Source organism: Rana temporaria, chromosome 2 (genome assembly GCF_905171775.1).
Source record: "Rana temporaria chromosome 2, aRanTem1.1, whole genome shotgun sequence".
Taxonomy (NCBI): Eukaryota; Metazoa; Chordata; class Amphibia; order Anura; family Ranidae; genus Rana; species Rana temporaria.
In genome coordinates this window covers 105559223-105631311 of record NC_053490.1, presented here as the reverse complement: position 1 = coordinate 105631311, position 72089 = coordinate 105559223, and the positions used below count along the sequence as shown (strand labels likewise).

Genomic DNA, 72089 nt, shown 5'->3' with positions numbered 1-72089 from the left:
AACCTGAGGGAGGAGGGGGAGACAGATCTTCTATCACAAGTTGGATTAGCAGCAAGGATGTAAAGTGTTAGCATAATGAGGGATTTTAATTATCCAGACATAGACTGGGCAGAGGGAACACGCATTTGTCTGAGGTTCGCCTGTTCCTAAATGTCTTGCATTCATGGTTCAGATGGTAGACGCAGCAACTAGAAATAAAGCGTTACTGGATCTACTGATTACCAACAATACAGACCTGATCACGGATGTGGAAATACGAGGCAATTTAGGAAACAGTGATCACAGGTCAATTGGCTTCAGAATAAATCACACAAATAGGAAACATAAGGGGAAAATAAAGACACTGAATTTCAAAAGAGCCAACTTCCCTAAACTACGAACCTTGCTGGAAGGCAAGAATTGGGATAAAATCTTAGGACCAGATTCACAGAAGAGATACGACGGCGTATCTCCTGATACGCCGTCGTATCTCTGTGTTACGGCCGTCCTGACTATGCGACTGATTCATAGAATCAGTTACGCATAGCTAGCCCTAAGATCCGACAGGTGTAATTGAATTACACTGTCGGATCTTAACCACTTCCCGACGGCCGTACGAATATCTGCGGCCGCAGGGTGGTTCTAAATCTCTAACAGGACGCATATATGCGTCCTCCGCTCTTCCAGGCCACTAGAGGGCGCGCGAGCGCCGCCGGCGGCGCGTGCGTGCCCGCCGCATTCCTGAGATACCGATGCGCGTGCCTGGCGGCCGCGATGTCCGCCAGGGACTCGCGATCGGCGGCTACAGGGACAAGACGTGGAGCCCTGTGTGTAAACACAGAGCTCCACGTCCTGTCAGGGAGAGAGGAGACCGATCTGTGTCTCTTGTACAGAGGGACACAGCATCGGTCACCTCCCCCAGTCACCCCCCTCCCCCCACAGTTAGAACACACCCAGGGAATACATTTAACCCCTTCCATGCCCCCCTAGTGTTAACCCCTTGACTGCCAGTCACATTTATACAGTAATCGGTGCATTTTTATAGCACTGATCGCAGTATAAATGTGAATGGCGCCAAAAATGTGTCAAAAGTGTCCGATGTGTCCGCCAAAACGTCGCAGTCCCAATAAAAATCGCAGATCGCCGCCATTACTAGTAAAAAAAAATTATAATGAAAATGAATAATAATTCTGTCCCCTATTTTGTAAGCGCTATAACTTTTGCGCAAACCAGTCGCTTATTGCGATTTTTTTTTTTTTTACCAAAAATATGTAGAAGAATTCGTATCGGCCTAAACTGAGAAAAAAATATATATTTTTTTTTTTTAAAAATGGGATATTTATTATAGTAACAAGTAAAAAATATTGACTTTTTTTCAAAATTGTCGTTCTTTTTTTGTTTATGGCGCAAAAAATAAAAACCGCAGAGGTGATCAAATACCACCAAAAGAAAGCTCTATTTGTGGGGAAAAAAGGACGCCAATTTTGTTTGGGAGCCACATCGCACGACCGCGCAATTGTCAGTTAAAGCGACGCAGTGCCAGAAGCTGAAATTTCACCTGGTCAGGAAGGGGTATACGTGCCCAGTAAGGAAGTGGTTAAGGATGCAATTCTAGGCCGGCCGCTAGGTGGCGAGGCCATTGCGGTCGGCGTAGAATATGCAAATGACTAGTTACGGCGATCCCCGAACGTCCGCGCTGCCCGTCGATCTAACTTTACGTCGTTTCCGCCGAGTTACGCCGCGTAAAATTAGGGCTGTACCCTAGTTGTTCTAAGCCATGTTAAGTATGGCCGTCGTTCCCGCGTCGAAATTTAAAAAACCACGTCGTTTGCGTAAGTCGTCCGTGAATGGCGCTGGACGCCATTTACATTAACGTCTAAACAAATGACGTCTGTGCGACGTCATTTAGCGCAATGCACGTCGGGTAATTTACCCGACGGAGCATGCGCAGTACGTTCGGCGCGGGAATGCGCCTAATTTAAATGGTGCCCGCCCCATTTGAATTGGGCGGGCTTGCGCCGAGCGCATTTACGTTACACCGCCGCAAGTTTACAGGTAAGAGTTTTGAGAATCAGGCACTTACGCTGTAAACCTGCGGCGGTGTAACGTAAATCAGATACGTTACGCTGCCGTGGAGCAACGTAATTGTATCTGAATCTGGCCCAAAGAACACAGAGAAGAGATGGGTTTGCTTTAAGAGCATATTAAATAAGGGCATTAGCCAATACATCCCATTGGGTAATAAATTTAAAAGAGCGAACAACTCCAATGTAAAAATGCATATAAAAGCAAAAAAGAAGGCCTTCAAAAAAATGGTTGAGTGATCATCATCAGCATTCAGTGCAATTGGGGCAGCTAAGATACAACACGAAAGACACATAGTGGAGAAGAGCAAAAAAAAATCCCAAGAAATTCTTTAACCACTTAAGACCCGGACCAAAATGCAGGTAAAGGACCCAGACAGTTTTTGCGATTCGGCACTGCGTCGCTTTAACTGACAATTGCGTGGTCGTGCGACGTGGCTCCCAAACAAAATTGGCGTCCTTTTCTTCCCACAAATAGAGCTTTCTTTTGGTGGTATTTGATCACCTCTGCGGTTTTTATTTTTTGCGCTATAAACAAAAATAGAGCGACAATTTTGAAAAAAATTCAATATTTTTTCCTTTTTGCTATAATAAATATCCCCCTAAAATATTTAAAAAAAACATTTCCTCAGTTTAGGCCGATACGTATTCTTCTACCTATTTTTGGTAAAAAAAAATCGCAATAAGCATTTATCGATTGGTTTGCACAAAATGTATAGTGTTTACAAAATAGGGAATAGTTTTATTGCATTTTTATTTAAAACATTTTTTTTACTACTAATGGCAGCGATCAGCAATTTTTTTCGTGACCGCGACATTATGGCGGACACTTCGGACAATTTTGACACCTTTTTGGGACAATTGTCATTTTCACAGCAAAAAATGCTATAAAAATGCATTGTTTACTGTGAAAATGACAATTGCAGTTTGGGAGTTAACCACTAGGGGACGTTGAAGGGGTTAAGTGTGACCTCATATGTGTTTCTAACTGTAGGGGGGCGGGCTGGATGTGTGACATCATTGATCGTTTTTCCCTATGTCAGGAAACACACAATCAATGACAGCGCCACAGTGAAGAACGGGGAAGCTGTGTTTACACACAGCTCTCCTCGTTCTTCAGCTCCGGGGACCGATCGTGGGACTCCAGCATCGATCGGGTCCGCGGGTCCCAATTAAGGAGCTTCGGACCGGGTCATGGGCGCGTGCCCGCGACCTACGGCTGGGTACTTAAAAAGGACGTACAGGTACATGCTTGTGCCCAGCTGTGCCATTCTGCCGATGTATATGTGCAGGAGGCGGTCCTTAAGTGGTTAAGTATGTAAACGGTAAAAAAGGGAGGACAGACCATATTGACCCCATAAAGAATGAGGAAGGACATCGGGTTACAAAGGATGGGGAGATGGTGAAGGTATTTAATTTATTTTTCTCCTCAGTCTTCACGAGGGAATCAGGGGGCTTCAGTAACCAGAACTGCAGTGTTTATCCTCACAACAGATCACAAGAAGCACCTCCATTGTTAACAGAGGACAGAATTAAAATTTGTCCTGGGAAACTTAACATGAATAAATCTCTGGGACCAGATAGCTTGCATCCAAGGGTACTTAGTGAACTCAGTCAAAAAATTGCAAGAACATTGTTCCTAATTTTTACTGAAGTCTACTGACTGTAATTGTACCAGCTGATTGGAGAAAAGCCAATGTAGCATCAATATTTAAAAAGGGCCCAAAATACATCCCTGGTAATTACAGACCAGTTAGCCTAACATCAATAGTATGCAAGCTCATGGAGGGGATGATAGGGGACTACAGTATATACAAGATTTTAGTAACGAGAATGGTATCATTAGTAGTAACTGGCATAGATTTATGAAGAATCATTCTTGCCAAACCAATCTATTAATCTTCCAGGTGAGTTGCCATCTAGATAAAGGAAGGCTTGTAGACGTGGTGTATCTGGATTTTGAAAAAGCATTTGACACAGTTCCTCATAAACATTTACTGTACAAAATAAGGTCCGTTGGCATGGACCATATGGTGAGTACATGGATTGAAAACTGGCTACAAGGGCGAGTTCAGAGGATTCAGAGGGTGGTGATAAATGGGGAGTATGTGAAATGGTCAGGGGTGGGTTGTGAGGTCCCCCAGGGTTCTGTGCTGGGACCACTCCTATTTAATTTGTTCATAAACGACCTGGAGGATGGGGTAATCAGTTGAATCTCTGTATTTGCGGACAATACTAAGGGCAATAACTTGGATGTGGAAACCTTGCAAAAAGATCAATGCAATCTATACACTAGGGGGAAAACCTCTGGGGGAATCTAGGATGGAAAAGTACCTGGGGGTCCTAGTAGATGATAGGCTCAGCAATGGCATGCAATGCCAAGCTGCTGCTAACAAATCAAACAGAATATTGGCATGAATTAAAAAGGGGATTAAATTCAGAGATAAAACAATAATGTATGAATCAATAGCTAAACAAGTAGGACAAATATTTTGATAAAGAAAAAAAAAATTCACACGTGTATTTGGACAATGGAGAGTTTATCTAGAGGTCTGCTTTAATAAATTAAAGTATTGCAGTTTTGAATTCTTACACAATAATCCTAAGAGGCTCCAGTGCAGCAATGACTGATGTCAACAATTCTACACATCTGTTAAATACACAGGGCCAGATTCATGTAGAAATCCCATTTACGTTACACCGCCGCAAGTTTTCAGCGTAAGTGCTTGATTCACAAAGCACTTGCCTGTAAACTTGTGGCGGCATAGCGTAAAGCCGTCCGGCGCAAGCCCGCCTAATTCAAATGGGGCGTGTATCATTTAAATTAGGCGCATTCCCACGCCGAACGTACTGCGCATGCTCCGTTTTGAAATTTCCTGCCGTGCTTTGCGCGAAATGACGTCGCCCCGACGTAATGTTTTGAACGGCGACGTGCGTTACGTAATTGTTTGTGAATTCAAAATATACGTCGCAGCAAATTTGAAAGTACGCCGGAGTATCAGCAGATACTCCGGCGTACTTTTTCTGTGAATCTGGCCCACAGTTGTTATATAAGCAAATTAAATAAATACAAATATAGAAAAGGAACATAAGAAAAACAGAAATAGGTGATTCTCTGGAGAAAAGTGACTAATATAATTGGTTAATAATGAGACATCAACAGGACAACAACCAGAGCTGAATTATTCTCAGAGGTTGCAGAATACTCACATAATGTTGCCAATGAGTAATGTTTGTAAAGAACATTTGTCAAAGTTGTCACTGCTCCAGCAGCTACGGCACCTAACTACCCAGACAATCTCTGGAGTTTTGTTGCTTTGACTGAAGGTGTCTCTATTAAGTCTCTTACCCCTGGGAGAAAGGCTCATCACCTCAACACTGATCTGAGCTGCTTGTGTGCTATTTCACTGCCAGCGGATTGATAAATGAGCCACCCTGACTATAACAGCACATTGGGCCATTTTAATTCACCATGTGGGAGATAAAGGTTTCTGCAGTCAATCGATTTTTCACTAATCAACAAATAATGAGGGTATTTACAAAGTGGTCCTTGTGGAAAATACTGTAACAACTCTACCAGTCCATGTAGGCACACAACCCAGACCCCAGTCATTACTCAGGTCCAGTAAAGTTTTGAGACCAGATTGTAATGTGTTCTAAATTTGATACGTGGTATATATGTTTTAATAAGCAAAATGAAGAACAGACAGTTAGGGCTTGTACACATTACATGTGTTGGCTACATTGGTCAATACTGCCCCAATGCATGGACAAAGCAAAATCCTTGTTTTATAATGTCACAGTTTACAAGGTATGTTGATATGTCTATTTTAGTGATTTTCATAGCATCAATATGGAATAACATTTTAAGACCATATATTGGTTAGAAGTCATATTTATAGGCTAATGAACCGTTGGACAGGTTCAGGACAGGACATTGTGCTATAAGAAGTAGGGGAAGGTTACAGAGGACTTGAACAAACCATGTGCTGAGGAACAAATGAGCTGGTAGTTCTGGAGGACTTTGGAGAAGGAACAGTCTGGAGAGATCCTGGTTAAAAGAGAGAAGACATCAACAGAAAGAACCAAGTTGCTGATCTCACCTTCAGGTCTCTGTCACCAAGTGGATGCCGCATCATCCCCAGGGACCCTTGCAACTGGACTTTGCTGCAACATTCATCTAAGGCAGGGGTGGGCAATTATTTTTTCGATGGGGCCACATGAGAAACTAAAAATATTTTGGAGGGCCGGGCCAAAAGGCTAAACTCAATACTGCATAAAATCAATTGTATTTCTTTATAAAAAGCAGTAAATATCATTGTTGGAAAACTGGGGGACAGAGGCTGGGGACATGACACAGGAGGGGGACAGAGGCTGGGGACATGACACAGGAGGGGGACAGAGGCTGGGGACATGACACAGGAGGGGGACAGAGGCTGGGGACATGACACAGGAGGGGGACAGAGGCTGGGGACATGACACAGGAGGGGGACAGAGGCTGGGGACATGACACAGGAGGGGGACAGAGGCTGGGGACATGACACAGGAGGGGGACAGAGGCTGGGGACATGGCACAGGAGGGGGACAGAGGCTGGGGACATGACACAGGAGGGGGACAGAGGCTGGGGACATGGCACAGGAGGGGGACAGAGGCTGGGGACATGGCACAGGAGGGGGACAGAGGCTGGGGACATAACACAGGAGGGGGACAGAGGCTGGGGACATGACACAGGAGGGGGACAGAGGCTGGGGACATGACACAGGAGGGGGACAGAGGCTGGGGACATGACACAGGAGGGGGACAGAGGCTGGGGACATGACACATGAGGGGGACAGAGGCTGGGGACATGGCACAGGAGGGGGACAGAGGCTGGGGACATGGCACAGGAGGGGGACAGAGGCTGGGGACATGACGCATGAGGGGGACAGAGGCTGGGGACATGACACAGGAGGGGGACAGAGGCTGGGGACATGACACAGGAGGGGGACAGAGGCTGGGGACATGACACAGGAGGGGGACAGACGCTGGGGACATGACACAGGAGGGGGACAGAGGCTGGGGACATGACACAGGAGGGGGACAGAGGCTGGGGACATGACACAGGAGGGGGACAGAGGCTGGGGACATGACACAGGAGGGGGACAGAGGCTGGGGACATGACACATGAGGGGGACAGAGGCTGGGGACATGGCACAGGAGGGGGACAGAGGCTGGGGACATGGCACAGGAGGGGGACAGTGGCTGGGGACATGACGCATGAGGGGGACAGAGGCTGGGGACATGACACAGGAGGGGGACAGAGGCTGGGGACATGACACAGGAGGGGGACAGAGGCTGGGGACATGACACAGGAGGGGGACAGACGCTGGGGACATGACACAGGAGGGGGACAGAGGCTGGGGACATGACACAGGAGGGGGACAGACGCTGGGGACATGACACAGGAGGGGGACAGACGCTGGGGACATGACACAGGAGGGGGACAGACGCTGGGGACATGACACAGGAGGGGGACAGACGCTGGGGACATGACACAGGAGGGGGACAGAGGCTGGGGACAGGCAGCCACTGTTTAATCAATAACAATTGATTAAACAGTGGCTGCATGTAATGGCACAGTGGCTGCGTGTGATGGCACAGTGGTTGCGTTTGATGGGCACAGTGGCGACAATTGATGGCACAGTGGCTGCGTGTGATGGGCACAGTGGCAACAATTGATGGCACAGTGACTGCGTGTGTTGGCACAGTGGCTGCATGTGATGGCACAGTGGCTGCGTTTGATGGGCACAGTGGCTGCGTGTGATTGGCACAGTGGCTGCGTTTGATGGGCGGAGTGGCTGCGTGTTATTGGCACAGTGGCTGCGTGTGATTGGCACAGTGGCTGCGTTTGGGCACAGTGGCTGCATGTGATTGGCACAGTGGCTGCGTGTGATTGGCACAGTGGCTGCGTGTGATTGGCACAGTGGCTGCGTGTGATTGGCACAGTGGCTGCATGTGATTGGCACAGTGGCTGCATGTGATTGGCACAGTGGCTGTCTTTGGGAACAGTGGCAACAATTGATTGCACAGTGGCTGAGTGTGATTGGCACAGTGGCTGCGTGTGATTGGCACAGTGGCTGCGTGTGATTGGCACAGTGGCTACGTGTGATTGGCACAGTGGCTGCGTGTGATTGGCACAGTGGCTGCGTGTGATTGGCACAGTGGCGACAATTTATGGTTGCGAAGTGGCTGCGTGTGTTGGCACAAGTGGCTGCGTGTGTTGGCACAAGTGGCTGCATGTGTTGGCACAAGTGGCTGCGTGTGATGGGCACAGTGGCTGAGTGTGATTGGCACAGTGGCTGCGTGTGATTGGGACAGTGGCGACAATTTATGGTGGCGAAGTGGCTGCGTGTGTTGGCACAAGTGGCTGCGTGTGTTGGCACAAGTGGCTGCGTGTGTTGGCACAAGTGGCTGAGTGTGATTGGCACAAGTGGCTGCGTGTGATTGGCACAGTGGCGACAATTTATGGTGGCGAAGTGGCTGTGTGTGTTGGCACAAGTGGCTGCGTGTGTTGGCACAAGTGGCTGCATGTGCTGCGTGTGATGGGCACAGTGACCCCTCCCGGCCCTGCCTACTGTTATCACCGCACCGCAGCGGGGAACATAACAGACAGCGTTCGTTTGAACAGCTGTTTTCCCCGCTGCGCATAGACACTCCCCCTTGGACGGATCTGTCCAATCGCGAGCAAGGGGAGTGTCTATGTGACTCCCCCTTGCTCGCGATTGGACAGATCCGTCCAAGGGGAAGTGTCTATGCCATAGACACTCCCCCTTGGCTTGGACGGATCTGTCCAATCGCGAGCAAGGGGGAGTGTCTATGTGACTCCCCCTTGCTCGCGATTGGACAGATCCGTCCAAGGGGGAGTGTCTATGCGCGGCGGGGAAAACAGCTGTTCAAACGAACGCTGTCTGTTATGTTCCCCGCCGCGGTGATAACAGTAGGTTGCGGCGGCGGGGGTGGGCCGGATTAAAAGGTCCGCCGGGCCGTATACGGCCCGCGGGCCGTAGTTTGCCCAGGTCTGATCTAAGGGGAGACTTTATTAATAATAATGTAAACACAGGTATACGTACACAATTACACCATAACTCTTGTTGTCTCAAAAGAGGGCACTTATTCCTGAATACCCGACCTGAATCTGCACAACAACAAAAAAGGACAGTAGAAGGAAGAGAATAGAAAAAAAACAAAGTTTTAAAACATTATTATATAAACATTTATATACAGTTTTGCATAGAAATTTCCACAATCCTGACTATCTACAGTGGGGATCGAAAGTTTGGGCACCCCAGGTAAAAATTTGTATTAATGTGCATAACAAAGCCAAGGAAAGATGGAGAAATCTTCAAGAGGCATCAAATTACAGATTAGACATTCTTATAATATGTAAAAAAAAAAGTTAGATTTTATTTCCATCATTTACACTTTCAAAATTACAGAAAATAAAAAAATGTCTGCAAATGTTTGGGCACCCTGCAGAGTTAATATCTTGTACTGCCCCCTTTGGCAAGTATCACGGCTTGTAAATGCTTTTTGTAGAAAGCCAAGAGTCTTTCAATTCTTGTTTGAGGTATCTTTGCCCATTTTTCCTTACAAAAGTCTTCCAGTTCTTTGAGATCTCTGGGCTGTCTGTCACGCAGTGCTCTTTTAAGGTCTATCCATAGATTTTCAATTATGTTGAGGTCAGTAGATTGTGAAGGCCATGGCAAAACCTTCAGTTTTCGCCTCTTGATGTAATCCCCCATGGATTTTAAGGTGTGTTTAGGATCATTATCTATTTGTAGAAGCAGATGGCATCAAGTTACCATCCAAAATTTGCTGACATTTTATTGAATCCATTTTTCCTTCTACTTGTGAAATGTTCCCTGTGCCACTGGCTGCAATACAACCCCAAAGCATGATTGATCCACCCCCATGATTAACAGTTGGACAGAGGTTCTTTTCATTAAATTCTGTGCCCTTTCTTCTCCAAACGTACCTTTGCTCATTCCGGCCAAAAAGTTATATTTTAACCTCATCGGTCCACAGAACTTGTTTCCAAAATGCATCAGGCTTGTCTATATGTTCATTTGCAAAGTTCAAATGCTGATTTTTGTGGTAAGGACGTAGAAGAGGTTTTCTTCTGATGACTCTTCCATGAAGACCATATTTGTACAAGTATCTCTTTATACTGATATAGTGTACCACAACTTCAGTGTCTGCCAGATCTTTCTGGAGGGATCGTGCAGTCAAACGTGGGTTTTGAATTGCTTTTCTCACAATCCTGCGAGCTGTTCTGTCTGATATTTTTCTTGGTCTTCCAGATCTTGCTTTAACTTCCACTGTTCCTGATGACTGCTATTTCTTAATTACATTCCGAACAGAGGATATTGACATCTAAAAACGCTTTGCTATCTTCTTATAGCCTTCTCCAGCTTTGTGAGCATCAACTATTTTCAGTTTTAGTTTTCTAGACAACTGCTTAGAAGAACCCATGGTGCTAATTGTTGGGGCAATGTCAGATGAGTCTGGGCATTTAAAACCTTTTAGATTGACATCACCTGGTATTCCCAGACGATGATTGAGAACAATCCATGACACTGGCAGGTCTCAGCTTTGCAAAGGGAGCAGTGCATGCTATAAATTCTGCAGGGTGCCCAAACTTTTGCAGATGTAATTTTTTTGTTTTCTGTCATTTTGAAAGTGTAAATGATGAAAATAAAATCTAACGTTTTTTGACATATTATAAGAATGTCTAATCTGTAATTTGATGCCTTTTGGAGATTTTTCCATCTTTCCTTGGCTTTGTTATGCACATTAATACAAATTTTTACCTGGGGTGCCCAAACTTTCGATCCCCACTGTATACTGCCCCATTCTCCGACAGTTTTTGATAGCTGGCCGAGCCCCCTGCAGAATAAAATTGGAAGAAACCAAAAAAAAACAACTGTATACAAATAGTCACCAAGATTGGAATTGAAACTGCACCCTCTCGTCAGAGGACGAAATTTCCCTTCCACCCAGGGAGGCAACAGTAAGTGTTGAGATATATAAACCAACAGTAATCATATTTATGCACTTTTTTTTCTTTCTCTGCTGCAAGGCTAAGGGAGAAAACATAGTTAGGTATAACAGGGTCTTTCTTCTGCGCTGGTAGACGTTGCAGATCACTGCCCCTAGTGGTCAGCGCGCTGGTACTACCAGGATAAGGCATTCCATCGCTCACTCAGCAGGAAAAGAGAGATAAAATAAAAACTGTCTCTCTCCCTTCTTTCTTTTTCCAGGTGCTGTGAAGAAGTCGGCAAGATCCTATCCCTATCTAACTGATCAAACCCCCCGAAGTTCTGCACAAACAGCAAGGTGTGGATCCGGCGTAATGAAAAGGAAAACTGGAAAAAAGAAAACAACTCTTGTCCGTAACTTCATCAAAGCAGCAAGTGAGAGTGACAACGCAGGCATGAGGCCTACTTGTAGTATCTTGGATCCCGCAGAGCCATAATGTCCCCTCTGTGGTCAGTAGTAGTAATAGAGAAGACTCGATCCACCTTCCCGGACATTTAAGCACCACTCTATCGCTAAAAATGTACCTGCCAGGGCTCCAGTCTCTCAGGCAATCTTCAAACTTGTGGCCAACGTGATCAAATGCCCGTTCAGAATAGCGATCCATCTTGGGTACTCCCAAGTACTCCCAGATAGCATCCTTGTACCAGTCCTCTCTCATCTTCTCAATCAGGGTCATGAGATGGGTGGGGACGTAGGGATATTCCCACCCGTAATCAATGGCCACCCTCCGCATAAGAGCACATTGTAGGTGGGCACACTCTGGCAAGGTACCGGGGTCCACATGTCCTGGGAGGACGATAGCATCGGCCGCTTTCCTCAACAAGGGCGGACGAACGGGCGGACACACGCACCCTTCAGTAAGGATATCAGCAGTGTCTTCCTTGCTCACAGGCAGGCCTCGACCACAGCCGTGGGAGGCTTGAGTGGGGCCCATCCTAGTAATAGTGTGCCACACTGAGACCACATTAGCTGGTGTTGTTTCCCAAACTGGGCACACACACTCGGTCATCATCACTATCGCTTACCTACGGCGATACGATTGGGGTTGCAGCCAATGGCAGGGTCAACTTGGATGATACGGTCACCACCTCCGGATCAGCGACTACTGGAGTTGGGGAGGGTTCTGGCCATGGGGCCTCTTACTCCGCGGTCACAGTCCCGGTGATCCAATCCACCTTATACTCCTGGGGAGATTCATTCGGTGGTTCTACTTGGAACAGGTAGCTTCCGCACCTCTTGCATCTAGCAAATGGCAGAAGACGGACGGCCAGCTCCGAACATCGGGCAGACATAGCGTTGACTCCCGGCACAGACATCGGGGATCGCAGCTTCACAAATGGCGTTGATGGCACAGACATGGCTACACGACCTTCTCTCATGGGCGGGCAATCACTCTGTCCTTTAGCGCCAAACTCACTCTGCATCTCACGCAGGGGTGGGTAACTCCTCCCACCTGAGTTATTTTCTTCACACGTGGCAGGCGCACATGGCTTCACTGCACGTGCGGCCAACTCTAATGGCGATATTAACTCCTTCCTCACCAGGCACATTTTAACACACGACAATTCCGTTAATCAATCGTAGATTGAACTTCTGTATTCGGGTATTCTAAAATAACAGGCAATCCCGGACGAACCCCCACGTGTAGCATTACCCACATTGGAGCTGCTGGATTTTTGGGCGGCATGTTACTTCGTGGCTCCTCCGAATTCTCTAGGGGCGAGTGATGCGTATGTGCATAAACAGAAGTAAAGGAATGTCCATGACAGGTGCTCTTTTGCTGTGCTCTTTATTACCCAGCTGGGTAAAAACAATAAAACTTGTGGTGAGGAAAGTAAAGTTGAAAGGAGGAAGGATAACAGATTCAGGCGTAATGAAAGGAAACAGTCCTGCTCCCAAACGTAACACTTCTCTGCGCCACTCCCGCCGGAGTGGGTTCAGTGTACCCGGACAGGCCTCTCTCACTGACCTGGCAGCCGAGTATCACTCGGACAATTAATGGAATACGTTTCTGCCACAGACCCTCCTTGGTGAACTTGAACTTGGGAGATAGTCTCTGCCACAGACCCCTCTCAAAGAGCCTCAGAAGATACCTCTGTCACAGGTCCCCTCTGGGTAGATTTCTTGGAGATATGCCTCCTTGGTTGAGTTACATCTGGATCTCCTTCAACTTGTCGCCCAGGTACCGACTGACAGGTGATCAGTCCCACAGTGTCCGGCTACCTGTGATCCCCAGTGGTTTCGTCCAAGCCCTATTGGACCACCAGCCTCTCAATGGTGCTCCTCAGACCGACTACCCCACCGAACAGCACACAGCTTGGGATCTTCAAAAGAGGGAACCTAGTTGCTCACTGGATCCCCATCGCTGGTTCAGATGCTCCGGGCCAACATGGTCCCAGAACCAGGAACACCGCGTGGCACGCACGCCCCGGCCAGGTAGGCCATATCGCCGGGGCGCCATGATGTGGCCACCCTAAAGGTGGGTGCCACACTGGATGAAGCAGAACCCAGAACCAATGGCGTCTGTCCCACAAATACCTCTCCCCAGCATGCACAGTGAGGACAAACCCTCGTGATTGGCTGCCGGGAGGAGCACCCAAACCTCGACTCCACTGCTGCCACCTGCAGTACCAGGGCTGGAAGAACACCCTGATAAAGCAGAATGACCCACAGCACAGCCAAGCGGAAACAGAGGCCCTATTCTCACACCAAATAATCAGGATCAGAATCTAACTATACTCTGATCTAACCTTAAATTTGACTAGCACCAGTACTATAAAGTACATAGGCGCTACACCATTCTGGTGTGCATCTTTATATGTATGGTTAATGTGGTATGCAGGTTGTATTAGTTCCACTGCTCTCAATTACTTTGTTTAGTTAACTGATTAATTTACTAGGACGGAAATCTCCTCTATTTGCAGAGGCCCTGTCTCGGGTAGAGGTACTGACAACTTTATTATCAAACCCAGTCTTCCACTTAAAACTGACTAAAATACATATAAATGCCCAAAACAATTTCAATTTTGGATATAGTAGGGAATATTTAAAACCCCTGACATGTTTTTTTGCTATCTGTGGAGATTATTCCTTGCTACATCAGAGACACAACAGGTAGTAAGAGGAAATCTCTCTAAAGTAAATCAAATCCTCTCCTAGACAGTTGTCACCTGAGATTTCCTCTCTATTTTTCTTCTGATGACTACTAAACATTTTGGATTTTTTTCTCACTTTCAGTCCTGTGACAGTGGTCACCAAAGACAAAAGAGGCCTACTTTAGCAAGAAACAAATAACAATACAGATCATTTTAAATATGAGTATATAAGTACTATTATAATGAAAAACTATAATCATAAACATACTTCCCAACATCAGAAGTTGAGAAAGTGGGACAACCTGGAAAATAAAATTGTTTAGAAGCTAAGCTTTCCCTATTGCTATGCTCATGAACCAGTTGGACTGGTTCATGATGCTTAGGACAGTAAATTATGCTATAGGAAGTAGGGGACTTGAACAAACCATGTGCTGAGGAACAAAGGAGCTGGTAGTTCTGGAGGACTTTGGAGAAGGAACAGTTTGAAGAGATCCTGGTTAAAAGAAGGCATCAACAGAAAGAACCAAGTTAAAGGGTCACTAAAGGAAAAAAACATTTTTGCTGAAATTACTGTTTATTGGTTATAGAGACATAAAAGTTAACTGATTCCTTTTAAAAATGATTAAAAATTGAATTTAATCTATCATATAATGTGCCTCTAGTTTCACTTTCGGTTTTAAAGGTACATACATGAAGTTCCGGGTGAGAGGTGAGTCGGGAATAATCACAGAACAAAAACAAACAAATCCAGGGCAGTGTTTTGTTTTTAAAATGAATCTGATTGGTTCTGAGGTGTTTTAGACACACAGTAATGACAGCTTAGACCACCGTGAAAATCTCCCAGTATGATGGTTATAAGGAAACAGGCAACCAGGAAGTGTGGAGATCACAGCAGAATTACAGCTACTTCAAAGCAAAAACGAACAATGAGGACATGAAACCAGTACTGCAGTAAGGTAAAGGAAGCTATTTAGCTAAAAAAAAAATTCCTTTAGTGACCCTTTAAGTAACTATTTAGTGTGTGCCTATAACATACATCGCACATTCTTGTCATGCGTCTGTAGTAATGTTTATGTCTGTCTGCTTACCTTTCTGTTGTGTTCAGCTTAGAGACTGACCCTGTTCACCTGTCTGCTTAAGTAATCTTCTCTCAAGCATGGCTCCACCCCAGCCTCTAACTGGGAACACTATATTTACCTGTGCACTGCAGCCAAGCCTTGCTGATCAATACTGTTTGTTTTGCTTCCTGTGTTCTTCTTGCCGTGTTCTTTACATCTGATTCTGTTTACCGTCCTTGGCTTGTTCTTGACTATCCTTGTCTGCTTCATATCCTGACCTTTGGCATGTTCTTTGACTACCCCTGTCTACTTGTTGACCCAACCTTTTGGCTTATTCCCTGACTATCCCTTGTTGTCCCGGTCTGCTGCTTCCTCTCTATCCTCCAGCCTACTGTGAGCGTAAGCTGAGAGACCTGGGGCCAGTTGCAGCAAAGTCTATCCCCACCACTAGGGGCTCTGGTGAACATTTGCTGGCTCTTAGACTCTGCACCCTGGGGAATCTCATGCTCTAGCTCCCAGTGGGATCCGTGTTGGTGTTCCAGAGGACCTGCTTTCCTGAACCACTCAGAGCCCCATCAGCGGCAGTCAGCCGTATGGTCCACTCCTGACCCCAATGACATGCGTCTGTCACCTGGCCTTAGGTGACCTGACAGTTTGATCAGCCATGGACTCGGACGATGTGCCACTACCTGCAGATAATCTGTTGCAGGGCATAGTCCACAGACTCAAGACCCAAGAATCTAATCAGACTCAGGTGATGCGATTCCTCCAGGATTTGGCTTCCCGCTTCGAACAGCTTCAGGCCTCCTTAGGAACCCCGATTCAGCAACCTCGATCACAATCAGTGGCTGTATCTATTCAGGTCGCAGCCACACATTCAACTGCCAGCTCCGTCCCATTTCTCTGGGGACCCCAAGGCATGAAGGAAGTTCCTTAGCCAGTGCACCATTCTTTTCAAGGGCCAGCCTCAAAACTTCTTAGGCAAAGGTAGCCAATATTATTTCCCTCCTCTTCGGTGAGGCTTTAGCTTGGGTTGCCCCTCTGTAGGAGAAGAATGATCCAGCAGTTTCTAGCCTGTCTGATTTCTTGAAGCTCTTTCGAAATATCTTTGAGGAACCAGGTCAGGTTTCTTCAGCGGCCAGGGCCCTTTTACGCCTTCGCCAAGAGTCGTCTTCTGTGGAACAGTATGCCCTTCAGTTTCGTACACTAACAGCTGAGTTGAGCTGGAATAATGAGGCCTTAGTTGCAACCTTTTTACATGGCCTCTCTGACCGAGTGAAGGATGAATTAGCGGGAAGAACCATCCCCGCCGGTCTGGACGATGTCATCTCCTTTTGTAACCAGATCGATATTTGCTTTTTAGTAGAGGTCCCTAGAAAAAAGACGCCAGCACTCCCTGGTTCTTAGCCAGCCTGTTCAGTGGATCATCTTTTGCCAACTGAGGAACCTATGCAGTTGGTCTGGACCAGGCTTTTCCATAAGGAACATGCTAGGTGCAGAACTCTGTGCCTATGTCTCTATTATGGGGGCAAAGGTCATTTTTGTGACTCCTGCTTGCTTCGACAGGGAATTTTATGGACTGGAGAACAGCATCTTCCATGAAGCTTACCCTTTCGCCCCTTACCACACCATTGGTGGTCTCGGCTATTGATGGCACTGTTCTTCCAGGGGCCCTATCCGCTTACAGACTCTCTTCCTGTAAAGATGTCAATAGGGATACTCCACCAGGAGTGGATATCCTTACTTATCCTACCTAAGGCCTCAACCCCCATCGTATTGGGCCTTCCATGGCTACAGCTCCATTCTCGACATGTAGACTGGACTTCTGGGCATATGCTGGCTTGGGGTTCCTCCTGTTTCTCGTCCTGCCTATTCAAGGTTTTCCCAAATGAGAGACTTCTGGTTGCACCACATCTGTTTCTTCTGCTTCTCCCGCTGCATTTAGAGATTTCTGGGACATGTTCTCACAGCTCCTGAGCATGATCCGTGACCGATCCTCCCTCAGCCAAGTTACCGACTTCTCGCCGCTATATGTTGCAGCCTGCTGATCCCGGGACCTCAGGGGAACCTCCGCTAGCCCTCTGCGCCAGGGGAATGGTCTGAAAAGTACGTTTTGATTCGGGTCCCGATTTTCAAGATGGCGCCGCCACGCTCACAGTGAAGGGAACCCCACGAGGCGCTGATAAGATGAAGGAGCAGGGTCCCAAAGCACAGAGGCCGCCAAAAACTCAGGGTAAGGAGGCCCCCAAGGACATGGTATATTACACCCAGAAGATGAATGGGCTTGCGGGGACTGATGCTGCAGGGCAATCCAAGCATATTGACCATGTATTGAATGGGACACAGGCACAGGCGGCCATCTTAGCTGAGCACAGTGAAAGTGAGGAGTCAGACCAGGCTGATTCTGGGGCCCAAAGCACTAGTGATGCTGATGCACCTGGAGCTGCTCAACCCACATTTGCGGATATCATAGGGGCTGTTAATCTTGGCAATGCCTCAGTGAATAACGTGCGGGAAGAATTGACGCTGCTGCGACAGGATTTACAAAAAAGTTTGAGAACGCACCACAGCCGTGGAAAGCAGGGGGAGCGAGCTAGAATATCACTTGACCCCCATAGAAAGAGAAGCCAAAGCTGCTTATCAACTGGCGAGGGAGGCCACTGACAGAGCTGAGGATTTTGAGAACCGCCTCAGGAGAAATAATATACGCATTGTGGGCCTCCCTGAGAAGGTGGGGGGCAGGGACCCCACGACCTATGTGGAGGGGTGGTTGCTGGACATATTTGGGAAAAACACATTCTCCCCCCTGTTTGCTGTAGAGAGCGCCCACCGGGTGCCGGCTCGCCCACCTCAACCTGGAGGGCCTCCCAGGCCGAAGCTGGCAAAACTGCTGCATTACAGAGATAGAGAAACAGTGCTGCGCCAGGCAAGGGAAAGGGCCAACATACAGCACAATGGAGCCAGAGTGTCCTTTTATCCTGACTTCTCGGCTGAGGTGCAGAGGCGCAGAGCTAAGTTCTTTGATGTGAAACGCCGGCTCAGGCAGTTGCAGCTACCATACGCCATGTTATACCCGGCCAGGCTGCGAGTGACTGTAAATGGGCTGTAAATGGGCCGGCACAGTTTTTTGAGTCGGCCAAGGATGCAGCTAACTGGCTTGACTGGAACGAGCAAGCCCTGAGACGGCGAGGACAAGATGGAGGGGAGGACAGATAGTGGTGCCCGGCCCATGACGGGCCTTTGAACCGGCCGTGGACAGTGTGAAATCGTGTCTTGTTGAGGAGACTTTGTGATACTTTTATCCAGTTGACCCCTGGCTGAGGGACATTATTTTGCTACAGTTCTAGACGAGAGCTTTAGAAATCTTAATAGTGAATTTACTTAACCTGACGTGTTTTGGTCCCCTGAGTTTGTATGTGGAGACCTATGCCTGTCCTGCCCGGTTGGCAGGGTTCAGAGCTGAAGAGTTGGTGAGGGCTGCGGTTTGCGCCCTATTTTTTCTTTTCCTTTTTTTTCCAGTTTTTTGACGGATGTTTTTTCAGTCTGGATTTTGCAGCAGTCAGCGTGAACAGCGTGAACAGCATGTGTGCATATCCTCCGGCCTTGTCTGGGGGCAAGGTATTCGCCAGAGTCTTGGGACTGATGGAGGTACACTTGTTTACTACTATTTTTTATTTTTGTGAATAGCAGAGGTCCCTATAGTGTCGTGGAATGTGAGAAGACTTCACTCCCCACTCCACTCATACCTCCTACTCTAGGGGGTTGAGTGTTTTGGTGCATGGATCCCTAGATTATCAGGAACTGGACAATAGCATCGACCCCAAGGGGCGATATGTGTTTCTTTATTGCAGGTTGAGTGTTTTGACATGTATACTTGCATGTGTGTATGTGCCCCCCCCTTTCGCAGTGGCAGTGCTGAGGGCACTAATCGCCTACGTGGACGGTGGGCCTGAGGTGCCGTTTCTGGTGATTGGGGACTTCCATTGCTGCTTGGACCCTGCACTGGATAGACATCCGACCATAGGAGCCTCTGCCCTCTCCAGGGGAACCCCCTGGCGCGGTTGTTGCAGGAGGTGGGCTGGGTGGATGTTTTGGACCCATCTGACTCAGCCAGGGAGGAGTGGAGGAACTTCAGGAGGCGGTGGGACTATTTCCTAATTGTAAGGCACCGGGGGAGGATGGGATCCCCATGGAGGTGTATAAGCAACACGTGGATGTTTTGCTGTCGCGTTTGCTCCGGGTGTTAAACGCGGCTCTGGGGGATGGAGAGCTTCCGCCCTCCATGGCTAAAGCAAATATTGTGTTTCTCCTTAAACCGGGTAAGGATCCAGTTGAACCAGGCTCTTTCAGGCCAATCTCATTGCTGCAATGTGACATAAAAATCCTGGCAAAGGTGCTAGCAATACGATTGAATACTGTTATAACGTCCCTTATACATGGAGATCAGGCAGGGTTTATGCCAAATAAGTCCACTGCCATTAATTTGCGACGGTTATTTTTGAATATGCGGTCCTACATGGACAATGTAGGAAGCAGGGCTCTGCTGTCCTTAGACGCCGCTAAGGCATTTGACAGCATTGACTGGAATTACTTGTGGGTAGTGCTGGCGCGATTCGGGTTCGGTGACACGTATATAGCATGGGTGCGCCTACTTTACAGTCGCCCGGAGGCTGCTATCAGGGCCTTCGGGGTGTCTGTCCCATGCCTTTGCGTTGGGGAGGGGGACAAGGCAAGGCTGCCCGCTGTCCCCTCTCCTCTTCGCGTTAGCCATTGAACCCCTCGCTATAGAGATTAGGGCTAATCCAAACATTGTGGGGGTTTTGCTATGGTCCCCTGCAGGAGAAGGTGATGCTTTACGCGGATGATACCTTGCTCATGCTGGGGGATACTGACACGTCCTTGCGGGAGGCCATGGCAACTATTGTGAGGTTCGGGGTGTACTCCAGCCTACAGATCAACTGCGAGGACTGCCCTGTTGCTGTTGGACGGGGAGGCCACACAAACGGTGGCCGCGATTCAGATACATTGGCGCATATTTATTCCGGCGTAGCGTTTTTTTATACACTCACCAAGATGCGCCAGCGTAGCGTATTTTCCAAGGCCAGCGTGAGTGTAAGTGGGCGTCACCCCATGCAAATGATGGTCTGAGCGTGTCGCAGTGGTTTACGCCGGGCGTATCTTAAACGGCGCATGCGCTGTGACACGGACGAATTGACCACACCCATCTGCGCATGCTCACAACCATACGCCTGGCGTAACCCCTAAGATACACCGGCCCACCGCCTACGCCCAGTGCATAAATACGCCCAGACATGCGCCCGTCAAGTTCAAAAGTACACAAGCATTTTTTGGTGCTAGTACTTTTGCATTTGGAGCCATGTCTGCACCAGTGACTGGTAAGGATCGGAGGAAGACAATTTTTACCCCTGAGGAGAAGGCAATTATTATCGATGCCATCTCCAAGTACGGCACGTGCCTCCATGGGGCACAGAGTGGCACGACCAGCAAGGTCCAGAAGGACGAGATCTTGCAGGAGATAACAACGCAGGTGAATGCCCTTGGCCAGGAGGTAAGGACCCCAAAGGACATTTAAAAAAAAATGAATGACCTGCGGTGTCTGGTCAAAGAGAAGGTGGCCACGATCAGGAGGCACGCCAGGGGCACAGGAGGTGGACCAGCCACTAAGATCACCCTCACTCCTGATGAGCAGGTCATAGCCAGGTGCCTGGAGAGGAAGCAGGTGGAGGGCCTGGAGGGCTATGACTCCGTTGATCAGGCCTTGAGGACAGGTAAGTGTGTTTTATCTTCTCTCCGGTGTGTAGCATGTGAGGGGGTGGAAGGAAACATGTGACAAGTGTTTGGGTCCACCAACATGTGAATGTTTTGTGTCATCCACAGATGTGCTGGAGGGAGCTGGGCCGTCGTCGGCTGCTGGGCGACCCACGCCATCCCTGGAGGAGAGTGCCCACACCTCTCCTCTAGAGGAAGTAGAGGAGGAGAACGGTGCTCTGGATGATGTTTTCTACCTTGTGGAGGAGACCCCCATCCCAGGACCCTCCCAAACCTCCTCCCCCATCAGGGATATCCCCTCAAGGGCCTCCTCCCCCATCAGGGATATCCCCTCAAGGGCCTCCTCCCCCATCAGGGATATCCCCTCAAGGGCCTCCTCCCCCATCAGGGATATCCCCCCAAGGGCCTCCTCCCCCATCAGGGATGTTCCCTCAAGGGCCTCCCCATACAGTCAGCCCCAAGCCCCTCCTGCCCCCAGGAAGGCTACCCGAAAGACCAGGGGTGATCCAGATGCATTGGAGGAGAATCTGGCGAGGGACCAGTCCGGCAGACCCACCATATGGGTGCCTTAGTGGTTGACCTGCACCGTGTGGCAGACAGCCTGGCCTCCTCGGCCCAGACCCAGGCTGCCTGCACCTTGGCTGTCCAGCAGGCTGTTCACACTACCTCCATCACTGACAGCCTGCAGGATGTGAGTGGGAACTGCACAGCTATTGTGACCTATCTGGGGGAGCTGCAGGCCACAACAGCAGGCCTTGTCACAGAGGTCAGGAGCCTGGCAGCGGCCGTACAGGCGGAGGGGAGGCAGACAAGGCGCCACCAGCGCAACACCACCACCCGCCAGCTGCGGATGCAGGCTGAGACCAATAACTTTCTCCACTGCATTGCCCTGGCATTGGAGGGCAGGCAGCCAGCCAGGGAGAGACCGGGGGATGATCCTCCTGCAGATGCCCTACCCCCTTCACCTGAGGCTCCCCCCAGGCAACTGAGGAGCAGGAGCCATGGCACCATGCGAGGCCCACGACAGGGCAGATGATTCCCTTTTTTACTTTTTCTTTTATGCTCAGTTGATGTATTTTTATTTTTTATTTTAATACTCAGGTTATGAGTTTATGTATGTTTTTTTTATACTCAAGTTATGAGTTTATTGATGTTTTTTTTAATACTCAGGTTATGAGTTTATTTTTATTTTTTTTATACTCAGGTTATGAGATAATTTATTTGTGTAGTGCAGGGGTCTCAAACTCAAATTACCTGAGGGCCACAAGACAAGTTTTCATATGCCATGGGGGGCCGCATGCAAACTTTCAAACTTCAAAAACAACAGTACTGGTGTCAGCGAACACATTATTAACCCCCAGCACTGGTGTCAGCGAGCGCATTATTACCACCAGCACTGGTGTCAGCGAGCGCATTATTACCACCAGCACTGGTGTAAGTCAGGGTTTGACAAATTTGCTTGGAATCTAGGAGCCAGCTAAAAAAGTTAGGAGCCAGAAAACGCACCCCGTCCCGATGAGCTTGCGCGCAGAAGCGAACACATACGTGAGCAGCGCCCGCATATGTAAACGGTGTTCAAACCACACATGTGAGGTATCGCCGCGATTGGTAGAGTGAGAGCAATAATTCTAGCTCCTCTGTAACTTAAAACATGCAACCTGTAGATTTTTTTAAACGTCGCCTATGAAGATTTTAAAGGTTAAAAAAGTTTGTCGGCATTCCACATACGGACACAATTTTGAAGCGTGACATGTTGGGTATGAATTTACTCGGCGTAACATTATCTTTCATAATATTAAAAAAAATGGGGATAACTTTACTGTTGTCTTATTTTTTTATTAAAAAAAGTGTAATTTTTTCCCAAAAAAGTGCGCTTGTAAGACCGCTGCGCAAATACGGCGTAACAGAAAGTATTGCAACGATCGCTATTTTATTCTCTAGGGTGTTGGGATAAAAAATATATATAAAGTTTGGGGGTTTTCTTTAGAGGGAAGAATATGGCAGTGAAAATAGTGTAAAATGACATTAGAATTGCTGTTTAACTTGTAATGCTTAACTTGTAATACCAACGGCCACCACCAGATGGCGCCAGCTCACATCTGGTGGTAATAACTTGTAATACCAACGGCTCACCACCAGATGGCTCCAGCTCCTGCTCCCCTCACTTCCACCCTGCCTGCGGGCCAGTTATAAATGGTCATTTATAACTGGTCCGCGGGCCACAAATGGCCCGCGGGCCGGTACTTTGAGACCACTGATGTAGTGTATGCACACGGTCAGTAGTGCAGGCTACAGTGTGACTGGTGTGTGAATGTGGGGGTGACATACCTGCCAGTAAGGTGTGAGGTTATCCCCACGACCGTGTGAATGTGGTATGAATGGACAGCGACACCATTGGGGCCTTGGCGCGACGTTGCTGCTCCCAAGTCCTGCATGGTGGACTTGGACTAATCCAATGTGAGGTGGATGTGGTGTGTGTAAGCTAAGGACCACAGGGGTGTGCATGCATGCATTCTCCTTGTGCCATGATGAATGTGTGTGTTTAACGTGCAAAGATGCCTACCACGAGGCATCTCCTGACTGCTCTTCCCTCAGCAGATGGGGTAGCCTCGGTTAGGGGGGGACTGTGTGGTTCAGGGGTCAGGTCATCACGTATGTCAATCTCCAGGCCCTTTCTCATGGCATAGTTGTGCAGCACGCAACATGCACCGGTGATCTGGCACACAAAGTTTGGGGAATACAACAGTGTCCCCCCGGACTTATCCAGGCATCGGAAACGGGACTTCAGGATGCCAAATGTGCGTTCCACCACTGCACAGGTACGTATGTGTGCATCATTGTATTTTCTCTCTCCTCTGGTTTCGGGATTCCGGAATGGAGTCATGAGATGGGGCCCAAGTGCATATGCAGAGTCACTTGGAAGGGAAAAGACAGGAGGATGTTAGTCGTGCATGTGCCCCTCGTGATGTCTGCATTATGGGGTCGGACAGTCATGCCTGACTCCCATGTCACTCACCAACCAGCCAGCTGTTCCCGTACACATTCTGTTTGAATTCTGTTGGGAAGGTGCTTTGACGGTATATGTAGCTGTCGTGGCTGGCCCCACGGTGTTTGGCACGGACGTGCCATATGAGGCATTGGGCATCGGCTATCACCTGTACGTTGATGGAATGCCAATGCTTACGATTACAGTATATGTGCTCTGTAGCTTGGGGGGGCCGTAGTGCCACCTGTGTGCAATCAATGGCCCCCACGGTGCGTGGGAATCCTGCGATTCTGTAGAAATCCTGCATTGCCTTCTGCCGCAGATGCTCATGGGTGGGTTTGATGAAATGGTGGGACATGCATCTGAGGATTGCGGGGACAACCTGGTGCACACATCTGCTCATGCTGGATTGTGACATCCCAGACACGACTCCACTTGTACGCTGAAAAGATCCACTTGCAAGGAAATACTGTGTTGCCAGTACCTTGACTAGTGGCTGCACTGCATGTACGCAATGTGTCTGGCTGGTGATGTCATCATGCAGGGTTGTGGCTAATTCCAGGATGGCAGCAGGGCTGAATCTGAAGATGCGATACACCTCCGAATCACCCATGCCAAAGACGTTCATGCTAGTGCGGTATATCCTCTCCCGTGCCCTCCTCCGTGCCTGTAGATGCAGTAGTGCTATGACCACGGCTGCCCCTGGCATGTTCGCATACAGATGTGTTGTCCTGCAAGTGTGGTTGCTCAGCTCGTCCGTTACGGTGCTGCTGCAGCTGCTCTCCAGCTGACCTGTGAAAGTCTGGTGCAGAGTTACCCCTGCTTTATGAGGGGTAACTTTAAGCCGGACGTACAGCTTATGCGCACCGCGCGTAGCCTGTGCCGGCCAAACGTACGTTTCTGAATCGCCGTATCCCCCTCATTTGCATATTTGAATAGGAAATCAATAGGAGCGCCAGATACGTCCAGCGTAAATATGCGCCCACGATACGCCGGCGTAGGAAAGTTACGTCGGTCGGAAGAAGCCTATTTTCAGGCGTATCTAGTTTTGTGGGTACGGCGCATAGATACGACGGCGCATCCGTGGACTTACGCGCCGTATCAGTAGATACGTCGGTGTCATTTCTTTCTGAATCCGGGCCGGTGACTTCATCCTGCTCCATACCAGTCACAACCTCCTTTAAATACTTGGGGATTCATGTAACGGCCAACCCGAGAGATTTTAGCCACTTGAACATTTCCCCCCTGCTCCAGAGGTTTAGAGAATGGGTCAAGTCGTGGAACAACTTTCTGCATCTCGGTAGCAGGCAAGGTGAATCTGGTAAAGATTTTAATGCCGCAATTGCTTTACTGTCTTCACAATGCCCCGGTGGTAATTCCTCTAAAAGTTTTTCGAATAGTGAACTTCATCTTCAGGTCTCTGATATGGAAGAATAAGCCGCCCAGGATCAAATTGGAGCATCTTCAGAGGCCCAAATACGACGGCGGGCTGGCACTGCCCAACCCGTGGTTGTATTACCTGGCAGCGCAGTTGCAGCACCTGGTGGGGTGCTTCGGGAGTGAGCCGTCTGGCTCCTCCAGGGGGAATGATGCTTCACACGGTGGGGGAGGGGCCCGTCACCATTGGCACTGGAAGCCTTGGCTTTCGCCAAACCAAATAAGAAATACCCTACGTATAACCTCATACAAAAAGTGTGGATTAAATGCAAATATATTCAACAAGCTGATGGATACATTGAATATAGCCCCCTACGGCTTAATGATACTTACACGGAACTGGCTAAATTACAGATAGGGACTAGGTGGAAATTATATGGGATCACACATATTAAACACATATTTAGACATTGGGCTGTTTGCAGATCTGCGGGCGGAATATGGGCTTCCGTCCTTAATGCTTTTCCAGTATCTGCAGCTTCAACACGCAGTAAGGGCTCAGAGTAGGTCTTCTGAGTGGCATTTGTCGCCAACCCCTGTGTTCAGTCTCCTTGGTAATGCTGTGTCTTCGAAGGGATTTATCTCTCAATGTTACGCCATCCTATTACAGAACTTCTTGGGGCAGCATACAATCATGGTGAGGGAAAAATGGGAAAGGGACGTGGGCCAACTGGATGGAGAGCAGTGGGAGGAGATATTCCAAGGGATGAGCACCTGTTCATTGAATGTGGCCCAGCGGCTCACACAGCTATATATAATTTTCCCGGTATACTATATGCCGCATAAATTGCAGCTGATGGGGATGCAAACTACTGATACATGCACTAGATGCAAGCGTGACCATGGGGATCTTATCCATCTCCTGTGGAGATGCCCCAAACTGCATAAATACTGGGCTGAGGTAGTGAGTACTGTTAACTCTGTATTTGGGGTATCTATACCTGTGGACCCCAGGGTCTGTCTATTGGGCTTATTGGAGGAGTATGTGGAGGAGGTGTATACGAGGGAGGCTGTGCATAGGGTGTTATTCCAGGCTAGGAAGTTAATTATGTTTTACTGGAAATCTGAGAATCCTCCGACTTCGAGGGAATGGACTGTTAAGATAGGAGATATGTTACATATGGAGAAGCTTATTTATCAACATAGGGGGAGTACTCAGAAATATGAGAACCTATGGGCTCCGTGGCTGGATGCACCGGGGCTTTCCCCGGTGGACCTGGTCATGGGCAGATTGTTGGGACTGAATGCGGGATGAGTACCATAGTATGTGAAGTTGTGGAATGTGGAAGAGGTGACAATGTTCAAGTAATCTCAATGCTGTATTTTGTTTCTGATGGCTGTTTGTCTGGTTATGCTGTACAATGTATAGATGTCATAAGCTGTATACCACCTTTTCATCAATAAAAACCTTTTTGTTGGATAAAAAAAAGAAAAAAAAAACATCAAGCTCTAGGTTCCTTCTCTAAAGTTTGCTCCAAGATTCATTGGCCCATACTCTATAAATTCTACGCTGAATCCGATTTGTTTCAAACTTTAGATTCCTAAAAGCCTCAAAATCTCAAACTCCTTCCATGCTTCCCTTCTGATGCCTTTAGTCCTTAATAAGTTCTCTCGTCCTCTTTCTACCACGGCCCCTGGTTTCTGAGAATAATCAGGAGTACGAGGTTAGTCAAATTCTGGATTCCCAGCTCTGTAAAGGCATTCTTTAGTACCTCCTGCATTGGAAAAGGTTTGGTCCTGAAGAGAGGTCTTGGATCACTGCATCTGATGTTTTTGCGCCTCGTCTTTTGAGGAGGTTTCATCTGAGGTTTCCCTCCAAGCCAGGGCCCAAGCGGGGGAGGGGGAGGCCTCGTAGTAGGGGGTACTGTCATGAGTCTGCAGTAATGTTCATGTCTGTCTGCTTACCTCTCTGTTGTGTTCAGCTTGGAGGACGAGCACCGACCCTGTTCATCTGTCTGCTTAAGTAATCTTCCCTCAAGCATGGCTCCACCCCAGCCTCTAACTGGGAACACTATATTAACCTGTGCACTGCAGCCAAGCCTCGCTGATCAATATTGTGTGTTTGGCTTACTGTGTGCTTCTTGCTGTGTTCGCTACGTCTGATTCTGTTTACCGTCTTTGGCTTGTTCTTGGCTATCCTTGCCTGCTTCATACCCTGACCTTTGGCGTGTTCTTTGACTACCCTTGTCTGCTCGTTGCCCCGACCTTTTGGCTTATCCCCTGACTATCCCTTGTTGTCCGGGTCTGCTGTTTCCTCTTTTGTTGACTCCTTTTCTGATAATACCTGTTTGTACATTGTATATATGTACTGTTATTAATCTCTTCTTATATAAAGCTTATCTTATTTCCATACTCTTGTGCATCTATATATGTATGGTTAATGTGGTATGCAGGTTGCATTAGTTCCTCTGCTCCCAATTACTTTGTTTAGTTTACTGATTAATTTCACAGGAAAGGAAACCCCTCTATTTACAGAGGCCCTGTTTCGGGGGGAGGTACTGAAACTTTATTATCAAACCCACTCTTCCACTTAAAACTGGCTAATATATATATATATATATATATATATATATATATATATATATATATATATATATATATATATATATATATATATATGCCAATATATTTTCAATTTTGGTTATAGTAGGGAAAATGTAAAACCCCTTACATGTTTCTTTTGTTTTTTTTTGCTATCTGTGTTTCACTGAGGAGATTATTCCTTGCTACCTCAAAGACACAGCAGGAGGAAAGAGGAAATCTCTCTAAAGTAAATTAAATCCTCTCCTAGACAGTTGTCACGTGAACTAGTGTCCTTGTTGACAGATTTCCCCTCTATTCTTCTTCTGATGACTACTAAACATTTTGGATTTTCTCTCACTTTTAGTCCTGGTGACAGTGGTCACCAAAGACAAAAAAGGCTTACTTTAGCAGGGAACAAATAACAATAGGGATAATTGTTATTATGAGTATATAAGTACTATTATAATGAACAACTCTAATCATATATACAGTATCTCACAAAAGTGAGTATACCCCTCACACTTTTGTAAACATTTTATTATATCTTTTCATGTGACAACACTGAATAAATAATATTTTGCTACAATGTAAAGTAGTGAGTGTACAGCTTGTATAATATTGTAAATTTGCTGTCCCCTCAAAATAACTCAACACACAGCCGACCTGCCGCCGTCGTTTTACGGCGGCAGGTTGGCTCCCCTGCGAGAGAGCCCGTAGCTCTACGTCGGCTCTCTCGCAGGATACTAGGGGCGCGCGCGCCCCCGAGTCCCGAGCGTGTGCCCGGCGGGCGCGATCGCCGCCGGGCACCCGCGATTGCTCGTTACAGAGCGGGGACTGGGAGCTGTGTGTGTAAACACACAGCTCCCGGTCCTGTCAGGGGGGGTAATGCTGATCCTCTGTTCATACAACGTATGAACAGAAGATCAGTGATTTCCCCTAGTGAGGCCACCCCCCCCCACACAGTAAGAACACACCCAGGGAACATACTTAACCCCTTCCCCGCCCCCTAGTGTTAACCCCTTCACTGCCAGTGGCATTTATATAGTAATCCAATGCATTTTTATAGTAATCCAATGCATTTTTATAGCACCGATCGCTATAAAAATGGCAATGGTCCCAAAAATGTGTCAAAAGTGTCCGAAGTGTCCGCCATAATGTCACAGTACCGAAAAAAAACGCTGATCGCCGCCATTACTAGTAAAAAAAAAATATTAATAAAAATGCCATAAAAATACCACCTATTTTGTAAACGCTATAACTTTTGCGCAAACCAATCAATAAACGCTTATTGCGATTTTTTTTACGAAAAATATGTAGAAGAACGTATCGGCCTAAACTGAGGAAAAAAAATGTTTTTTTATATATTTTTGGGGGATATTTATTACAGCAAAAAGTAAAAAATATAATTTTTTTTCAAAATTGTCGCTCTATTTTTGTTTATAGCACAAAAAATAAAAACCGCAGAGGTGATCAAATACCACCAAAAGAAAGCTCTATTTGTGGGAAAAAAAGGACGCCAATTTTGTTTGGGAGCCACGTCGCACGCCCGCGCAATTGTCAGTTAAAGCGACGCAGTCCCGAATCGCAAAAAGTGCTCTGGTCTTTGGGCAGCAATATGGTCCGGGGGTTAAGTTGTTAATATACTGTGACATACTGAAGCAGAGCATGATCCCCTCCCTTTGGAGGCTGGGCCGCATGGCAGTATTCCTACATGACAACGACCCCAAACACACCTCCAAGACAATCACTGCCTTGCTAAAGAAGCTGAGGGTAAAGGTGATGGACTGGCCAAGCATGTCTCCAGACATAAACCCTATTGAGCATCTGTGGGGCATCCTCAAACAGAAGGTGGAGAAATGCAAGGTCTCTAACATCCACCAGCTCCATGATGTGGTCATGGAGGAGTGAAAGAGGACTCCAGTGGCAACCTGTGAAGCTCTGGTGAACTCCATGCCCAAGAGGGTTAAGGCAGTGCTGGAGAATAATGGTGGACACACAAAATATTGACATTTTGGGCCCAATTTGGACATTTTGACTTGGGGGTGTACTAACTTTTGTTGCCAGCAGTTTAGACATTAATGGCTGTGTGTTGAGTTATTTTGAGGGGGCAGAAAATTAACACTGTTATACAAGCTGTACACTCACTACTTTACATTGTATCAAAGTGTCATTTCTTCAGTGTTGTCACATGAAAAAATATAATAAAATATTTACAAAAAGGTGCAGGGTGTACTTTCTTTTGTGGGATACTGTATATATTTGTATGACAATTTATTGTTATTAATTTTTTATTAGTACTCTGTAATCCAAAGGCTGTTTTTTTTAACATGTGACCAGCAGCAGAGGACTAGACTCTCCTCCTGCTTATGTTCCCCTACTGAAAAGCTGGGAAAGATCTGGGTCATGTGAAAGCTGTATATCGATTTGAAAAAAGGTACTTTTATTTTATTTTTTTATTAAAATAATTACAGCATACCTCCCAATGTTTTGAGATGGGGACAAGGGACACCTATTAGCAAAAGTATATAGGCATAGGACACCCCTTCTGCCACTCCCTTAAAGTTTTTTAAAAATAAATAGCTAATCCCACAAGTGCTTTTTTACCACTACTATTCATTTTTATTGGTTTTTGAAATGTACAAATCCAACAATTTATTGGATGAAAGATTCAGCACTGGGAAACACCTTTTGAAAGATAAATAGTGCATTTTATATACAACTATATAGATCAGAAATAGATAGACCAAAATGAGGGACAAATGAGTAGGAAAGAGGGACAGTGGGACTTTGTTCCAAATCTGGGACAGTCCCTCGAAATCAGTAGCAGTTGGGATCTATGATTACAGTGCCATCATCCACATTCAGAAATAGAAGGGGCAATGTAAATAAATTAAACAGTGTGTGTTAATAAACAATACTTTTTTGAATGTGTTTCTTCTGTTATAAATCCTCAAATGCCAGCTGGGTTATTATCGAAGCTGCTGCAGGTATATCCTGATACCACACTGATATGGCCATGCTCACTTTTCGCTGGCCACCCTAACTTTTTTTGCCACGATGCACTGTGCATGCCACATTCTGCCCCTAGAAAAGTTGTCATTCCTTGTCAAGTGCAAAAGTTGGGAGGTATACATATGGTATAGATGCCTTTTTGAAGACAATACGGTTTTGATGTGACATGCATGCTCAGGGGCGGACTGACAACTCATGGGGCCCCCGGGCAATAGAAGATTATGGGGCCCCCGGGCTTACAGATGGCCACCACGCCAGGAGGCATTGCATAGGCAGGGCAGCTAAAATCTCAGGATTTTCACATCAAAAGCATGTCGGGTTTGGACATATCAGGGACAGATGTAAAAAAAACACAGATTTTTACATACTGTACCTGGTTTTATTGAGCTTGGCAACCCTGATGGGGCCCCCTAGTGGCATGGGGCCCTCAGGCAGTGCCCGAGATTTCCAATGGTCAGTCTGCCCCTGTGCATGCTATAAAATGCCTTTTGTTAATATTTCAGTGTGCTCTCTAAAATGACATAAGGTGGTGTCTGCCTTACCACTCACACTGTACTGGCAGGTGGCCATGTTTAGTCTCCTTGCGGCTGTATAGAAGACTCTTGTACAGCTGCAGCAGGCTCCACCATAATAGAGTGAACCTTAAACCCCTAGTAGCTTCAATTATACTCCAAGAAATTTCCACTTCTCTCTAAACACGCAATAGAAGTGTGAGACCAAAGACATAAAGCACATCTGTGTGTGTGAAGGAATGACTGGGAATTGTTGTGTGCAAGTTACCAAGCTGCACATTGTGTCTTCACATTGTGTGTCTGGGGGTCTGTGTGTTCACACTCGAGTGGCTTTTATGGGGGCACATCACATTGCATTCGTTAGGGATATTCTTCAAAGAGCGCTTAAGCCAATATTTCAAAGTAATGAAGCAGCCTTACACCTTAGAATCCCCTTAATAAATATATAATAAATATTACCATATCGCAAAAATTGAATAAGGAATTGGACTTGGAATGCCATTTCTAGCTACTAATGCTACCCAGGAGACGCTCGGTCTCACAGGGACAGTAATTCTTTCCTCCTAACCAGCACTGACACTGCACTTTGCCTCAAACAAATTGACTAGTTCGTGCATATGTAACAAGAGAACGGAGACAGGCATAAATAGAGATAGAAATTTACATTGTGAAAAGGCTTCCTGCCTTTCACACCTTTAATAAACAATATAATGTCAGAAGCTATTGGCTACCACTCTATAGACAAATTGTACTGAGAAAGAACGCAGAAAAATAACAGACACAGATAGAGAGACACGTGGTATCCATAGATGGCAGATCTCTCAATAAAATTGATGAGCAGTGCCAAACTTAATCTTCATTTTTTTATTTAATTTTTTATCATGGACCTGCTACAACTTTTCTCTGTGATGCAGGTGACATTAAGTATGGCAAACAGGGATTAGAACTATTCTTCCCATCCCTCGTAATACACAGATTAACTGCAGAAATTAGCCAGCATGTAATAAGTATTTTCTAAATGCCTGTTACTGCTGTTTCCTTTGTTTCCTTTGTAATGCTAGATCATCTTATGCTTAGGTAGGCCACATCAACTTTTAGGCCAGGGGTCTCCAAATGTTCTAAAGGAAGGGCCAGTTTACTGTCCTTCAGGCTTCAGAGGGGGCTGGACTGTGCCCAGTGGGAGTAAACAAAGTCCAACCTTTGGTATTTGGGGGAGAAATAGTTGGTGTCAGTGGGAGGAACTATGCCCGTTTGTTGGTGTCAATGGTAGGAATAATGCCTCAAGGGCCAGATAAAGACAAGCAAAGGGCCGCATCTGGCCCAAGCCCAAGGGGTCTCCAAACATTCTAAACAATGGGCCGGTTTATTGTCCTCCAGACTCTTGGAGGGCCGGACATTGGCCAGCGGGAGTGAAAACTTTCCTGGCATCAGTGGGAGTAAACATCTGGTATTAGGGGGAGGAATATTGCCCCATTGCTGGTATCATAGGGAGGAATAGTGCCCCATTAGTGGTGTCAGTGGGAGAAATGGTGTTCCATTGTCAGTATCAGATGGCAGAATAGGGTCTCGTATCATTGGGAGGGATACTGCTCCAAGGGCCGGATAAAGGCAAGCAAAGGGCCACATTCGGCCCTCGGGCCGCAGTTTGGAGACCACTGTTCTAGACTATCAATAAGAAGGCACATTACACAAAGAAAGAAAAGAGACACAATGCCAGACAAGAAACGACTAAACAAGAATAGAGTTGGTAGGTATCTGTATTAATGATAAGTTGGAAAAAATGCAATTTAGAGGCAATACAGTTAATATGTAATAATACGTGGATATCTGGCAGATGAATTTATAATCCCAGGGACTGTACAATTGACAAGAGGGGTTTTCTATCAGCGTAGAAAGTGTTTCTTTATGTGGTTAATGATAGGCAGAGGCATAAAATAACAATCTAAAGGTGGAACTGATTGGAAGTGGTTCTGCTGGAGCACTTGCATATTATATTTGCATATTATGGCAACTTTATTTATTTATTTTCTGACAATAACAGCTCCATGCTCCCCTTTGCTGCTACTTTTCCCCTTCATTGAAGCATCCTCCATTGTTGACGTTTTTGCGCTTCAGCCATTGGGTGGCCAGTGGTGATGCAATTTTCACACATGCAAGATGGGCTGCATCATCTCACCTCTTAGGCTGTACTTGAAATTGTGCAAGTTCTACAGACCGTATTGGTAAAAAAAATAAAACAAATTTGGTTAAAGGGGAAAAGAGGTTTTCTTTTCTTTTTCTTTTTTTTTGCTTTGTTTGGAAGAGACCTGCAAACTGTGTCCAGCTCCGCTGTGAGAAACAGGCAGTTTTCAGTTTAAACTTTACCTAAACGATTCCCATGGGGGCACTCGATTTTATTCACTCAGGGGGCCCGGCCCCTGCATCTATTGACACAGACAGCTGGACCCACCCCTGCCCCAATCCAATGTCACTGACTTTGATTGACAGCACTGGGAGCCAATGGCTTCCGGTGCCCCAGCAAAGCCAGCAAGACCCAGAAGTGAGGGGAGAGAAGCGCTGCAGACGTGCATGGCGCTGGATCGAATGAGGGCTCAGTTAAGTAAAAGGGGGGGTGAGAGGGTATGCTGATACCTAAAAAAAAAAAAAACAATCCTTGCATTAAGGTAAACATTTTTTAGACTTTAGAACTTTTTTAAGGAATGATGTTTCATACATAAGATCTCACAGTCTGAGGACCACTGTCTATATCCACTTCCCGCTGGCCATACACATATATACAGCCTCTCAGCGGGTGGGTTTTAACGCTGAGCAGCCGCATATATAACACATTACCTTGCTGAGAGTGCCCTCCCTGTGCTCTCTGAGCATGGTAACCAGAAAGCTCCAGATGCATGTTTGTGATCGGTAACTTTCCGATCATGTGACTGCTGTCACAGCAGTCACATGATCGGAATGCCGCCTCTGCCTCCCAGCATTTAGAACCTCTCAAAGGCCTGGGAGGCGGCAGCAGGAAGGGGTTAAGAAGCCTTGAAAGAGAAGTTTTGGATTTTTTTTAAATAAATCATACTAAGTGGATGCAGCATCAGTTCTCAAAGCTCCATGAGCAGAGAGCTAGTTTATGTCAGTCACTGGCTCTCTACTCTGCCTTCCCCCCCCCCCCCAGCCCCGCTCACTGGAGTGCTGGGCTATGTAGGGGGCAGGAGTAGCTGGCTCAGGCTGAGTCGGGTGCCAATCCAGGAATCTGAGTGAATCCCAACCAGAGCAGCCTGGACCAGCTCTGTGATGTCAGCTGACAGCGGGCTTTAGCCCGCTGTCTGCTGAAAACAAGTCACAGGAGAGCAGAACGGACAAGCTTTGGCTCTTTTAAGCTAACCATACGTGTTTAAATTTCTCTCATTCAGCCCTGTAGGCTAATTGGTAGAAATCAGTTGTTTCCACCATCCATGTCAGCAGCGTGGTTGGAGGAATCTCCCCTGCTGGCTATTGTATTCTGACAGCCACAGCACAAGAGGCTGCCTAAATACCTAAACAGTGATTGCACCCAAATGGATGCAGTCACTGTTTGGCCTGGCTCCTTCGACCATTTTAATAATGCCTTGAATGATAACTGTAACATTTACTAATGTGTTTATTTTGTCTCTCAACTGAACTGTCAAGCCATCAAATGGTTGCTGTCATGGCTAATCACATGTGCAGTACCATGCCAACTGGAGATCAAACAGAGGCTAAGATGGCAGCTTCCTTTGCTATAAAGGATAGGAGGTTACTTCTGCAGTGACAGCATTTGGGATGGCACTGAATGTTTTCTTAAAATGAATGATATCCAGAGTTATGATTTGAAAGGACTGTATGATGGTACTGCTGCCTGGCATCAGATATTACGTTGTTAAAACACCTTTGAGTGGAATCGTCCACTTTAATCAGAGTTCTGGGGGTTATTTTGCCTTTCTCTAGTCAAGAACTTTCAGAATTCCATTGAAAACGTTAACCATATAAAGAAAGTATGAAAGACAAAAAGAAAGAGAGAAAGAATGAAAGACAAAAATAAGAAAGAAAGAGATAGTGAGATGGGAAAAGAGTGAAAAATAGAGAGGAAAAAAAGAACAAACAAAGAGAGAGAATGAAAGACCGATACACAAAATACACAAAACGTAGGAGAGAAGGAACAAAAGAGAAAGAAAAAAGAAAGAAAGAACTTGAGCCTCAGTGCCAAAGCAGATAAATGGCAATAAGTGTTAACCTCTTGGCATAAAACATTTGTAAGTCAGTTTAGTAAATCATGTAGCACAGAACCGCTGTTGAATCAAAATCCATGTCCCTCTTTTCAGTAATGCATATGTTTGGTGTCTCTATGGAAGAGGGAAGGAAGGAGATGTTGCATATAGCAGCCAGTCAACTTGCAAGTGTCATTTTATTACAGCAAGTGTAAAAAAGGAAAGCAAGACCCTAAATTGCTATAGATATTACCTAAAGCTTTTCTAGAATAGCCCTGTTAGCCGAGTGAGCGGTGGGTGCTGCGTTAGAAGCTGTCCCCTCTCCTCAGTCTTTCAGGGTGATGTGGATCAGCAGGGGAGCATTAGATGGAGGACCGCACTGTCACTGCCTGAGAGAACATCCCCATGTGTCTGGATTGTGAAGGATTGTGTGGCTGAGAAGAGGAGGGGGGGGGGCGGGGAAAGAGGGTTTGGTTAGAATAGGGGAATAATTCCGTGAAGGACATTACATCCCAAGCAAAGCTCTTCCCCCACCTTTCCATGAATGCTGCGTATCTCTTCAGACATAGTATCAGGCCGGCGTATAGAGCGGCGCAGTAAAGATGAGTTATGCGCTTGTGACAGGCTGCGAGATCTGATGATGGAAATGTTAATGGCCGCTCGCTGCCTTGCTTTATGGCCGCTGTAATACAGACTTCAATCATAAAAAGCATCGCCCTACATTTTAATGGCCCTCATCATCCTCTCTCCTCTGCCTATATCCCACAGATAAATCACGCCCAGCACTGCAAATGAACAACCCGTCTGTGGACGCCACACTCTAGCTTCTGATTGGCTTCAGCCAGCTACGCCATGGCTTGGGGGAAGACGGATCTTGGTACAGCTTTTTTTTTTTTTTGGTTCATTGTTAGAATGTCTTTTGGACTTTGCGTGTTTAAATTTCTTACTGAATATTGTAACTAGCTACAGGTGTAACTTGTTAAAGGGACAGTTAATATAGGGTATATCTTGGTTCATATAAAGGAATTGACCTTCATGTATTGTAAATACAAACAAACTCCCCAAAAACCGGGAATGGTGAAGGCTGATATAGCCTAAAACACAGCCAAGTTTGTCCTTGTCTAGTAATCCAAAGAGGAGTGCTTCCAAATGTAACTGATAACCCTTATGTGGCCTGTAATGGCTGACAACAAGAGGGCCTTCTAAATAAAAACATGTGGGTGAAGAACCTTTCCCAGTAACTCAGAGAAGTCACGACAGTTCTAAACACTCATTCACTACTTGTTATGCTGCAGTGTAGGTTGGAATTTGATTGGTTGCTATAAAATCTCTCAGACAACACTTCCTTAATGCTGGCTGTTCATGGAGAAATCCAGCTGTTTGATGAAACGATCAACAACATTTCAATATTCCCATCAAATCTAGTAATTATCAATTTCAACTACCACTTGAATCACTTTCAAGTGTATTTTATAAGTCAGAGATTAAAATAATAATGTGAAATTCCAACTGTTTCTAAAGGCTAAAGTTCCAGGCTATAGCCCATGCAGCCAATGAGCCCCAGTAGGTGTTAAAACTGTGCAGCTTTTAAAAATGTTCTTTAATTTTATTGCAATATATAAAACCAACTACAGAAACACTGACATTTAGAAAGAAGAAAGTATGTTTAAATTGCTAGCAAAATGACAACTCCCAGTCACGTTGTAGTCACAAAGTGCAGGGGTTCCCTTAATCTATAATAGAACCTTATCCTAGATGAGTCTGGTATAGATGCTAATAGGGAACCCCAGGCCCTTCAAGTCTGGTCTAAATTTTAAGAGGAAGCCCTGAAAAAAAATCAAGAGAAAAGGGTCCTCCAAAAATCTGTACCCTTATCCAAGCATGCAGCCTGGCAGGCCTGGTAAAAGGGATAAACAAGCATGCATCTTCCCCTCCTCACACCATACCAGGCCACATGCCTTCAACATTGAGCAGTAGCTTACAATGGCCTTTTCCCTGTCATGCAGACAATGTGCCCCCCATGTTGAAATCATGTGGTCTGGTATGGTTCAAGGGAGGGGGTAGGTCTTTTCTGGATGGATGAGGGTCTGGAATTGAATTTTAGGAGGGGGATCATATTTTTTTCTTGATTGTTCCATGGGGTTCCCTCTTAAAATCAATACCAGACTCAAGGGGTTTGATATTGAATTTTGAGGGGACCTCATGTGTTTTTTTGTGTAGGGTATCCCTTAAAATTGCTACCAGACCTGAAGGGCCTTCTATGAATTATGGGGAAGCAAACATCCCCATTTTTAACTATCCCCAGCTTCTTTGCTTACATGCCCAGGGATTCCCATCCATGTACGTGAATTACACTGGTCACGTGACTGGTTTTTAAGGACTCAGTAGTGCCTGCACCCGTCAGCGTCCTTAAAAACCATTGACAGTAAGAAGTTGTCAAGTATAACAGCAGTGGTATTACCTTAAGCTCATCCCTAGTCAGTAGACGTCCTCTCTGGTAACCTCTTTATTGCACCAAGCATTCCATATGCTTAACAAAAAGACATACTGACCAGGTCCCCCTTTCATTGTAGGTCCATGGATAGGTTCTCTTTATGTTGGTGTTTTGGTAAGCATTTATTCTGAGGTATTATAGAAAAATGGACCTGCAGGTAAATTTTTACTGCAAGTTGACTTCTCACAGCACTTTCATTTATGCACGTTCCCCTCTAATGGTTGGAAGAGGAAAAATGAACTGTGACTGAAGATAAAGTAGCATATGTTGCCACACAAAATGATTCTCAACCTTTTTTTCGGTCATGGCACCCTTTAGGTAGGCACAATCTGGAGACATACCAGACTAAATGTAACAAAACTTACATTTTACTTATTAGTGGGAAGCTTGAGCCTGGGATGATGCATACAAATGCCTTGATGGAATTAATTTCACATCAGAAGCCCCGTTTGACATCAGAGTTCCTCCCATCAGTTCAGAGTCCCTGTTCACATCGGAGTCCCCCTATCACAGAGCCCCCAATCACACAGTCCCCCCATCACAGGCCCTCCCACAGGCCAGACTGTGTCCTGTTCTCATAGCAACCCAGGGGAATCCAAACAGTGCCTCACGGTTCCGCTGCACCCTCATTGAGAAACACTGCTTTAGATACAGGAATCTAGGGTGATCAGACATAAAACTGTACTTTCTTTTGAAATACTCTTTGAACTGCAACACATGATACTGAAATTCTATTTTTATTAAATAGTTTAATAAATGTGAATCATTGTTAAACAATCATTAGTCAACCCAGGGTTTTGTCTTGTAGAACGTGAGGAACTTTGACTATTCAGTGCAAAATGACAGGTTTTCTTAATAACACCACTCATTTTCCACCAATTTTCACCTTCAACACGCTCCATTGCTGCTTTGTGGGTTTGCCAGAGCCTTAAGTAATACCTGTTCTTTCCAGCTATAGGGAAGCATATAACCCCTTTTCAATCCACTCAGAATGCAGTGTTTGGGCCTTAGTGGTCAATCACTGGACCCAAACCCTGTCATGTGAGGGAGAGGAGGTAACTAACCTTATATAAGCTCCAACACAGACTACCAACCAGCTTACCCCAGACGATGTCTAAGGAGACAAAACGCGTCGGAAAGGACTTCACTGCCGACACACACATGTAAACCAAAGCGCTTATTGATGTTCCAAATGAAAGTTTTATAGCTACATTAAACTCTTTTCATTCACGCTATGTGGCCCTTTTTTGTTCTTCTTTCTTTGAACATTTATGCTGTATTTGTGAGAACCTGATCATCGTCGCCAACGTAACCATTTCCTATGGAGATCGCCATTCCAGGGATAGTCTGATGTTTTCGGTCCAGTAATTTCAAGCCTTCAGTCAGTTTGTTGGGTGTCAACACAAGCCTGTTTGACCTTCATCTTATCGGTGGTGATTCCCCTCACTTCAAACATTTGTCTGCGTTCACCGTTGGGATGCCAGCATGATGCTTTGAACTTTTAGCTCACTTTAAACTCACGTTTCTTCAAAATACCTTTTTGGTCTTGATACACAGTGGACATTCAAGTGTTATCTATATGGACTATTAGTTTTTTTCTGTATATATTTGCACTTTATAAGGATATTACAATCACGTTTATATCAGATCACTATTGTTTTCAGGGATTAACATCCCATATTTTTTCTTTTGGATCATTCATTCATTGTCTAGATATTGTGATTTAGCGCTACACTTTATTTTCCACATTTTCCTAGCTATTTTCTGATTGCTGTATTAGCTGTTAGTTTTCAAGGGACAGCATGGGATTACTTTTTACACATTACCAACCAGCTTACACATGAATGATGGGTGAGAACAGGGAAGATATTAGTATATAAGTAGGTGGACTAATAAGAGATTGATTTAATTTAGAGCTGAAATCCAGCTTTATTGTTTTATTTTTTGGATATAGAAGGGGGGAGTTAGAACCTCTGGAACTATGCATTGCCATAACACTGAATGGGGTTGCTGGTAGACACGTGCAATTTGTTTTGGTTTGAATATACATTTTGGGTTATTCTGAGATTCGGATGCATTGAAATTCAACAATGAAATTTGTTGAAATAAATTTCAGTTTGTGTATTCAGTTTCTAGTTAAAATTCGGATCGGCCATCGGTAGACCCCATCCCCTCTTTTGGCTTCATCAACTGTGGTGTGCTGGGTTGTTGATGTCATGGGGCAGTGCCAACCAGTGGCGTCACAGGGGGCCCCGCCCCCTGTGACATCAATGACCTAGCACACCCTTAGCTATCAAAGAACTGTCAGACAGCAGACCTGTTGGAGCCTTCGCCGGCTGCAAAACTTTTTTCTTTTTCGGGTCGGTGTAGCAGCGGGCTCATGATTGACGTTGGATCTACTTTGGAGACATTTATTTTTATTTATTTTTTGTTTTTTTAATAAAGGACTAAAGGTCATAAACTGTCTTTGTGCTTTTATTTTTTTTTACACTTTTTTGGTGAATGAGTAGGGGTACAATGTACCTCACAATCATTCACATGGGGGTGGCGAGATCTGGGGGTCCCCTTGTTAAAGCGAGGGAGCGCCTCCCCTTTCCTGGCCTTCCGGGCTGCATGATCGGATAAGGGTCTGATATGGATTTTGAGGGGGACCCCGCGCAATTTACAAAAATAATAATTTGGCATGGGGTTCCCCTTATAATTCATACCAGGCCTAAAGGACCTGGTATGGATTTGGAGGGACCCCACACTGTTTTTTTTCTGCATTTTTAATTGCCAGCATTCTTTTATTTCAATTTCTGCTGTCAACGGGGAAGCCATCAGTTATTAAGAAAGCGGCGGACGGCTATTATTTACACAGAATTTTAATCGGTCAATAATTTTTCGACCGATCCAAATTGTTTTGAAAATTTGGAAGTCATTCGAAAATGAATAAACATAACTAAATAAAACAAAAATAAACTAACTCTGAAATGAATGAACGAAACTAAATTTGTAAAATAACGAAAACACATTTTTCTGCTTTGCACATGTCTAGTTGCGGGCATACACAGCAATGAAGACCTGACCAGGGTTTTGACCTTTCCACACTGTACTAAAAATGTGATTTTGTTTCTGTCTCCTATCCTCACCTGTAGCTCTGCATGGTCACTAGACCGAAAATGAGGGGATATCTACCCAATAGGAACACAGAGTGCAATAAACACCCAAAAGTGGTTTTACTAATTCCATACTCCTATTGCAAACAAAGTTTTGGGAAGAGTTTGGCTTCAGCAGAAGGGGTTTTACTCTGTGATACTTCAAACCTCTAGTGAAGCCCAACTGACTGATTCCAATAAGCTCTGCTACTGACTAGGAAGGACCACATATGTAAGACACCAAATATTCATACCCTGCATACATATACAATTATAGAACTGCAAACCTTTGAGAACATCGTGATGTGCTGATTATAGTATTTGCATCTAATTGATTATACTTGAGGTATTTATAACTCTGGTCTGTAGATGTCACTATTTACAATTGTTCAAATCGTAATACTTTCTATACTCTGACACGTTAGTTCCAGTTTATGTTCCTGTTATGATGTGTAAACAGAAGGCTGTATGTGCTTTATGGATGCTTGAACTTGTTATTAAAGTACTCTATAACCACTCTTCTTCTTAGATTACAGAACACAAGATTGGTGGGGAGGATGTCTCTTCTCTCCCTACATGCACCTTTTCTTCCACTTCCTGGTGAGCATGCAATGTCGTTCAGTACATGGATAAATATGTTTAATAATTACAAACATGCTGCCCTTTAAGAGGACTTGCATGCTTATTCACTGTCTGGAAGCTGAAGCACAACATATTTTCTTTCACAATATATTTTATTGAATAAAGACAAACTCACAAAACAGAGAACAGATGCCAAGCCAATGGTGGAAAGTGTTTTGAGAATGAGAACATATATACAACAGTCAACAGACTATAGGCCTCTTGTATGGTATAACTAGTAACTACAAAGAAAGATGAAATTTAACCAGGTGAGGATTCCTCGACACCTTTATGGTCTATTAGGATAACAACAAACCAGGTAGCTCTCAATGATCAAAGCCTAGAGAGTATGCTAAGCAAACAGTATTTCAGAAATCATCATGTAACAACTAGCACGCACTACCTGGGATTGAGCTAGAGAGCCCTCTCAAGGACCAAAAAAATAAAGAAAATATATATAAGAAAAAAAAATGTTGGGGGGGCAGGACTATCCCATAAGCCTCCTGATGTGCAAGCGGACTGTACCCCACCTAAAGGCCAGAAAGCTATATCTAAAAGGAAACTGCAGCTTGGCATTGCTTTCTATTATTAAGCTTATGATCTACCAAAACACCCAGATCCTTCTCCACCATTGATTCCCCCAGTTGTACTCCCCCCTAGTATGTATGATGAATGCATTCTCTTATCCCCATAGTGCATACGTTTTTTTTTTTATTATTTGTTTTTATTGAGGTATTTCTCACATTACAAAAGTAAACAAACAAACAAAACAGAGCATACAACGCATATACTGTATAGCTCAATTGCGTACAATCCACACAGCAAGATAATAGGCATAGTAGAATAATGCAACGTGTACATAGTGACAGGGAAGGAAATTAGGTTAGGGTGAGGGTGCATCCAATCTCAATTTTTGGTATAGCCCCTGTGGGGTCATAAAAACCTCTTAGCCGATACCATTTATAAGACCAGAACAAATGACAACTACATCAAACCTTCCTTCAACCCGATGTCTCGGACTCCGCCAGCCAAGCACGCCAAACCTTGTCGTACTTCAGTGGGCAGCCACGATTAATATACGTGTCTCTGTACAGGGGAAGGCTGGCGTTTACCAGGCGCCTCCACTGCACCAGAGAGGGGGGAGTGGGTTTCTTCCAATGCATAGCAATATTTTTACGGGCATAAAAAAGCAACAGGCTGACCAAAACGCGTTTTGCGGAGCTCGAGACAATGTTCTCTATTATTCCCAAGAGACACACCTCCATCGCCAAAGGCAGCTGGAGCACTGCAACTTTATTAATCATTAGATATGTGCATTCCCGTTCATACGAATGTTATTTTCATACGAAAATGTTCATTTTCGTACCCGCAGAATAATGTGTACATACGAAAAAATGAAAGCACCAAAATACAAAAACGACGGGATTACGAATGAGCCGCATAACGAACAACCGCAAATACGAACGAACGATCCGACGAAAATACGACAAAACGAAAACGGCAAAAGAACGAAAATTACATCTATAACAAAAGACTTGCATTCTGTATTTTGTTTGAATCCTTGTTCTGTTCGTATTTTGATTTTCAGTCGTATGTTCATATGACATCTAACAAAAGATTTTCATTCTGTTATTTGTTTGAATCCTTTTTCTGTTTGTATGTTCATATGACATCTATAACAAAAGATTTTCATTCTGTATTTTGTTGGAATCCTTTTTCTGTTTGTATGTTCATATGCCATCTTATAACAAAAGATTTGTATTCTGTATTCTGAATTCCTTTTTTCTGTTCGTAATTTGGTTTCAAAATACAGAATGCAAATCTTTTGTTATAAGATGTAATTTACGTTTTTTTGAATGGACAGTGAGTGTAGTTAGTTAGTGAAGCAGCTTCTCTTTTGTGCTGAGTAGTACAGTAAAGCCAAATAAACTTTTCCGTGGATTTTCGTCTGAAGGGAGATCAGTTGGCCAGACTTTTGAACCTGGAACCCAAAAATGGTTTTCTGATGGAGTTTAAAAACGAACGAACATTCGGTAAAACAATCGTTTTTATGTTTGTTGTTAAAAAAGTCTGACCAAGTGTATGGGGCTTAACAATAGTTAATATGGATGAGCCGCGTGTTGAAAGTGCCGCGAATCCCGCGATATATTTTTACGAAAGTACAAAATGACGAAAATTCACGAAAATTATTGTCTAACAAGTAATGAACATGAATTAAACAGAATAACGAACCATCCCGCATGTACGAAAATAAACGATACGAAACAGAACAAAAAAAAACGAATTTTTTTTCTGTGCGCATGTCTATTTGTACTTGGAGTCTCCACATGGACTGAGGATGCGAACATGGAAAGATAACCTGAACAAGACCTGAGAGTGTGCCGAATGGTCACGTGGTCAGTATGCCTAAAAGGGGGCATACCCAAGTATGAAATGAATAAATGAAAAGAAAATAAAAAAAGGGGAAAGGGAGGGTGGGGAAAACGAGAAGGTCCGGCCGTGGGGAAGGAGAAAGGAGGGCGGGTTTATGAACCCCCCGACTCCTCCTACAAATTCAGGCCAGCCTACGGCCGGCCTTCCCATTTGTACTTGGAGTCTCCACATGGACTGAGGATGCGAACATGGAAAGATAACCTGAACAAGACCTGAGAGTGTGCCGAATGGTCACGTGGTCAGTATGCCTAAAAGGGGCCAAAAAAGCAAGGACACAGGGGTACATGATGAATATGTTTAATGCAAGAAAATGACAACCTAATCAGTAAGGTGCATGAAAGCCCGAGCCATCTCAACCTGCGGATCTGGAATATATCTGGCATAGCAACCCGAATTCCACCTCCCCAACTTCCTGATGATGTGGGCCGGGATGCCTTGACGGGATGCTGCCGAGGCTGCCCCAATCCTGAATGAATGACCCGACCGGTTTGCTGGGTTCAACCCCAACCTGGCCCACAACGTGCGGCAGTGGCTGGCGAACTGGGCCGTCGTGAGGGGAGCCACCGGGAAAGGGAGCAAGGGACTGTCCATGGGTTTGTTGCCAATCAACGCCCTGAGAGGATCTAGCACCATCACGGGGCACCACGACCCGCCAGTCTCGAAATACGTCACGTTGGTGCCAGCCCCCACCTGCTGGGTCTTGCAAGCCATCAAAAGTAAATTATAACAGTGTGGATGTCTGCCCAACTGACCGACCGTGAGGACCCGGGAACCAGGACCGGAACGGCAAAATTCGCCTGGCCTGAGGAACCCAAAAAAAGCTAAGTAAATGGCCGCTTTAAGTACCCCACTGAGGAACCTCCCGAACGGCAGCCCATCCAGCAACCCGGACATGCCACGGAAAATGTGCCCTGTGACTGGGAGACGGCAAGTGGTAACTGGAGGGCACCTCCTCTGTACACCCCTTAATGCAGCCTTGATGATGTGGGCTGAAAAAGGAGAAGGACGATTGGGATCCTGCAGGGACAGGTGGTGCTGCACCCCGGCGAGGTATGTCCTGATGGTGCCATGAGACAACCTCAGCCGAGTGTGGCAGTGAGTGACAAATGCCAACAAAAAACTGACATCGATGCTGTTGCCACAGGGGTGCAAAGACTGAAAGACCAGGAAGGCCTTCCAGGCCGTGGCGTACGCCTTCCTGGTGTTGCTCGCCAGAGACGCCCCAACTAATTCTGCCGCTTTGCGCAAGAGGGTGTCTAGTCCAGTATTAGCAGAGAAGCCCGCGGGGATGGTGTGGCCTGTGCATCGGCATGCGGGACCTGTAGAAAGAAAGACGGGAAATTAAGCCGAGAAAGGGCATCAGCCGCACCATTCTCCGCCCCACTGATAAACCTGCATAGGAAATGGAACTTGTGACGCAGGGACAACCAGATTAACCTGCGTACCAAGGACATGATGACCAAGGACCGGGACCTCCCCTTGGTGATGATCTCCACGGCCGCCTGGTTGTCCGTGGAGAACACCACTGTCTGCCCTGCCCATGAACTGCCCCACACCCAGGCTGCGGCCACTATGGGGTAAATCTCAAACAAGGCAGATGATTCCGTGAACCCCGGAATGGCCAAAACCTCCTCCGGCCAGGGACCTGCCAACCAATGGGTGCCAAAAATAGCAGCGTAACCCACCGTGGCGCCGCGTCAGTTCCTACCTGGGGAGAGGAGCAAGACTCCCCAGGAATGAACATAGCGACCCCATTCCAATATTGGAGGAATTCGTCCCACATGCGGAGGTCAGCCAACGCGGCTGCGTCCAGTTTGACCCGTGAGTCTGAATCTGGTGCTGACGGCAGCAAGGCTAACAACCTGGAAATGAAAGATCTACCCTGCGGGATAATGCGCATGGCGAAGTTTAACATGCCCAGGAGAGACAACAACTCCACCCTGGTACAAACCTGAGAGACCGAGAAGGTGTGAATACACTCTCTGATCCTGGCGAGTTTGTCAGCCGGGAGCCTGGCTTGCATGGCTTTGGTGTCCAAGATGACCCCCAAAAAGGTGAGAGTCCACGCCGGGCCCTCAAGTTTTTTGGTAGCCAGGGGCACATTCAGCGCAGAAAAAACAGCCAGTAGTTTCTGCAAATCCAAGGGGGCGCGCTGGGGACTCTCGATGAGGAGGAAGTCATCCAGGTAATGGATGACCGCCTGACATCGCTCCTTGTGTACGAGAATCCACTCAAGCGCTTGGGCAAACACATCGAAAAGCCAAGGACTACTTTTGGACCCGAAGGTGAGTCTGGTGGCAAAATAATACAACTCTCTCCACTTGATCCCGTGCCACTGCCAGAGTGACGGCGTGATCGGGAGGAGTTTGAAGGCGTCCGCTATGTCTGCCTTGGACAGCCAGGCGCCCTGCCCTACCTCGATGACTCGCTGGATGGCCTGATCTATCGACGCATACTTAAGGGGAAACTCCTCTGATGGAATTAATGAATTGAGGCTGGGAACAGCGGAGCAATGAGGGGCGGACAAGTCATAAATTAATCTTTGTTTATTTGAGAATTTTCCCTTGACCAGACCCAACGGGTTGACCCTCCAAGCCTGGAAAGGAGACACAGTGAAAGGGCCGATGACAAAACCCTTGTCCAGTTCGGACTGCAGTAAGGTGTCCACCGCCCTCAAGTCCCCGCAACATGACCTGAGATTGGGACATTCGAAGGTCTGCAGTGGCAATGTAATGAACCCGGTGTGAAAGCCCTGAGTAAAACCCATCACCAAAAAGGGGCCTAGCTCTGCGGATGGGTGGGAGGACAGCCAGTCCTGCAGCAACCCAACGTTGATGTGGCTTAGTCAGCTATTTTTTGTCAACCTCAGAGAACAGGTAGACTTCGGATGGGCCCTGAAGCATCCTGAACAGATGTATAGCAACCGGCACTGACCGTAGTTGCAGACCCCATGGTTAAAGTTGTTGCAAATAGGGGATTTCCCCAAATACTGAATAGGCCGGCCCAATTTGTCAACAGTGGGTGCCTGCGCAGGTGCTGGGAGAGACCCGGGGAAAGCTCTGGAAGTGCCCGGAAGGGCCGAAGCTTCCGAGTTGGGGCACCAATAGGCCGTGTGGGAAGACGACTGGCAGGTGGCGCAAACTGGTGACCTCAACCCCGCAAAATGGCGGCAAAACAGTTCCGTATCTACACGGCTCCAAACTGCCACCACCTGGTGCTGGGCCCACAAAGCGGCCGCTTTGGCGGAAAATGAACGGTGGTAGTCATAGAACGCCGAGCCTCCGAATTTGTGACCCAACTCCACAACAGCGTAAAGATAGTGGTCCAACTCTTCTCTTCTGAGGGGGCTCGCAGAGCAGACTACATCCCTAAACAAACTGAACGCCAGCACGAACTCGGGGATGGAAAGCTTCCAGTTCAGTCTATGATCCCTGGCTTTGATAATCACAGAAACGTCCCCACAGGCGTAGGACTTGTTGTCAGCCATGTCATGGGTGGCTATCAACAAGGACGCCAGGTTGACGTCCTTCCCATCAAGGATGTCCTTCCTGATGCCTGCCGGGATGAAATGCGCTGGGGTGACACGAGAAGGTCCGGCCGTGGGGAAGGAGAAAGGAGGCCGGGTTTATGAACCCCCCGACTCCTCCTACAAATTCAGGCCAGCCTACGGCCGGCCTTCCCATTAATCATGTCCAGCACCGACTCCCAGTACTGTTCCACCTCAGGGCACCGCCAGAAAATGTGGGAGAAGTCGCCAGGGGAGGCGCCACACCTCCAACATTTCGGGGAGTGTGCGGGGTTCATCCTGTGAAGCCTGTGTGGGGTAAAGTATGCTCTGTGCTCTTATATTGCACCAACCTGTCTCGGATAGAGACAAGTGAGAGAAAGGGGAGGTCCCAGACATCATCCCAATCGTCCGCGTCCAAGGTACCATAGTGCATAACTTTACATTTTTCAATCAAGTTTAAGTTTATTTTGAAAATGTATATGGTACATCAGATTTTATACAATAAAATTTCATTACATTGTATTACAGAAAGACATACTTTAGTAGTATATTTTTTCCTAACAATACTAACTTTACATTTTTCAACATTAAACCTCATCTTCCACATAGTTGCCCAAGTAAACTTCATTACATTGTATTACAGAAAGACATACTTTAGTAGTATATTTTTTCCTAACAATACTAACTTTACATTTTTCAACATTAAACCTCATCTTCCACATAGTTGCCCAAGTAAACAGTGCATTGATGTCGGCTTGTAAATCAGAGACATCCTGTAAGGACATCATTCCACTGCATAGCTTGGTGTCATCTGCAAAGATTGAAATGCACCATGGTACATGCACTGTAGAATATTATAAGGCATACATGGATGCGTGATGTGGGTATCCCTGGGGGCTGCAGAAAACAAATCCCTAATTCTTACTTTGGCAATAACCCAGGAAGTGTGGGAGGGTTCCCTGAAAAAAAGAATCAAAAAAAAAATATGAACAATATCAGAGTGTTAGAGGGGGGGGTTAGAATAATTTAAAGTGGGTGGAGAGGGTGAAGGTCGGCATTAATGCCAAGCGTGATTTATATGTTCAGTATATGAGATGTTTTACTTTGCATTCTTCAAAAATGTGGAAACGTTATCATATAAAATTATATCAGTATCTACTTTGTATGAAGAAACTTTCTCATTTGTAAAGCACCAGGGCCTTGCAACTATCAAACTTTTTAATAACATTTTCTTTCCGTGTAATGCAGCAATTTGGGTCATGTGCTAATCCAAATATCAATATATTTCAGATATATTAGCATAATTATCTACCATTTGCATAGTAGGTTTTCAGTATTAAGCGCCTTGCAAATCAACGTGCGAACTATGTGTTGTGTAAGTACAGCCTTTTCTCTAAAACTGGACATTATCTTTAATGTGATGATGTCCAGCACACATAAAAATTTTCTCGATGTCACAGCTCAGAGTCATTGAGATTCAGCCATTTTGATTAATCACATTGAATAATTGCTGTAGTAATATTTATGCTGGCTGCCTAATCTGTATTGTTATAAATTTGGATAGATTAAACAGCTGGTAAAATGAGCTCAGGAATTTAGGTACTGTTTCAGCCTTAATAAAAGCATGGAAACATTATTTTTATGCCTTCCTTGAGAATACTTTACAAAAGATGAATATGGTTCAAACCTACATGCTGTATAATACAGTGTACATTTTTCCTCAATATTCAATGTGTTTAGTGCTAAAGAGAAAGCTCTAAAAGAGAGATGAAAGCTTAGGTAAAGCTGTAGTAAACTTTTTCATGGAGGCATATATTGAGAAAACCTGCACCTTTCGGATAGTCCAGCTTATGTTAGAAGATATCAATACACCTGTATAAATAAGCAGTAGGGCTGGGTAAGAAATTTTGTGCAAAATGTTAGCACTGACCCAGTGTGATTAATGGCTTTGTTTATAAATAAAGCCAGCCCTATCAGTAACCCGGGCACTAAGCGTAATGCCTCGTACACACGGACGGATTTTCCGAGAAAAAAAGTCAGACAGGCTTTTTTTCTAGGAAAGTCCGGCCATGTGTAGCCTCCATCAGACTTTTTTTTCGGGAGTCCGACAGACCTTCCGATGGACTCACGTTGGATTTTTGCACGGTCAAGGCATTACAATCACTTTTTTAACTAAGAAAGCCATATGATCAAAATGGCATCACTGACCTGATGTGATCAATACCTTTGATGATAAATAAGCCAACCCTAAAACTAACCTTAACACTAATACTAACCTTAACCATGTGTTTTTGAACAAAGCCACATAAGCTGACCTTTCTCACAGTAAATATAAATTACGTTCAAAAGTAATTTAACATTTCGTAAAGTTTTGTTAGCTTTTAATATTTGATTTTGGAATAAATGTTATTTCCTGAACGAAAACTAAATTTATTGATAAAAATTTGCTATTTTGGTGGCAAAAAATATGAATGCAATCTATACACTAGGGGGAGAACCTCCTGGGGGAACCTAGGATGGAAAAGGACCTGGGGGTCCTAGTAGATGATAGGCTCAGCAATGGCATGCTAACAAAGCAACAGAATATTTGCATTCATTAAAAAGGGGATCAACTCCAGAGATAAAGCGATAATTCTCCCGCTCTACAAGACTCTGGTCCAGCCACATCTAGAGTATGCTGTCCAGTTCTGGGCACCAGTCCTCAGGAATGAAGTACTGGAAATGGAGCGAGTACAAAGAAGGGCAACAAAGCTAATAAAGAGTCTGGAGAATATTAGTTACGAGGAAAGGTTGTGAGCACTGAACTTATTATTTCTGAAGAAGAGACGCTTGAGAGGGGATATGATTTCAATTTACAAATACCATACTGGTGACCCCACAATAGGGATAAAAAGTTTTCGCGGAACAGAGTTTAACAAGACACATGGCCACTCATTAAAATTCGAAGAAAAGAGGTTTAACCTTAAACTACGTAGAGAGTTCTTTACTGTAAGGGCAGCAAGGATGTGGAATTTCCTTCCACAGGCTGTGGTTTGCTCAGGGGGCATCGCTAGTTTCAAAAAACTATTAGATAAGCACCTCAACAACCACAACATACAGGGATATACAATGTAATACTGACATATAATCACACACATAGGTTGGACTTGATGGACTTGTGTCTTTTTTCAACCTCACATACTATGTATCTATGTAACTATGTAGTTTGGTTTTAACAGTAAGCACTATGAGAAGTATGTTGTTTTTTTTGTTTGTTTTTTTTTTGTTTGTTTTTTTGGAGCACATCCCTAATGTTCATTAGAAGAAGGAGGCAGAAGTCTAAGTGGGGTAAATGCTTCCAAAAGGGATACAGACTGTTATAGACCTTATGCATTAAAGTGTTTATAAACATAAACTTAATTTTTTTTTTTTTAATAACAAACATGTCTATACTTACCTGCTCTGTGCAATGGTTTTGCACAGAGCAGCCCCAATCCTCTTCCACTGGGGTTCCCTGTCGGCGCTCCAGGCCCCTCTTCTTTATCGGGTGCCCACACGGAAAGCTGCTGTTATTTTGTAGAAAGAGTTTTTAATGTGTATGGTTCTATTTATGCACATTATACACAATGGGCCAGATCCACAGCCAGCCGCCGTAACTTATCTTTTCCCATTTAAGTTACACTGCCGGAATATTTCTACCTAAGTGCCTGATCCACAAAGCACTTACCTAGAAATTTTCGGGTGTGTAACTTAAATTCCGCAAGGCGTTCCTATTCAAATGGGGGCGAGTCCCATTTAAATTAGGCACGCTCCCGCGCCGGACGTACTGCGCATGCTCGTGACATCATTTTCCCGACGGGCATAGCGTGGTTTTACGTTACGCCGAGTTTTGTGAATCGCGCCGGGTAAAAAAAGTTGCGTCGAAAAAAAAAAAAGATACGGCGGGGAAAAAAAAATAAAAAAAAATAAAAATAACAGCGTCACGGGTAAGAAGGGTCTACTTTTACAAGGTGTAAACAGTTTACACTTTGTAAAAGCAACCCTAAAGTTACACAGGCAAACTAATACTTACGGAGAAAAAACTAAGCAGAAAAGCTTCGTGGATCTCCGTAAGTGCTAATTTGCATACCCGAAGCGGCATTTCGACTCGAAATGCCCCCAGCGGCGGATGCGGTACTGCATCCTAAGATCCGACAGTGTAAGTCTCTTACACATGCCGGATATTCTGTCTATCTCTTGGAAACTGATTCTGTGGATCAGTTCCAAAGATAGAAACAGGGATACGACGGCGTATCAGTAGATCCGCCGGCGTATCCCTTTTGAGGATCTGGCCCAATGAGTAAACAAATCACAAATGGTTCATTTTAAGATGCACAGGATCAGATGACATTTTTGTCACATCTATAAGTAGCACAGTAGTAGTTTGTAGGAACCAAGTAGCGTTGCACTATTCTTTTGCTGCCAGAGCCTTATTTTAAAAATGTTTGGGCATACAACCTAAATCGCACATTTTAGGCCTGAAGCCTATTTAAAACCCCCAAAACATTTTATATTTTATGGAATCAGATACTCTGTAGAATAAAATATTGGCCACTGCAATTTTTTATGTCACACAATATTAGCGCAACTGTTTATCAAACCCATATTTTCAGTAAAAAGTACACTCAAATAAATTGTAATGCACCCAAACATGATATACGGTAATACACATTTTCTCTTTGTAATTTAAAAAAAAAATAGGTTTTGTTGAACAAATAGATACAAATAGAACAAATAGATACCAAACATGTCAAACCTCTAAATTGTGTGCTCCAGTGAAACAGAGAAAAACTATGCTACCCAAAATTGTCCAAATGCTACACTTTAAAAGCCTTTTACAGCCCTCTATTCAGAGGTAACCAGGAACAATGGTCCTAAAATCACTGCTCTCACTTTGGCATACCTAATCTGTGTGGCACAGTCATTTCTTTTCATCTGCAGCATGTATAAGCCAACAGCTTACTATGAAAGTGAAAACAGACTCATGACTACTATAGCAGTTTTGTTGTTTACAGCAAAAAGGTTGAATGTATTTCTTTACCATTTCAGCCCCAGAAGAATTGGCTGCCCCATGACCAGGCCATTTTTTGCGGAGTGATTTTAACTGTCAGGGGGCTGGGCTACCAGTGACATGACACTGATCACTGCTCCCGATCACAGGTAGCAGTAGATCACTGTCCTGTCACAAGGCAGAACAGGGAAATGCCTTGTTTACATAGGCATCCCCTCATTCTGCCGTTCCATGACACAATCGCGGGACACCGGCTCACATCGAATCTGCGGGTCCCGCGGGCACGGTCACGGAACTCGCGGCGCGTGCCTGCTAGGTGGCAGATGCCTGCCCATGCCATTCTGCCGACGTATATCTATTTGAGGCAGACGGCAAGTGGTTAAATGCAAGCAGTTTGAGAACCTGAATTTTACTTATTATTAACCTCTTGCAGTTCCTGTACACCAGAACTCAGGCTGGGATAGGGAGAAGCAGCACAAGGAGCCATTCAGCAGTGCTGCAGTGCTCATGTCCATTCACTGTCTACTCTGAGAAAGGGAAAAACCTGTAGGTATTAGGTCACATACACACAAATGAAAAAAAGGCAGCATTTGTAGCTTTTTTGGGGGATCTAATATGTTTAGATCCCCCAAAAAAGCTACAAATGCTGCCTTTTTTTCATTGCAAAGATCCATAATGCAGCAATGCATTTAGGGCCATAAAAAAATAGAAATTCTTATGTTAAGTGCAGTAATAGCAGTTTGCAGGCGCTATTGCGCAGCCGACAGGCTGCGGTTTCTCCAGTTTCTACACTGAAGCAGTGCACTAGCAGGACCACTCCAAAAGTCCTGCTAGCCACATCTTTGGAACTGTGAAGGAGCGGTGTGTTCCCATTGCTTCCTTCCCATTGAAAGCAATGGGAAACCGTGGCTATACCGCCGGCAATGCGCCTCTACAGAGGCGCATTGCCGGTGGTATTAACCCTTTTTCGAGGGTTAGCGAGGGATAAAACCGTACAGCCAGCTGCCGAATACCGCCGCAATTCCGACGGTAAAGCACTACTAAAAATAGTGGCACTTTACCGCCACCGCACCTCCCGCCCCAGTGTGAAAGGGGCCTAACAGCAAGATGCAGCTTATAAACATCAGTCAATTATTACATCCATGTGCAAGAGGCCTTGCAGAACAGCAGAAAATCAGGTCTCCTGCCTTTCCAGACAGGGCTGTGCTATGTGTCAGGCCCCGTACACACGACCGAGTTTCTCGGCAGAATTCAGCCAGAAACTCGATCGGAGCTGAATTCTGCCGAGAAACCCGGCCGTGTGTACACTTTTGGCCGAGGAAGCCGACGAGTTCCTCGTCGAGCCAAATAGAGAACATGTTCTCTATTTCCTCGTTGTTCAATGAGAAAAGTTGGCTCGCCGAGATCCTCGGCGGGTTCACAGAACTCGACGAGCAAAACGATGAGTTTTGCCCGTCGAGTTCCTCTGACGTGTGTACGGGGCCTAAGAGCTGTGTAATTCTTAGGACTGGGTGGGCAGGGATACAAATCATTTGGCAGGTAAAACATATCCTAAGTATACATTTATCTGTGTATTTAGCTGTTTGGCTGGAATTTAGCTTTTTAAATGTGCCTGATTGTTAAAGGTGTGACGCCTCCATCAGCATTAGGCAGGGTAGGTGGCAGAAATTGTTATTGTTTTTCATAAATAGCACTGTGTTTATGGTTTGCTGGTCGGCTTTAATGTCAGTAAGTCTTGACGAAGCCCTTTTTTAATAAGGGTAACTAAGCACTTAATGCCTTGCACGATTATACGTCTTTAGGAGATGTTACAGTTTGGCAACTGCCACTAATATTTTAGTGTACCTCATGAAATATGATATTTTATAGGGCAGATAGGGAATGTCACTGTATTATATATGAACAGATACGCTTTTCATTTTGTATAGAAAGATTTAGGAAATCTGAAAGAATGAAATGTTAGTCATATATGTTTTTTTTTTTTATTTGTCATAAAAAATGATATAACAAATGATACAACAAAATAAACCAGTATTCCCTTTTCATAGTTTCTATTCACAGATGGAAGAGAAGTACTAGAAATGTACAAATCATTTTTATTTTGAACATTTTGAGCTGTCACTATAATTAAATGACCGGGACTATACATTTTGGCTCCTGGCCATTACTATTACGGTGTTCATACCTCTGGCCTGTAGACGTCATTTTTTATAGGGTTATATATGTATAATACCTTCTATGCTATGTACAAGTTTTGTTCTAGTTTCTGTTATGTGATACTCAGAAGTAGGGATGAGCTTCGAGTTCCCCAGTCTTCCCCCTTGCTGGGCTTCCCCAGTGACATAGCAGAGGGTGCGTCAGAGGGGGCAGGGTCACGTGACGGGTGTCCCCGCCTCCCCTATATAAGAAATGTCAAAGCTACAGCGCGTCATTCGCTGGGCTGTGTCCAGCGGAGAGAGGAGGTTGGCGTGGCTGCGCTCTGGATGGATGGATCTTCTTATCGCTGGACCAGAGATCAACCGTCGCTGGATACAGACAACGTTGGAGCAGGGAGCTGGGACTGCGTAGATTACCACCGCTGGATTTTTTTTCTATTAATAAAGGACTTTTTTCTACGGTGTGTGTGTGTGTTTTTTCCAACTATTTTCCTTCGTGAAATGGTAGGGGTACAATGTACCCCATTACCAATTCACATAGGGGGGGCAGGATCTGGGGGGCCCCTTTGTTAAAGGGGTCTTCCAGATTCTGATAAGCCCCCCGCCCACAGACCCCCACAACCACCGGGCAAGGGTTGTGGGGATGAGGCCCTTGTCCCCATCAACATGGGGACATCCTCCCCATGTTGAGGGCATGTGGCCTGGTACGGTTCAGGAGAGGGGGGGCCGCACTCTGTCCCCCCCTCTTTTCTGCGGCCGGCCAGGTTAACGTGCTCGGATAAGGGGTCTGGTGTGAATTTTTGGGGGAACTCCACGCCATTTTTTTTAAAATTTGGGGTGGAGTGCCCCTTAAAATCCACACCAGACCTGAAGGGTCTGGAATGGATATTTGGGGGGAACCCCACGTCATTTTTTTTTAAATTGACGGGGGGTTCCCCTTAACCACTTGCCCACCAGGTAAATTCTGGCACTTCTCTCCTTCATGTGAAAATCACAATTTTTTTGCTAGAAAATTAATCAGAACCCCCAAACATTATATATTTTTTTTTAGCAGACATCCTAGGGAATAAAATGGCAGTCATTGCAATACTTTTTGTCACACCGTATTTGCGCAGCGGTCTTACAAGCGCACTTTTTTTGGATAAAAATCACTTTTTTGAATTAAAAAATAAGACAACAATACATTTTGCCCAATTTTTTTTATATATTGTGAAAGATAATGTTACGCCGAGTAAAATGATACCCAACATGTCACGCTTAAAAATTGCGCCCGCTCGTGGCATGGCGTCAAACTTTTACCCTTAAAAATCTCGATAGGCGACGTTTAAAAAATTCTACAGGTTGCATTTTTTGAGTTGCAGAGTAGGTCTAGGGCTAGAATTATTGCTCTCACTCTAACGATCGCGGCGATACCTCACTTGTGTGGTTTGAATACCGTTTTCATATGCGGGCGCTACTCGCGTATGCGTTTGCTTCTGCGCGCGAGCTCGTCGGGACGGGGCGCTTTAAAAAAATTTTTTTGGTTTTCTTATTTATTTTTATTTAGTTTTATAATTTTTTACACTGAAAAAAAAAAAAAAAATTGATCACTTTTATTCCTATTACAAGGAATGTAAACATCCCTTGTAATAGAAAAAAGCATGACAGGTCCTCTTAAATATGAGATCTGGGGTCAAAAAGACCTCAGATCTCATAATTAGACTTAAATGCAAAAAAATAAATAAAAAAAAAAAAATGTCATTTTTTCAAATGACAAAAAAAAAAATGTTTCTTTAAGAGGCTGGGCGGGACTGACGTTTTGACGTCACTTCCGCCCAGCAGAGCTACGAGGACGGGTGAAGGAGATTTCTCCTTCAGTCCCGTCCCCGCTCAGCTGCCGGACACATCGGATCCCCTCCGCCGCTACCGACGGCTCCGGTAAGTGGCGGAGGGCGCGGGAGAGCGGCGGGAGGGGGGGGGGCCCCTCTCCCGCCACCGATAACGGCGATCTCGCGGCGAATCCGCCGCGGAGACCACCGTTATCGTGTACACCACCGCCCCCTGAAAAGATGAATGTCTCGGTTGTGGCAGCAGCTGCTGCCGTTATCGAGATATTCAACTTTAAAAAGGAGGACGTCTTTTTGACATGGGGCGGTGGTCAAGAGGTTAATATCCATTCCAGACCTGAAGGGCCTGGTAATGGAATTTGGGGGGACCCCCACGCTATTTTTTTTTTTTTTTTATGAATGAATGAATTCGCTCTGAATTGCCAGAGCCGACAATTCATTATAGCCGCAAGTCCGGTTTTAAAAGACTTTTTTTCCTTTCAGAAATGACACTTTGTGCAAAGACAGTTCTAAGTACGGGAAACATGCGCTATTTCACATGCTAACTTTACACCCCCCCCTAGGTACGAAATTTAAAGGAATATTTAACTTTTATTGTTTCACTTTTAGCATTATTAAATTCACTGCTCCCGAAAAAACAGCAGTTTTTAAAACTTTTTTTTGCATTGATACATGTCCCCTGGGACAGGACCCAGGTCCCCAAACACTTTTTAGGACAATAACTTGCATATTAGCCTTTAAAATTAGCACTTTAGATTTGTTTAGATTTAGATTTAAATGTTCGAGTCCCATAGACTTTAACGGGGTTCTAAAGTTCACACGAACATTTGGTGTGTTCGCAAGTTCTGGTGCGAACCAAACAGGGGGGTGTTCGGCTCATCCCTACTCAGAAGCCTGCATGTCTATTATGGAAGCCTGAACTTCTTAATATAACTGCTCTGCCTCCTAGAATACAAGACACAACACAACTGGTCAACCTCCGCAACATCTCCAAAATACACCCCTTTCTAACCTATGACACCACAAAGCTCTTAGTTCACGTTCTGGTCATCTTTCGCCTTGACTACTGAAACTTCCTCCTCATTGGCTAAGTGCCGGTTCACACTACAGCGACTTGGGATCCGACTTGTGTCGCCTCAAGTCGCGCGACTAAGAAATTCCATTGAGGTGAATGAGAGCCATCTTAATGTACACTACTGAAGTCGCTCTGACTTCAGAAAAGGTTCCTGTACTACTTCAAGGCGCCTTCTAGGCAACTTGTAGGCAACTTGTACCCATTGATTTCAACGGAAGTTGCTTCCAAAGTCCGATCACTGTCTTAACTGAAGCAACTTTACAGAAAAAGAAAATAGTTTCTCAGGCAAACCCCTCCCTCCCACAGAGCTGATTATTCTGTGATTGGCCACAGCCAAAGTCGCCTTTCCTGGAGGCAACTTTAAGTTGTGTTGTAAGTTGCTCCAAGTCGCGCTGAAGTCGCCTTGCAAAGTCGCGCTGTAAGTCGGGTTGCCCCTGTGTGAACCGGCATTTACTCTTACATAGGCTATCCCCCCTTCAGTCCATAATGAATGCTGCTGCCAGACTCATCCACCTTATCAACAGCTCCATGCCTGCTACTCCTCTCTGCCAATTCCCCCACTGGCTTCCAGTCACCCAACAAATTACATTTTAAATACTAACAACAATTTACAAAGCCATCTACAACTCTGCCCCCAGCTACATCACTAAGCTAGTCTCAAAATACCAACCTAATCGTTCTCTCCATTCCTCCCAAGACCTCCTGTGCTCTAGCCCCCTTTGTCACATCATCCCATGCTTGCCTCCAGGACTTTTCCAGAGCCTATCCCATCTTATGGAACTCCCTACCCCAATTAGTCCGATTATCTCCTACTCTGTTTGCTTTTAGACCAGTGGTTCTCAACCTCAGTCCTCAAGTACCCCCATCGAGTCATGTTTTGAGAACTTCCCTTAGATAAAATAGCTGTTATCAATATCATGTCATTGATATTGCTTTAAAGCAGCTGTGAAAAGTAAAGGAAAACCTAAAAACATGGCCCATTGGGGGTACTTGAGGACTGAGGTTGAGAACCACTGTTTTAGATGATCCCTGAAAATCCTCCTCTTCAGAGAAGCCTATCCTGCCCACACCTAACAAGTGTACTTTTATTTTCTCCATCAGATCATTCTCCCAGTTATTACCTTTTGTATCATTTGACCTTTCCTCCTAGACTGTGAGCTCTAACGAGCAGGGCTTTCTGATTCCTCCTGAATTGAATTGTATTGTAACTGTACTGTCTGCCCTCATGTTGTAAAGCGTTGTTTTAATGCTTGGGATGAAAATTAAATCTATTTAGAAGGTCTTACCTACTGCTGGAAAGTGTAGTGGGTCAGAGTGCTTGGGAGATATCTAGGGTGTAGAGGGGTCAAATTCCTGGGGGGGGGGATATCTGGGGTGTAGAGGGGTCAGAGTGCTGGGGGGATATCTGGGGTGTAGAGGGGTCAGAGTCCTGGGGGGATATCTGGGGTGTAGAGGGGTTAGAGTGCTGGGGGGATATCTGGGGTGTAGAAGGGTCAGAGTCCTGGGGGGGTATCTGGAGTGTAGAGGGGTCATAGTGCTGGGGGGATATCTGGGGTGTAGAGGGGTCAGAGTCCTGGGGGGATATCTGGGGTGTAGAGGGGTCAGAGTTCTGGGGGGGATATCTAGGGTGTAGAGGGTCCATAGTGCCGGGGAGCCATCAATCTAGCAGATATATTATATGCACAGGACAGCTTTGTTACTTTATGTACGTAGTATTATTCTTCTGTTTCTTTGCTGTACAGAATAATTGTTCATTGTTACAGAAAAACACGGAGCGCGACCCAAAAGGGGAAGCTCTGCTTGTCTGCCTCCTAACTACTTGATGTCTGTTTACCTGCGCTGTCTCCATTGCAGGGGCCCCAGAGCATTACTTTGCCCAGGGGCCCATGAATGCTATTAAGACGGCCCTGAGCAAAGGCTATTACAATTTTCAGCCCAAGTGAAATTCCTGTGGCTAAGGCAAAATGCCTCATCGGACTACCGGCACCCTACAGGTTGTGAATTGAGAATCTGTCTTATAAGGCACATGTTCAGCCCCAGTACAAAGGTATAACAAGAGATTCATCTAAACTGCAATGCAAAACTTCATATATGCAGAACATGCACTGCTTCGTGTGTGGTTCTATACAGCACATTGCAAACTGTGTTGCAAGAAAATTAGACACTTTGCAAAAATTCTACCGTACTTCTTCTTAAACAGGCTTTTGTAGTTACAGCCCAAGGGATTTTTCACCTTAATGCATCCTGTGCATTAAGGTGAAAAAACACCTTGCACTGTTCGGCCCCCCCGAGCCCCCGTTTTACTTACCTAAGCCCTGAACTTCCATGGGCGCGATCCTGCGTAGCTTTTCCCATGGCTTCTCGGCTTTTCATTGGATTGGATTGATAGCAGCGCAGCCATTGGCACCCGCTGCTGTCAATCAAATACAATGACGTGGCCGCTGGGGGCCGGGGCCGAGTCAGACACTCGGCGGCTATGTACGCCGAGTCTATGACACAGGAGCACGCCCGCAAGGTAAACCCCCTCAGGAGAGAACTTCCCAGAGGGGGTTATTTATTGTTATTTATTGTGGGGAGGAACCGCGAAAGCCGCCGTGGGACCCCAGAAGAGGACAATCTGGGCCACTGTGTGCTAAACGAACTGCACAGTGGAGGTAAGTATGACATGTTTGTTATTTTTTATTTTTTTAAACGTGAACCTATAGTATGACTTTAAGTATAGACCCTATGTTGTCCAATGTTTCATGCACTCAGCAACACCTTACTAGGTTCTATAAAGAATTTTATACACAAAATTAAAGTGCGATCAGATGTGAAACCAATGTGTCAGAAATTGAGATGCTTACTCTTCTTTGTAAGAAAAGCTGTTTCCCAAGAACGTAAGAAATACATAGTGGGCGAGGTGGAAATGCAAATGGTTTAATGCAATGATTAGAACAAAATGTGATTGAAAAAAGTAAGACATCTGAATGTGTATCTCCTACTAAAGAAAATAGAAGGTATTATAGTGTAGTTATATTTAACTACACCAACCATTTACTTAATTTTCCCACAAATCAGTGGGCTCTTACAATCCTGACGATCCATGGACATACATTTCACTCAGGGCAGGACTTAGGGTGGTGGGGGCCTCTGGGCTTAATAATCGAAGGGGCCCCCTGGAGCAGAGAACGGGGGGTGGTGTTATCGCCGACCGATCATAGTTGTTCGGGGGGTGGGGGGCCGGATCCGCCGACCAACCTATCGATCTTATTGAGCGGGGGGGGCAACAGTGTGCCGACCGATCATACTTGTTGAGCGGGAGGGAGGATCCGCCGACGACTAAAGTTGTTGAGCGGGGTGGGGCTGCCTTCAGTAATCTGGAGCATCGAAGTTGTTGAGCGGGGGGGGGGGGCTGGGGACTGCCGAGAATGACATCCATCCGCCGAAGTTGTTGAGCGGGGGGGTGCCGAGAATGCAGCGACTGGGTGATTGCCAAGGCAGGGGGTTGCCGCGATTGCAGAAGGGGTTTGCCATAATTGCGGAGAACGGGGGGTTGTCGTGATTGGGCCCCCTTTTGGGCGGGGCCCAGTCAAGCCCAATGGTAAGTCTGGCCCTGATTTCACTGCTTCCTGCACTCTGGTGCTTAGAGGGACCACCCCTGTTAGGACAGCAGTGACCTGACCCTGGCCAGTGTTGTATCCGGTGTAAGCGCAAGAGAGTACAACTTCCTTCTAACTTCCAGTCACAGCGGAAACTGTGTTTACTGGTTCTGGAATACTGTGTTTCCAGTAGGGTGGCATTGCCTTCCGCCACCTGAACCTCCTGACCTAAGACTCATCTAGCCTAACCTTTCTGGTGATCCCTGTGACTATCTGAACTAAAAGCTAAAATCAGCCTCTTAGTAAGGGAGGTGTTACAGCCCTGTTTACAGGGAACTACAAATAAAGTCTAGTACACACGGGCATACCCCCCAACCGTCCCGGATTCCGCGGGATCCTCCCGGGAATTCTAACTGTGTCCCGGGGTCCCGCGGACTAGACTAGATTCCCGCAAAACAGGGCCCCGGGCGCGACATTACGGGGGCCTCCATGTTTGATTTTCCCCGCCATGTTTTGGTGTCCGAAGCCTGGCCTGTGATTGGGCGTATTGGCGGCATGTGCGTCGTGGGGCTTGCCTGTCTGCGAACGCCTAGAATGCCCGCCTCCGCACATGACAGCTATACGCCCAATCACAGTGCGGGAAATACTACGGACCATGGTGGTGGATGGGGGTGCGGCAGGTGGATGGCGCTGGCGGGGATTCGGAACAGGTAGGAGACCCCCCTCTCGCGCAACAGCTCTGATTGATCCCCGCCCCCCCGCCCAACAACTCTGATACCCCCCCCGGTTAACAACTTTGGATCCCCGCCCAACAACTTCAATCCCCCCCCCCCCGCTCAACAAAATAAATGTTGGGAGGTATGCACACGGGCCGTATGTCAAGAAGCATCGGCCAGTTCAATAGAAACCCGGGCGACAGTGTGTGCTGCAGCCGGAAGGGACATGACCGAAAATGGTCTGCTGACCGACTCCCAATCAGCGCTCTCAGACAATTTTGTGGCAGGCGGAACTCCTCTTTAAGGTTTTTCACCTTAATGCACGTCTCTGAAGCAAGCACATAAGGGGCTCTCCAGAGAAAGCGGCTTTCCCTGGGGGCACCTGATGAAGAGGAGGGGACTGGAGCGCTGCCGGGGGACAACAGAAGAAAAAGATCGGGACTGCTTTGTGCAAAACCATTGCACAGAGCAGATACATATAGGCATGTTTGTTATTTTTGAGAGGAAAAAAAAGACTAAGCTTTAAAACCGCTCAACTGTATTTGTTCTAATCTGTGCCAGTGCTGGGGTTGATGCACTAAAACTGGAGAGTGCAAATTCTGGTGCAGATCTGCATAGAAGATAATCACCTTCCAAGTTTTTTGTCAAACTTGAATTGAACACATTGGGCCAGATTCAGAGAGATCGGCGTATCTTTAGATAGGCGTAGCGCATCTCATGTGCGCTACGCCGTCGTAACATTGAGAGGCAAGTACAGTATTCACAAAGCACTTGCTCCCATATGTACGCCGGTGTAACGTAAATGGGCCGGCGTAAGCCCGCATAATTCAAAGTAGCAAGGCAGTGGGCGTGTTGTATTATAATGAAGCTTGACCCCATGTAAATGCATTGCCGAACGAATGGCGCATGCTCAGAATCAAATATTGGTAAAAAGATGAGGGATGGACAGCCGCACTCCAAACCAAACAGGTTGTCTTTATTCAAATCAACAGCAAGAACACAGCAGATCACAGCAATAGGAACAGGAGAATACCGACGTTTCGCACTGGCTTCAGTGCTTATTCATGGCTCAGAATCAAGTTGAATTTACTCCCTAAGATACGCCGGCTCCATTCATACGACGTGAACGTAACCTACCTAACCGTAAAAATACGACGGCTGTTTCGACGTTTCCGACGTCCATACCTTTGCATTACCTGCGCCTCATATAGCAGGGGTAACTTTACACCAGAAGTAAGCCTTACGTAAACGGCGTAGCTTAATGCGACGGGCGCAAGTACGTTCGTGAATCGGCGTATCTAGGTCATTTGCATATTCGACGCGTAAATCTACGGAAGCGCCCCTTGCGGCCAGCCTAAATATGCACCCAAGATACGACGGCGTAGGAGACTTACGTCGGTCGTATTTTGGCAAAATTCACGCGTATCTGATTTCCAGAATACGCGTATAGATACGACGGCGCACATTTGGACTTACGACGGTGTTTCTTTAAATGTTCCCGGCTAACATGGTCGCGGAACCAGGAACACAGCGTGGCACGCGCACCCCGGCCTGGTAGGCCATCTCGCCGGGGGCCGTGATGTGTGGTCACCCTAAAGGTGGGTACCACCTCAGGAAAAGAAGCCCACCTTAATGGCGTCTGCTCCAGAAGTACCCTCTCCCAGCATGCCCCGCGAGAGAAACTCTCTCCCGATTGGCTGCTGGAAAGAGGCACTCCAGCCTGGACTCCACCTGTCTCCCCGGGGTGGTATAGCACCCCAGAAACAACAGAATGGACCCACAGCACAGCCCAGCCGAAACAGAGACCCCCTGCAGAATTGCAATCAGAATCAGAGTCAACTACACTCTGATTATCCCTTAACTTTTAATAGCACCGGTACTTGGAAGTACACAGGCGCTACACTTGTCTTGCAAAATGCTCTCAAACCAAGTTACTCTCAAACCAAGGTTTTACTGTAACATACAGAGCAATCCGGATGGCATAATTGGCCTGACTCTGAATCTTCATGGCAAGTACCTTAATTTGTTCTAAATAACATTGAGTCTGTAGGACTTAAACAGAATGGGCTAGATTCAGATAGGAGATACGACGACGTATCTCCTGATACGCCGTCGTATCTCTGAGTGTGGGCCGTCGTATCTATGCGCCTGATTCAGAGAATCAGTTACGCATAGATTTCCCTAAGTACCGACTGGTGTAAGTGTCTTACACCGTCGTATCTTAGGCTGCATATTCACGCTGGCCGCTAGGTGGCACTTCCGTATAGTTGCGCAAGGAATATGCTAATTAGGTATTTACGCCGATTCAGAAACGTACGTCCCGCCGGCGCATTTTTTTACGCTGTTTACGTTAGGCTTTTTCCAGCGGATAGTTACCCCTGCTATATGAGGCGTAGCTAATGTTAAGTATGGCCGTCGTTCCCGCGCCGAGTTTTGAAAATTTGACGTTGTTTGCGTAAGTCGTTTGCGAATAGGGCTGTACGTCATTTACGTTCACGTCGAATCCAATACGTCCTTGCGGCGTACTTTGGAGCAATGCACACTGGGACATTTTACGGACGGCGCATGCACCGTTCAAAAAAAAAGTCAAAAACGCGGGGTCAAGTGAAATTTAAATAAAACACGCCCCCATCATCCCCATTTGAATTAGGCGGGCTTACGCCGCCACACATACGTTACACCGCCGTAACTAAGGGCGCAAGTTCTTTCTGAATACAGAACTTGCACCCAAAGTTACAGCGGCGTAACGTATCAGAGGTACGTTACGCCCGCAGAAAGATGCACTCATCTTTCTGAATCTAGCCCAAGGTTTTTAAATGCCGCTTTAGACAAACTCAGCTGTCGTGTCTGGTTCACATTTTATGGTAACAAGGACTATTGCCTTATCCTGAGCCTGTAAAAGCTTTGATAAAAGCACCTGCTCCATCGGATTTTCAAGCCTTACACATTTCCGTAGGTCTTACTTCATGGTATTCCAAATTGATTCCCAACTGTGCCTTAGTTGTGGAGCCATTAAGAGCATTACTATATGGAAATGCAAGCATGATCTTGGCACAGAACAACTCAGCACTGCTTTGAAACAGTTCAAGAGCTCATCATGAGCAGCCCAACACTAGCAGCATTTGATTCTTCCCTGCCTTCTATTGTAACTACAGATGCTTCACTATGGCTCTGGTGCAGTCCTTACACAGTGCCATGCAGACCTGACAGAGAACACGGTTTCATGTGTTTGGGCAACAGAAAAACCAAGGACATACCTGTGAGGTCAACAGTTTACTATGCAGACCAGCCATAGTCTTTTAACGACACTGCCAAAATGCGCAAAGCCAGATGGGCAGCAAGTTTTCTTAATTATTGCTACCTAATACAATACAAACCGCGTTTGAAAAACTTTACTGCTCACTATTTGTTACTGTTAGGGCTCTTTCACACGGGCGGCCCGTTCAGGTCCGCCTGACAGTTTTTTAGGGGACCTGAACGGGCGCTCCTACCCACCTCCCAGTACCGTCCCTTTTAGACAATATAGGACCAAGTATTATTTTGTGGTGCTAAGTAATTTGTATTGAATTCGGTAATGATATCAAGAAAAGCAGTAAAATAGATCCCCTGCAGCCAGCAACAATAGATCCCCTAACAACAATGGACCGCTCACAACAAAATTTCCCCACCAGCAACAATAGACTCCCGGCAGCATCAACAGATCTCCGCACAGCCATCATTAATAGACTTTCTGGCTGCCATCAACAATAGACCCCCTCCCCAACAGTAGATCTCTTTTAGCAACAACTGACCCCCCCCCCCCGCAACAATAGTTCCCCCACCAGCAACAATAGACCTCCCAGCAACATTAGACCCCCCTGCAAAAATAGATTCCCAGCAGTGAGCATTAATACCCTGCAGCACACTCCAGCACCCCTTGTCATTACATACAGTCAGTCCAGGAGGTGCCGGAACTGCGTTCCCCCGTGTTCCCGCTGAAAAAAAGCCCTGGTCAGCGGTGACATGCCCTCTGACATCTGACCCGCTCCGATCTGCCAAAGTGTGATGGAGGAAAAACATACTTTTCCATCCGTCTGGCGGATCGGATCGGGTGAACACGGACAGACGGTCAGAGTTCATCCGATCCCCCCATAGGGGAGAGCGGAGAAAAGGCAGGGCTGTCCCTGCACAGTGTGCAGGGACCGCCCTGTCATCCGCCGGCTCAGCGGGGATCAACGGAGTGATCCCCACTGAGCAAGCGGAGGTTCACGGGGTGGATCATTACTGATCCGCCCCGTGTGAAAAAATTAGGATGTTGAAGTAGTTGCCTTTACTGATAACATACACAGCTAGAATGCTTGGGTTCACACAAGCTTGTCTCACATACCCAGTACATGTACAATTACAGGACATTCTACAAAGAATAGCAAAATGTAGGTAATAAATTGTCCCTTACCACAGTATAATGCCTCATACACATGATCGTTTTTTACGTCGGAATAAACTCCGACGGGTTTTTCCGACAGAAATCCACTCAAGCTGCCTTGCATACACACGGTCACACCAAATTCCGACCGTCAAAAACGTGGTGACGTACAAAACACTACGACGAGCCTAGAAAAATGAAGTTCAATGCTTCTGAGCATGTGTCGAATTGTTTCCGAGCATGCATGTTTTTTTCTCCATCGGAATTCCATACAGACAAACGGAACATGTTCTCTTTCTTACTATGTAGGAATTTCCGAAGGAAAAAGTCAGATGGGGCATACACATGGTCGGAATATCCAATGAAAAAATTCCGTCTGACTTTTTCCATCAGAAATTCCGACCGGGTGTACACGGCATTAGACAAAAACTGTCCTTAGCTGATGACTGTATTGTCTTATTGTTTACTTGTACCAAGACCTTGAGAGAGCACCTCATACAACCTGCACCAAGGAGGTCTAAGAACAAAGCAAAGACTACATGAACTATTCTAGTGGCCAAGCATGAATGCCCAAGTACTGCCATTTACTTTTACATTACTTGTCCGAGTCATGACAAATCTGCTGTCACACACACTCCACCTCTCCATCCAGTGCCTTTTCCTCTTTCTGCTTGGGATAAAATTGCTTTCCATAATGTAGGTTCTTTCACAGAGGCACTCGTGCACTGCTGATTTGCTATAACATTAATGGATTATTACAGTAATGAGCACAAATTGCATTCGTCTCAAACGTAACATCTGCTACTGTAATTACATTTTTCTCCACAGTTTTCATCAGAGAAGGTAACCCAAAGGAACTAGATTCTGACAATGTACCACAATCTGCTTAAAGCAGTAGTAAACCGCTGACTTGAAAAAAAAAAAAAACCTGCAAGGCAATGTCATAATGTGCTAGTATCCATCACATACTAGCACACTATGTGAAACTTACCTTAGAACAAAGACCACCAGCGGCACACTGTCACCGCTGAAGGAGCATTCATCTTCATCTGGTCTTCCTTCCAGGTTTGTAGACTCCGGCTGTGTGACTGGTCGGAACCCGTGATGATGTCACTCCCACGTAGTTGCGCGGGAGCTGGTATTTACGGCACAGGACTCTGGAGGAACGGCACGGGTATGCTGTTCCTTCAGAGTGCATACACAGGTGATGTCACCGGCTGCATCTACAGTAAATATCTTCTAAATGGAGCACGTTTAGAAGAAACAGTATCTCATATAAGTGAGTACACCCCCTTTTGTAAATAATTTATTATATCTTTTCATGTGACAACACTGAAGAAATTACGCTTTGCTACAATGTAATGAGTGTACAGCTTGTATAACAGTGTAAATTTGCTGTCCCCTCAAAATAACTTAAAGGGTTTGTAAAGGAATGTTTTTTTTATCTTAATAGCTTCCTTTGCATTAATGCAGTGCTGTTTTCATGTCCTCATTGTTCGTTTTTGCTCTCAAGTTGCTGTAATTCTTCTCTGGTCTCCACACTTCCTGGTTGTCTGTTTCCTGATAACCACAGTGCTGGGAGCTTTCTCTATGTGGTCACTAATCAAGGAGGTGTGATTACTGTGTATCTAAAACCCCACAGCACCAATCAGTTTCATTTTCCAAACCATCACTGCCCTCTATTGGCTCTGTGGCTCTGTACAGCAGAGAAGCAGGAAACATGCAAAAAGAAACTAGAAACTACAGGTACATTATATGATTGATTTTTATCTATTTTTAATCATTTTTTAAAAGGAATCAGTTAACTATTATGTCTCTATACCCTGTAAACAGTCATTTCAGCAACATTTTTTATTTACAACTCCTTTAACACACAGCCAATAATGTCTAAACCACTGGCAACAAAAGTGAGTACACCCCTAAGTCAAAATGTCCAAATTGGGCCCAAAGTGTCAATATTTTGTGTGGCCATCATTATTTTTTTAGCACTGCCTAAACCCTCTTGGGCATGGAGTTCACCAGAGCTTCACAGGTTGCCACTGGAGTCCTCTTCCATTCCTCCATGATGACATCACAGAGCTGGTGGATGTTAGAGACCTTGCGCTCCTCCACCTTCTGTTTGAGAATACCACAAATGCTCAATAGGGTTTTGGTCTGGAGACATGCTTGGCAAGTCCATCACCTTCACCCTCAGCTTCTTTAGCAAGGCAGTGGTCGTCTCGGAGGTGTGTTTGGGGTCGTTATCATGTTGGAACACTGCCCTGCAGCCCAGTCTCCGAAGGGAGGGGATCATGCTCTGCTATCTGTATACAGTACATTTTGTCATTCATGGTTACCTCAAGGAACTGTAGCTCCCCAGTGCCAGCAGCACTCATGGAACCCCCAGACCATGACACTTCCACCACCATGCTTGACTGTAGGCAATACACACTTGTCTTTATACTTCTTACCTGGTTGCCACCCCACACGCTTGACACCATCTGAACCAAATAAGTTTATCTTGGTCTCATCAGACCACAGGACATGGTTGCAGTAATCCATATCTTTAGTCTGCTTGTCTTCAGCAAACTGTTTGCGGGCTTTCTTGTGCATCATCTTTAGAAGAGGCTTCCTTCTGAGACGACAGCCATGCAGACCAATTTGATGCAGTGTGTGGTGTATGATCTGAGCACTGACAGGCTGACCCCCCCATCCCCTTAACCTCTGCAGCAATGCTGGCAGCATTCATATGTCTATTTCCCAAAGACAACCTCTGGATATGACGCTGAGCACGTGCACTCAACTACTTTGGTCAACCATGGCAAGGCCTGTTCTGAGTGGAACCTGTCCTAGTAAACCACTGTATGCTGCAGCTCAGTTTCAGGGTCCTGACAATCTTCTTCTTTTTTTCATATCCTCAGAATGTTCTTTGCCATGAGGTGCCGTGTCGAACTTCCAGTGACCAGTATGATAGAGTGAGAGCGATAACACCAAATTTAACACACCTGCTCCCCATTCACACCTGAGACCTTGTAACACTAATGAGTCACATGACATCGGGGAGGGAAAATGTCTAATTGGGCCCAATTTAGACATTTTCACTTAGGGGTGTACTTACTTTTGTTTCCAGCCATTTAGACATTAATGGCTGTGTGTTGAGTTATTTTGAGGGGAAAGCAAATGCACACTGTTATACAAGCTGTACACTCACTACTCTACATTGTAGCAAAGTGTCATTTCTTCAGTGTTGTGACATGAAAAGATATAATAAAATAGTTACAAAAATGTGAGGGGTGTACTCACTTTTGTGAGATACTGTATTTACAGTACCTATAGGTAAGCCTTATTATAGGTAAAAATCATACATGGAAGTTTACTTCTACTCTAATCTGAGCTTAATTCCTTCCTGGGAGAGAGGATTATTGTCCATAGCAAATCCAGTTTAATAATCCCAAGCAAATGGAGAGAATAAGAGATTCAACAGAGCATTAGAGAAGCTCCTCAGACTGCAACTCTTAAGCCTCATACACACGATCGGATTTTCTGCGGACAAAGCGTAGGACTTTTGTCCGAAGGGCGTTGGCCGTGAACTTGTCTTGCATACAAACGGCAAAGAATAGTCGGCCAACAAACATGAAACCATATGGTTTTTCAGCTCTTTAGCGCCACCCTTTGGGCAACTTCTGCTAATGTTGTGTTATGGTGAGCATTGCTTCCCAGCATGCGTGTTTGTACTTTAGAGTTTTGTCCAATGGACTTGTGTACACACAATTGGAAAATCCGACAACACACAATTGTTGGTGGACAATTTTAAACCATGCTATCCCATATTTGTCAGAAGAAAATCCGACAACAATTGTCCGATGGAGCATACAAGCGGTCGGATTTTCCGACAACAGCCTGTCATCACAAAAAATCGGATTAGTTTCCATCAGATATCCGATCGTGTGTACGAGGCTTCTCTCTTGATTTCGGCATAGCTGTCACTGCTTCAAGACACCACAAAGCCGGAGACACAGTGAGAAATACTACCTGTGATTATAGTTACCATGAAAAGTCCCCTCTACAGTTCTCAGATCAGCAGATGACCTTGATCAAGAGCACCTAAGTTGGCTGATCAGAACTCCCCCACCAGCATTGCCACTCATCCCAACTCTCCCACCAGAACGTTCACTCATCCCAACTCTCCCACCAGAACTGCCACTCATCCTAACTCTCCCACCAGCATTGCCACTCATCCCAACTCTCCCACCAGAACTGCCACTCATCCCATTCCCCCACCCCACCACCAAGAAGTAAGAGAAGGAGTAAAAATGGAGAATACATGGAAGGGAGGGGAAAAGTGGGGGAGGAACAAAGAAAAAGGGAGATAAAGAATAAGAGAAAGAACAAGAAACGCGGCTAGAGAGAGGGGAAGAGGAAACAAAACAAATTAGGATAGAGAGAGATAAAAGGGGAAGAAAGGAGAACAAAGAGTGGTACATCCTAAAATGTACCATAAGGGGTTTTAATACTATACGAGTGGAAGGGGCTCGGGGAGCCCTAAATGTCTGTGGGTTAGGGGCGCAAATTGCTTGTCTTGCCTTGGGTGCCGACAACCCATGCTACAATTTTTTACTGTTAGGGGTCACCACAATTTGGGAAATTTTATCAAGGGGTCACGGCACTAGAAAGGTTGAGAACCACTGCTTTAGGAGGAAATCCTGGAAAGTTTTTTCTGCAGAGTTCTTAGATGTCCACAGAGCGATTTGACATGCAACTAGACAACCATCACCTGCTGAGCGAATGCACAATATACTACATACGACATACAGCTCTCCCCAATCAACAAGATAAAAATAAGGCTCCATTCGCTCTAGTGCAGTTTGAGATGTGACTTGAGTTGCAAAAAATTGCATAACAGTGGAAATTACATCGTTTTCAATGGTGCCCATTCACATCATATCAACTGAGCAGTGCCCGAGTGCCTCAATGGTCAGTCCGCCCCTGCCTATACTACTTAGGTGTGATTACAGGTCAATTTTGGCCCCCAGCAAACAGCATCCAAGTTGAATCCAATTTGTACTATATAGTTGCAGTGAAAATCGGATCAAAATTGGATTTCAGCAGTGTGAACCTAGCATAAGGCATATTCTTATCTGAAACATGATGCGAGAGGAGTACTAGATCTCTAGTTAGGGTTCAGAAATGGGCTATCCAAATTTTTCAACCTGCTTAGATTAACAAGTCAATGAAGATCTTACGCCTATGAACTATTTGATGGATGCATATGGAATGCTAGTCATCTTGCACCTGTTAGGCAGAACATTTTATGAATACATTTTCTTAAATTACCTTTCCCTATCCCTACTGATAACAAT

At 45.7% G+C, this 72089-nt stretch overlaps 1 long non-coding RNA gene across 1 annotated transcript; it reads right to left on the bottom strand.

The window, feature by feature from the left end:
- Nucleotides 1-33307: 33307 nt before the first annotated feature.
- LOC120928543 lies at nt 33308-36214 on the bottom strand. Its single transcript, XR_005747216.1, has 3 exons — nt 36023-36214; nt 35796-35904; nt 33308-33762 (listed from the first exon to the last, which is right to left on the bottom strand). It is a non-coding gene; the product is annotated as an uncharacterized LOC120928543 (long non-coding RNA).
- Between the last annotated feature and the right edge of the window lie 35875 nt (nt 36215-72089).